Consider the following 72089-nt stretch of genomic DNA (forward strand, 5'->3'; position numbering starts at 1 on the left):
TTATTCAGATGTTTGCAGAAGAGATGATAGTGTTAAAAGGTCATCGAGAATAACTTAGTTGCCACCTCATCTGAGAGATTATGAGCTATTATATGATGCTACTGAGAAGGGAACTTTGTACATTATGCTTGTTAACACATTGGCAAGTGTATCAAATCGTATCAAATAATATAAAATGGTAAGACCAAACATCGTTTCCCAAGAGACTCGTGTTTACTAAACAGTTGTGTAATACCTTAATTAATCAAGACTTAAAAGCTATTTTGTTGGTGTTTAAATGTAAATGCAACAAAAGTAAATATGAATGCAAATTGATCAATTGAGGCTTGACACAAGAAAGAATGGATAAGGTTGATAATATAAGATGATGATGTTGTTGGGGTTAGATTTCACCTACTTTACTTTCACACATATTAGAATTCATCTTCTTCATTGGAATGTTAATGTCACTTTCTAAATTACTTAGAACCCGATGTCTCGGCGTAAAAAGCCTAGTCTTGATTATTAAACAACAATCCCTTGAAAACCCTAACAATCAATTTTGCGTTACGAAAAGAAGCTTAAGACAACCAAACGTCCTATCCCTATCCCTAGGCAATATTCCCTTTGGGTGAAATCCTCCAGATCATGATTCATAAGATATTTCCCAATACTCAAATAAATCAAACATCAAGTCATGGATGGCCAAAACATAACAAGCATTAAGAATAGGAGAAAATCACTAACATTCAATGAAAGAAGCATAAAATGTTTAAATCGTATTCAAATACATGAAAAAGTAGAGGTTACATCATCCCCAACAACAAATGAGTTTAGTTATCCATTGTCATGGAGAACCTTGGCTTGCAATGGAAGAATGAATGAATGGAAACCCTAGAAAGTGAGAAGGAATGCTCCCGCATGCCCAATCTCCCTCCAATGGGTCCAAAATAGTGTTTCCTTGCTTCAGTCGTCCAAAGATGTGAACCCTAGAGTGTGAAAGCCTTTAAATAGATCAACATTGGATCATGGGCCAACGTCGTTGGCGCTCAACGCCCCAGCTAAGGGCACCAAGGCGTGACTGCAAAGAGACTAGCCCTCAGCACCCTGGCTGAGGGCAACCAGGCGTCTTGCGATGTGGCTGGCTGGCGCTCAACGCCCCTAGAGGGGTCGCCCAAGCGTGCTTACGAGGAGAGTGGCGCTCAGCTCCCCAAATGGGGGCAACCAGGCGCCCTTGCGAGACTTCTGACGCTGAGGGCCCCTAAAAAGGGCAATTAGGCGCCCTACGGTCCTTCTTCATCCTTTTTTCAGCCTTCTTTCCCAGTGCTTATGTTGTCCCTCCTAGGTTCCAACTCCTTGACATTTTTGCTCCTCTTCTAATCATACCAATAACCTACAAAATTAAGGGAATTAGTGATCAAATTCATAAAGTATAACCTCTCTTCACTTATTTACCAAATTCAACTAAAATAAGAGTTTAAGCAAGCTTCAAAGTCAAAAAGGGTTATTTTAGTATCAAAATAACATCATAAATAACGGTAAATTCAACCGTTATCAATGCTCTAGCAACAAAGGCTGAATCCATTGAGTTTGAAGAAGCCATTCTAGATAAGAAATGGTAGAAGAAAATGTAGGAGGAGATTGAGTCTATTGAGAAAAATTAGATGTGGGAATTGACTGATTTACCTTCAAATAAGAAGCCAATAGCACTAATGTGGATTTACAAGTCAAAAATAAATTCAAAAGGTGTTATTGTAAGGTACAAAGCCATGCTAGTTGCTAAAGGTTTTCTACAGAAGGCTGGAGTGGATTATGGGAAAGGTTTTGCTCCTGTAGTCAGGGTTGAGACAATCAGGTTGGTGGTCTTTGCATAACTAGATGTGAGATATGCTTTCTAAAATGAGAAACTAGAAGAGGAGGTGTATGTTGTTCAACCACAGGGGTTTGAAGTCAAAGGGCAGAAAGACAAGGTGTACAGGCTGAGAAAGGCTCTTTATGGGCTTAAACAAGCCCCAAGGGTCTGAAACCATAAAATTGATGGGTTCATGAACAATATTGGGTTTGAGAAATGTATTTTAGATCATGGATTGTATGTGCACTGTTGTCAACATCTGGGCAAACCAGAAAAATTGATAGTGTGCCTGTACGTTGATGATCTATTAGTTACTGGAAGTAGTGAGGAGCTAATTTCTTATTTCAAAGTCCAAATGTTAAAGGAGTTTGAAATGAGTGACTTGGAAAACGTAGCTATTTTCTTGGGATTGAATTCACTGAGATTGAGTGTGAAATTGTGATGCATCAGTCAAGGTATGTTTTAGACCTGTTAAAAAGGTTTGACATGCTAAAATGTAATGCTACTAACACCCTAGCAGAAGTGGAATTAAGGCTGGAAAAAGGAGCCAGAGGAGGAAGTTGTAGATCCTACAGCTTACAGGAAAATTGTTCGGAGCCTGAGATATCTCTGTAACACTAGACCAAACTTGAGTTACAATGTTGGAGTGATAAGCAGGTACATGGAATGTCCTAGAATATTACACTTAAATGCAGTCAAACGTATTCCAAGGTATCTATAGGGTACACACTCCTATGAGATATTTTTAGGAAGAGGGAAAACTGGAAAAGAAGTACAAATCACTTCTTATTCAGATGCAGATTGGTGTGCAGTTAAAGGGGATAGAAGAAGTACTGCAGGGTACATCTTCTTCATTAAAGGGTCTCTTATCTCATGGAGCTCAAGAAAAGAGCATGTGGTTACTCTATCATCGTGTGAGACAAAGTACATGGCTGCCTGTGAACCTACGTGTCAGGCAGCTTGACTGGTTTCTTTGATGGAAAGATTGAAGGTGGAGTTAGCTAGAAGAGTAAGACTGCTTATAGACAACAAGTCAACCATAGATCTAACAAAGCATCCTACATCTCATGGGAGGAGTAAGCACATTGAGATCAGATTCCACTACAGCAGAGAACAAGTCAGTAGCGGGAAGCTAGAAGTGGTACACTACAGATTCGAAGATCAACTTGCAGATATACTCATTAAAAGCAGATCGTTCAAAAGGGTTGTAAAAGCATATCGGGGTTGTAAAAGCAGAAATCTCTGAAGATCGTTCAAAAGTGTTACAATAAGGAGTATTGGTAAATCTTGAAGAAAATTGTTTTGATGATGCTGCAAAAAGTTTTAGTTGAAGAAGTTATTAGAATTATTTAAAAGCAATTTGTAGAAATTAAATATAGTAGGAAAGTCTTGTAAACTTTGTAAAACTTGCATTTTTAACTGCAATAATCGATTATGGAATGGCAATAATCGATTATCACAAATTCATCCAGGAATAATCGATTATCACCTCATATAATCGATTATCACATTTTTGAAAAACCTGTAACGGACTTGAATAATCGATTATCACTTACAATAATCAATTATTCGTGGCAGTTGGGACTTAACCTTAGATATTCAGAACAGCTGGCTATATATTGGGTTTCTGTAAAGTTCAAAAAAAGATCGTAGTTGAACAGAAGCTCTTGCAGAATACTATTTGTCAGAGGAAGTTCTCAGAAGCTATAGTTCAAGTTCCCTTGCTTGGTCTCGTGAACAGGAGAGGCTCGTGTTTCGTGTGTCGATAGTCGGAGCAAGCTCTCTTCGAGTTAGCAAGGTGCTCTCCTGGTCTCGTGAATAGGAGAAGCTCGCGTTTCGTTTGTCGATAGTCGGAGCGGTTCTCTTCGAGTTGGCAGAGTGTTCTTCTTCCGGTTCGTTCGTCGAAGGAAGGTTTATTTATCTGTTTTATTCACTATTTGTTGTAATCTGTGAAACATCTTTTTAGTGGAACTATTAATCACTTTTTATAGTGATTAACGACTGGACGTAGATTCTGTTGAATCGAACCAGTATAAAAATTACTCGTGTGATTTTCTATTCCCTACACTTTTTATCTTTTATGCATATCAACTGTTCGATAAATTTTCTGAAAGAAAATTGATTTTCTAAAAACAGACCAATTTATTTTAAAAAGGTGATCGAACATGCTTTCTGCTACTCTAAGCTTTATTCCGCTGCGTTACACTTTGTCTGGTATCAATCAACAAAAAGGGTGTTCAAAAACCTAGGGTTTTCATCGATGAGAGGAGACTTCCTTGAAGGAAGGGTTTTTCCCGATTTCAATCGGTGAAAAATGTTTGTGTGCTCGAAGGAAGTGTTTTTTCCCGATTTCAATCAATGAAAAACGTTCAGATCAACGGAGGAGGAAGTTTCACCAATTCAATCGGTGAAAAGAGATGTTTTTCTTCAAGAAAAGAGGTTTTCATTTTTGTTAGGGTTTTTGTTTAGGAAGGAGTGTTATGTTGTAAACAAATACCATTTTTCAATTACATCGTTTCATGTATAAAGCTGTAAAAGCATTCATAAATAATATATAGAAATTTCATTCAGTACCTTGAGAGTTTGTGAGCCTTCTCTTTCTCTCTGTCTCCGCTTCCATCGTTCTCTAGTGCCTTTCTCTCAGATCTGTGGAGAGCTTTTCCCCTTTTCTCTCTTTGAGCCCTAAGATAAAGCTTTTCCCCTTTTCTCTCTTCGAGCCCTAAGAAGATATATTATCTTTATCTTTACTTAGTTTGTTATTATTTCTTATTTTGTATTTTGGACTTAGCTTATATTTCTTCTATTATAAATAGAGGACCCTATGTGTATATTCAACACAAGAGAGATTAATCTCATACATAGTTTTCACTATATTCAACATGGTATATAGAGCCTAAGGTTCTTTTGTTAACTCTGCTACTACACCTACCGCTGCTGGTAGCGACGCCATCTATAGTTGTTGGAGGTGCCACCTAACGTTGTCGGCGACGCCATCGTCTACCTTCATCATCTACTACATTCACTATTGGAGTTTGAGTTTCGATTAACGATTACATAATTTTGATCGTCTTGGCCAAGCGATCACTATGCCGTCAACGATGCCTTCATCAGAGAGCTCTTATGTGCTCTCAGCGCCTTTTGATGTTATGGATCTGCTCTATTTTCTGTCGTGTATGGTAACACGTCTCATCTCCTCTTAGGAAATTATTAAGAGCATCAATGTCTTTTTGTGGTCGCACGTTTTGTATCCTCTCAGGTAGCTATTTAGAGCATTGAAGTTGTTTTTTTTTCTTTTTCAAGTGCCTTGATTGGAGAATCTTGGATTTTCAAGATTTCTCTCTCCTATTCATCAGTGAGTTCTTCCGTTGTTGTCTCTTTTGACTTCCCTTTTGTCACTATTGTGTTTGACCCGTCTATATATGTTTTTCTCTCATGGAAAAGAATATTTTTGTTAGTTTATTTACAGGCGTGGTGACTCTTCAACAATGCATTCCGCAATGACGATTTCAAGAAGAGATTTACATATAGCAACCTTCTAGAGTTGTTGCTCAAGAGGAATCTTTTGGCTTGGTATTTTGTCTTTTATGTCGTCTTCGTAAATTATTAACAATTTGAATTTTATGTCACCAAAGTGCAGAAGAAAATATTTTCACTAAGTTTTTATTGATTATATTAGTAACAAGCTTGGTACATGTATGCACAAGCTTGAGGAGGAGTGTTAGATATATTATCTTTATATTTTATCTTTAGTTAGTTTGTTATTATTTCTTATTTGTATTTTGGGCTTAGCCCATATTTCTTCTATTATAAATAGAGGACCATATCTGTATATTCAACACAAGGGAGATTAATCACATACATAATTTTCACTATATTCAACAATTATAATAGTTATAGATATACTCATAAATGGTAGTTATTGGAATCAAATATACCAATGTGTTTAGGATCTCTACTCATGATGATGGGAAGAAGACAATAATAAGAGTGCACAATAGTTCCCTTTGATGGAAGGGCTCTAATACCAACAATAGACATATATAATGAGTTATCAAGGAAAAGTATAAGAAATAAATGCTTGGTACTAAAACTAGTACAAAAATATAAAACAATTACAACTTATTATGACAAGTTTGGTGCACTTATCATAAAAAAACGGTGTGATGGCATTTTTGTAGTAAACATAAAATTTATTATGCTAATTAAAATTAGGACTAACACAATAAGTACTTACTATACTTGTTCAATATAGAACCATCGTAGTATGTTATTTACTATGCTAATTTTACTTTGAACTGACATAGTAAGTATACCTTAAACTTTAAAAGTCCTAAACTCTTTTTTCTCTCTTCTTCAATATAAAATATATTCGCACCTTAAACTTTTCTCTCTTCTCTAACATAAAAAATAATCGTCATTTGTCATTTCTAGAAACAAATAATCGTCATTTGTCATTATTAATTATGGTTGTGGTTGGAGTTTTGTTGTGATGTAAGTATTAATTCTTTGTTATACTTGTTTGGATGATTCAATGCAATGACTACATTATTCCAAATTAGGGTTAACCTTAAATCCAACAAATTGAAGATAACCTTAAAATCTAATAAATTCGATATTCCCAAATTTCGGGAATGATCCAAGAAACATTAAGCTTAGACTTGTTATAGATGGAATGAACTCATATGGTAATTTGAGTAGTAAACATATTTCATGCTCTCTATTATTAATGGTCTTCAACTTACCTCCATTGGTATGAATGAAACACAAATATGTAATGTTATCTTTGATGGTACCAGGTCAAAGACAATAAATAAATGACATTAATGTTTTATTTAAGCCCACTAGTTGAAGATTTGGAAATGTTATGGGCAGTATTCATGAATGTCTTTGACAAGTACATATGTGACACTTTTGTCAAGTTATTTTGCACAATCAATGACTTTTTAACATATGGTATTTTGGGTGGGTACAATATCAAGGGCCACAAAACATATCTTATATATGAATAAGATACATGTCACCATCAACTACAATGTGGAAGGAAAAAGGTGTATCATGAATATCAAAGATTTTTTACTTCAAATCACCCATTTCATTAATTGAAGAAAACATTTAATGGTTGTTAATAAAATTAAATAGCTCCGACAACTTTAACTCAGACACAATTATATGAATGTGTGAAGGATATCTAAGTTATGGATGAAAAGACCCAAAAGTCACACTAAGAAACGTATAGAAGAAAAAATCCATCTTTTTTTATCTCTTATATTGGAGGATGTTTGATATTAGACATTATATAGATGAAAGACTTGAATTCATGAAAGAATCAAAATTAATTAGGTTAAATGATTGTCACGAGCAATAACTCCTACTTATAGTTATTTAGGGGATATTACCTAAGAATGTCAAATATGCATTACTAAATTATGCAAGATGAAGTTATTCAATCACATTTGTATATACTAAATAAAACTGATATAATGAAATCCTACATAAGTTCTAACAAAGACATTGTGAAGAGAAATAATCCACGAATGCTTGAGAAGTAGATGATTAATTAGCATCACAAGACTTTTTTTGAAGTAGTTCAAAGAAAAGTTCAAACTAATAATATAACTTTTGATACATTGAAATGGTCAATATGTGAGCTAGACTTTGATGTCATATGTTGGGGTGGGTATGATATAAATAATTATTCATTTTGAACAAAGTTGAAAGATAAAAAAAGCACTGCACTAAATCATAGAGCAATAGGGACAACTAAGTCAATCCATTTCTCTAGTTTAAATGATTAACATCTTATTATGGCTTCAATGTGTTACTTTAGTGTTAATTGAATTCATTTGGATGATTGATTATATAAGTTTTAAAGTACCTATTTTTAAATGTAAGTTGGTTGACAATAATAATGGTATAAAGATCAATGATTTGGATTTTTGCTTTACTTTATCTAGAAAAAGTCAATTACATGGAAGAGTTATTCATCATTATATCTCAAGTGAAGCAAGTGTTTTATGCCACTGATTCTTTTAACAAAAAATGGTCATTTGTTCTCCAAGGAAGAACCACACATGGTACTCATGAGAATGACCATTCAACATTTAATATTTGTAAGATTCTATTTTTCTCCACAAATATGCCAATCTTAGATGTTGATAATGAAGTTGATTAAGACTTTGCCACACATGATGACCATCACAAAAGGTTATATGATAACGTTTCAAGTTAATAATGTAAACAATTTACTTATATTTATGCTTTATAATTCAATGTTTTTATGTTTATTTCTTTTTAATGTATTTCATTTATATTTAATAATTGTTTGAATAGAGATATGACTGATCTATTTACGCCCCAACCCTCATAAGGGGGTAAACTAGAGTCAATCATCCATCCATAAAAAGGATAGATGTGCCACTAGGCTAAGATAGTTTATTGATAGTCGTAGTGTTGATCAGACATTACCCGTTGAGTTTGATATTCATATGGGAATGATATTCATATGGGAAAAGCTTTTGGAGAGCATAGCACAAAATCACTAGATATGTGTCCTTACTTGGTAGAAGTAAGGTTAATATTCTTATTGATGATCAAGACCATGTTCCAAAGAAATTGAAGAACCAAACATAAAACATTATCATGATATGAAAATCTTAACCTAACTAATGTAATAATTAACAAAATCATAAGAAAAAACATATATGTAATTGGTATTCATTATGTAGCTCACATATGGTGTCTCAAATAAAAATGTGTTGAGAAAAAAATGAATTCATGTGTTAGGCAACAAGGAAGGGGTTTTAAGATCAGCCTTACTAATTGTTATATTTTTTGTCAACTAAGAGACTAAAACCCTTGTGAGATTAACAATATCTTGATAGGAAGACATGACAAGCTTTGTGGGAGAGGCTATTAGACATGCCTTTCAAGTTAATTAAATTTTATATTTAAAGTTTTATATTTTAATTTCTTTATTACATATCTTTTTATTAACACTTTATACATGTATTGTATACATTAGGAAAGGAGAAAAGTTAAACAAAACATTAAAGCTTTGGTATATTTATGATTTTGTTATGGTTTGACCTCCCTAAGGCTTAAGGATAACCTAATTGAATTAGGCATGTTAAAATCTCATCACATGAAAATTTCATACTACACATCCATAACACAATTCATTTTATTGGTTTATGTCAATATATGTGATCATTGATGGGTTTAACTATGATAAATGAAGCAAATATCACTCTAATCATATGTTGATACGATGATTTGACTGAATTGACGAAAGATACATTAAGTAAAATATAAAATTAAAATATTACATATATAGTTCAAGTGAGAGATTATTGAATCTTTAATCTATTATTGATCTTATATATGAATAATTCTATTTTGATATATTTGAAAATGTTATAAGACCTTCCATGTGTGATAACCAAAGAGTAATTCTACTTTGTAATTTATAAATAAAATTTCCAAAAGGACAATCTCCTTTATCAATAAATAGGTTAGGTTATCATATCACAATAAGTTCTTTGCATATTTTGGCATTCCATTATTAGTAAGAAAGAGAGAGATAATCAAAGCGTTTTCTCAAAAAAATGTGTTGATTTGGAAGGCCAAATCAGTACTCTTTATTTATGAATCTAGGTATGTTTTCACTTTTAGTTTATTTACAAATCACTACTCTTTATTTAGGTTTATACAGAAAATAATTTTCTCATCAAAGGGTTAGTTTAAGTTTGGTTCTTACAATACAAACCATATGACTCACGATCAAGAATTTTTCAACAGCTTAACAAATTTGATATTTCTGAAATAACAATTGGAATCTAGAATAACTTGCTTTGAAAGACACAAGAACAATTGCAACTAAAATGTATTTAGGTATCAAATTAACTTTTATGTTGTCTTCAAATTTGTTAAGTGTTGTTTAACTGTTAGATAAATGTGATAAGATGTACTTTGAAAATGAACTTTGTTTGATTAAATATGTAAACAACAGAAGTATTCAAAGTTATGAAAAACAAAATATTTGCTTTAGGATCAAAAGAAAAGATATATATCTACTGACGAAGTTTGATGTCCAAGAAAAGTGAATGGATAAAGAACTAAACTCTAACATCCATTAAAAGTCTAATGTCATTGTCATTAAATCTACAACATAGAAAGAAGATAAGGTTCATAAGAGAAGAAATACAATAAAGCATATATCAAATTGAATGAAGATATAATCTCATCCAAAAGAAAGAAAAATAAGACATTCAAATAAATAAATAAATAAAAAGGAGAAAATCAAACATTAAAAAGATAATCAAAATTTCAAATTTCAAATTCAAATAAATATATTTATGCATGTATACATCTATAATTATATATAAAGAGAATTATTCTTGTAGTATACATTTTGTTTTTCAATTTTACAATTTTAAAAAATCATTATTTTAAACTAAAATAGTTAGACTTTCATTTTTACACTTTAAATGACCACTAATATAAATTTAATTATTTTATAAATTAAAATAATTATTTTAACATTTTAATAACTATTTTTAAAATTTAAATAATTATTTATAACAAAAAATTATACAAATAATTTATTTTTATAATTGTCTACAACTATATGTAAAGATGATTTGTTTTTTAGTATACATATTTTTTTTCAATTTAACTCTTTAAAAAAATATTATTTTAAACTAAAATAATTACACTTCCATTTTTACACTTTAAATTATCCTTAGTCTAAATTTAATTATTTATGAATTAAAATAATTATTTTATCATTTTTTCCCTTTAATAACTATTTTTTAAAATTTAAATAATTATTTGTAATAAAAAATTTAACAAATTATTTCTTTTTATAATTATGTTTGGAAAAATTATTTTACACACTAGTGCAAAAACCGCGTATAACGTCACGTGCTAAACGTCCCATCACTGAATAGCCAATGTTAAAAATTATCGGTGACATTTTTGTAAATAAATGTAATTATTAGACATCATTTATAATTGTAATTCGACGTCAATTTGTTATATTGGGTGAATTTTGCGAAAATGCTTGGCGTGAAGGTGAAAATGTATTTCCGTATGACGTCGAATGCCCTATAATTAGACGTCAAAAGGATATAAAGCGTCGAATATCCCAACCTTACACTACAAAAAAGAAGGGCATTACCGAAGGCCACAATCCCTCGGAAAAGGTTAAAAGGTTAGTGAATTCATTAAAAATTTAAGTGGGAGATTAAAAATTCATTCAATTTATCTTAGCGCACGAGACCCTCTTCTCTGCTCAAAATTTTTTGGAACGAAGTTTGATGACCATCACATGTAATCTTTCTTTCATTTGTTACAAATGAATTTTAATTAACTATGATTTTCGTTTGTTTTGACCGATTATTTTCGTGTTCTTTTCCTTGATTGGCGCATTCTGCTTATTCCGACAAACCCACCTTTTGAAGGTTAGTTTTCGTTTTGAAAAATTTATTTGTTGAACTTGTTTGTTGTTTTTTTGTTGAACTTGTTTGTTGTTGTTGTTTAGTTGAACTTGTTTTTTGTTGTTGTTTGATTGAAATTGTTTGTTGTTTGTTATTGTTGTTTGTTGTTAATACTACACTACACGTTCATAGTTCATGCTTTATAAAATACCAAAAACTAAAATTTGTTGTTTTAGTGTTTTTCAGGTCTCGTAGAGTTGTAAAAAAGATCACAATTAATTAAAAAAAAAACAATTGATTAACATCGTATATTTGACTGTGAACGTCGAATTATTCTATGTTTGACGTCAATTAATATAAATTAATGTCGAATTTTTAAAATTTAACGTCAATTTAACGTATTTCAAACGTCGAGCTCGAATTCGACGTGAAAGACAGAAAAATACTAATGAGTTTTTGGACTAGTGATTACTACATAAGTTTTTTTGAGAATAAAAAGAAAGTTGTGCGTAGTATCTGTTTTTCCACTACTATTAAGTAAAGAAGAATGTTAAACATTTTTACTTAATATCTTTATATTTAAATTATTTTTTAGAAACTTTTCAAACTTTTTATACTATCTTTTACCAAAATTTAAAAATATATTTATATATTATTTAAATTTTAAAAATATTATTAAAATATTATAAATACTTAAAGTCAAATTTAACTCTATGTATGAAATACATCAGAATAATAAAAGATAAATTTTACTTATCTTTTATATCTACAAAAAGTGCACAGTCTGGATAATATGAAGAATATATGAAGAATAGTCGTGTCTTGCTCGTGCAACTTTCAAATTGGGAATGCCATTGTAACGTGGAAGCATGAAAGTGTGTGTCAGTCACGTGACAATGCTTAAAAGCATTGGGTCTACTATTTTTAATCCCTAAGGAAAAATATAAAAACAAAATTTATGAAGAAGAATCTGAAATTTTAATTGTTTCACCTCTTCAGTTAATTAGAGAATTATAATTATTAAATTATATGTAAGATGTGTTTATAAAAGAATTAAAACTAAAATTTATAAAAAGATCAAGATTATTATTCTCACCTATACTTTTTCTAAATTTTTATAATTTAATTTTCTTACTATTAATCAAACCATTATTTTTATCAAAAAGCTACAATTAATGAATAATGTTAGACAAATAAGTGTAAATCTCTTAAGAACTAACACACACACATTTTATTGTAGCAATGCTTAAGAATTATCGTATTCAACGAGTGAAATTTTTTATTTTAGATTGTATTCTTAATTAGCACAACTAATAATTGAAAATGTTAAAGTTATAATAGTTTTAAACAACACAATTGATTCATGACAAACTAATATTAAAACCAGAACAATATAATTAAAACCAGAACAATATTTACCTTAATAGTAATAATTTTATTATTAGTAATAATAAATTTTTTTTTATAAATGGAAAATATAATTAATAAGTTTATGTAAAAATAAAATGTGGAAAGCTAAATAAGAAATTTTGGTAGTTTAAATGGTAGAAAATTGTGGTGATTTCAAGAACATGGGTTCAGACTCTTTTCTACCTTTTTTATTTAAAAAAAAAAAAAAAAAAAAAAGAAAACAAATGGACAAAGAAACTTTCGGTGATTGAAATAGCAAAACACCAAAACATCTTTCGGTGATTGAAATGATAAAAAAGATAAATATATATATATATAATAATAAATAAAAAAAAAACAAATAGTACCATAATCTTGGCCTATAAATACCAAGCAAGGGGGAGGGGGATTTTGCACCAAGAAGTAGAGAGAAATCATAAGATTACGAAGAATTTAGAGTAAGAAGGATTTTAGTGTGGAGATTCTGGAAGTTTTCCGGGAACAACCTCTGATCAAGAAACTAAGTCTGGAATAGAGGTAAAGGAGCTAACCTTTCTAAGCTTTTGTATTATGATTTAGTATTGTTTTATTACTATTCATGTCTTGAAATTATGTGTGAATATTGTTAATGAAAAACATATGTGTTTGTTATATATCCATCTATATTGAATTTATGTGTTAATATTATATGTTGTTGTTTTGAATCTATAAATAAGAAATTTGTTAAAAAACTAGTTGAGGAACACTTTGGCTAAGGAAAGACTTGGTACTTAAGTTGTCCATTGTGACGCACCTCTCTTTCCTGGAAGTCTACTCGACAAGTTTTTAACTTAAATCTTATTGAACAGATTATGTACTGTTAAATTATGGATTAATACCCTATTTTGTCCCCAGTTTCGCTCGAAAATGTCAAATTAGTTTATCCTTTAAAAAGTGTGTCAATTACGTCCTTACTTAATAAAATTTATATCAATGAAATCCCTTCCGTTAAATCCGTACAAACGGCGTTAATTATTTTTCTCTCTCTTCTACTTTAATAATTAACGCCGTTTGTACGGATTTAACGGAAGGGATTTCATTGATATAAATTTTATTAAGTAAGGACGTAATTGACGCACTTTTTAAAGGATGGACTAATTTGACATTTTCGAGCGAAATTGGGGACAAAATATGGTATTAAGCCTTAAATTATTGTGCAATGTATCTTGTTGGAATGAAAATTTCTGATGAATTCATGTTATTGTGGTGGATATGGAATTATGAATTTGAGCATGGTATGAGTTGATGAATATGAACATGACGTGAGTCTCGTGGAGAGATTCTGTAATGATATGGTATTAGTGTATATGTTGATGTTGAGGGTCCTGTTGTTGGAGGTTATCCTAATACTCTAATAATCATCCAGTCTCAAGTAGAGAAGGATGAAGTATGTTGTGAGAGGGGCAGGAGGTCCTAGTCTATGTGCCGGTTTTGGACATAGTATTGAGGACTAACCTTGTGGATGGTATGGAGTATTTTGGAAGTGTATTTGTAAGAAGAAGTAGAAGTCATCACAAGTGCATAACCTCCCGTGACTGCCCATCAACGTATCATCCGAATAAGTGTCTATTGGGTATTATGGAATGAGTGTCTATTGGGTATTGTGGAATGAGTGTCTATTGGGTATTTTGGAACGAGTGTCTATTGGGTATTGTGGAATGAGTGTCTATTGGGTATTGTTGAATGAGTGTCTATTGGGTATTGTGGAATGAGTGTCTCTTGGGTATTGTGGAATGAGTGTCTATTGGGTATTGTGGGATGAGTGTCTATTGGGTATTGTTGAATGAGTGTCTATTGGGTATTGTGGAATGAGTGTCTATTGGGTATTGTGGAATGAGTGTCTATTGGGTATTGTGGGATGAGTATCTATCAGGGATTGTGGTATGATGCGATGAGTGTCTATGGTGCGCTTGTTGTATGATGGTATGGGGGTGTCTGACATAATTATTATATGATGTTTGTTGAGTATATCAAAGTAATTATGCATGTTTTATAAATGATTTGTTGCATGTTAGCTCACCCTACTTGTTTGTGTTTGTGTATGTGCGATGATCGTATAATTCGTTATACGAGAGCAGATGAAGGAATGTCGTCTGATTCAGTGCCAATGAAGAAAGAGATAGAAGAATAAATTAGAAGAATTCGAGTTATATTTATGAGTTTGTAGTTGAAATCTGAGTTTAAAACATATATATATATATATATATATATATATATATATATATATATATATATATATATCAACTATGAATTATCAAGTGTGAGATCATGGGATGTTACCTTAAATGTAAGACTACACTATATCAATTATGAATTATCAAGTGTGAGATTATGAGATGTTACAATATAAAGCTCAAGTAAAGAATTTCCAATTATTTTAAGTAAAATATCAACATCTTTTTTGATAAAAAAATAAATAGATAAATAACCTCTTCATTATTTTTTTCTCAATAAATATTCTTTGTTTCAAGACTTAATTCTTATATTAACCCTTCCGCATTTCATTTTTCTATCAATATTTCCGGTATTACAGTTTATTATTGTTCTTATTTTTAATATGGCAAATGTGAATATAACGTTCTCCCTCCACTCTAAAAATACCATGATATAATTAACATTTACTTAGACTGAATAATAAGAAAATAAGGCCATGTATACTTGAAAAAAGAAAAACAAGAAATAAAAAAAATAGTTTATCAATTCATATTTGTATCGAATGATATGTTTTTTTTTTTTCTGTCACGTTTCATTCCAAGATAACATTATAATTACATTGTCATGTGACATTATTCGTATTCTTTAGCAACAGAATTTTACACGTGGCTACTGTGAGGAAAAAACAACCCGTCACTCCTTGTCCCAAACTCTATCTCTGAGAATGTTCTATAATTCGGATAAATTAAGCCAAAGTCACTGCATCCATAATGTTGTCATTTGAATTATCCAAATTTTATGATTATTACGAAAATTTAGCGTCAAGAAAAAAATACTAATAAAAGATATGACTTTAAAGAATGGAGAAATACATTATTAATACTATTTAAACTGAAATATAATAAATTCTTTCTCATATAATATTTCACTTTCTTTTATTTAATATAAATTTATATTTATACATGAATTTATGACACTCTTATTTTAAGTCAACTGCTCAATGAATATTCATGTTTTTAAGAACTAAATGCTTAGCACCTCGATATATGGATAACTTACCATGTAACTTGAAATCTTAGCAAAGTAGAAAATTTTACCAAAACCAGTCCATATTTTTAGATATCAATTTATTTTTTATACTACTTTTGACCCTCAGTGTATGGAAAAAAAAGTAGGTTTTCATAATTAAATTGCTGGATCTATACATTTAAAATATAAACGATTTAACACAGTTTTAATTTATCAATTTGGTGTAAACAATTGAAAAACGGGTAATCCTACTTCCAATTACTAATTTATCATCAAACTTTAACAGTTGTGATGAAACGATAATTCAATTAGCTAAATTATTTGAAATTGGACAATTTTTTCAGATTTTACTTTATTTTTTAAAACATATTTCATAATTTATTTAATGCTAAATTATGTAATATTTTATATCAAACTGACATCACTTAGACGCTTATTTGATACAAATTGCCTAACTTAAATAAATTAGCCTATTTAGTTAATCACGTCATAGAACCAGAAAAAGAATTAGTTTATATGGGTTTGCGAAAATTAGTTTATATTTTTTATTGTAAATATAAATTTTTTATCATCTATGCATCTTGATTTATGTTGTTAAAACTTTTAGTTAAGTATTACAATAATTTGATTTAAATTTTAAAAGTTAAAAATATATTAAATTGCACTTTCTTTTTAGTCTTTATTATCCTAAAGTTAATATATTCAAACAACAAAATTATAAGAGTTATAATGTGATTTAAAAGCTTCATCTAGTAGAAAAATCGCGTATAACGTCGAATATTTTGCACTTTTAATGACGAATTCGCGAACGACGTCATATCAGGAGACGTTAAATTGACGTCGGATTTAAAAAATTCGACGTTAAATTAACGTCGAATTTTGTCAATATACGATGTTAACTTAAAGTCGATTTTTGTCAATATACAATGTTAATCAATTTTGTTTTTGTTTTTTGTAATTAATTATGATCCTTTTTTACAACTCTACGAGACCTGAAAAGTAGAAAAAATAATAAATTTTAGTTTTTGGTATTTTATAAAGCAAGAACTATGAACGTGTGTAGTGTAGTATCAACAACAAACAACAATAACCAACAACAAACAACAATAACCAACAACAAACAAGTTCAATCAAACAACAACAACAAGCAAGTTCAAACAAGTTCAACCAAACAACAACAACAAATAAGTTCAACAAAAAAAACAACAAACAAGTTCAAAAAATAAGTTCTTCAAAACAAAAACGAAAACTAACCTTCAAAAGGTGGGTTCATCAGAATAAAGTGTTGTCATCAGTGACAGAGAAAGCATAATGCGCCTATGAAGGACAAGAGCACGAAAATAATCGGTCGAAACAAACGAAAATCATACATAAAGTAGTTAATTCACATGCTTTTGCATCAAATGAAAGAAAGATTACATGTGATGGTCGTCAAATTTCGTTCGAGAAAAGTTTAAGAAAAGAAGAGCGTCTCTTGCGCTAAGATAAAGTGAATGAATTTTCAATCTCCCACTCAAAATTTTATTGAATTCACTAACCTTTTAACGTCAAACTATGTGGCATTTGACGTTTTATATCCTTTTACGTCGAATTACAATTCTAAATGACGTTTAATAATTGCATTTAGTTACAAAACTATCACTAGTCACTTTTAACGTTGGTTATTCAGTGGTTGGACGTTGAACGTGTGACGTTATACGCTGTTTTTGTACTAGTGATTAGATTTTATGAACCAAAACAATGCAATAATTTATACAATATATTTTTATCTCTTTCAAACATTTATCTCTTTCAAACATTCACATCAAAAGCATATTAATCCTAATTCCTTATGAACAAGTTCTAAATCTATATATTAAATTATTAATTCTTTAGTCAAATTAACGTACAATTCACATTAAGAATAAATATCTAGAATGACCAAGTTATTGAATCTATTCCTAGATAAAAACTAGTTGGGTGTTCCATCTATTTCCAAGATCTAATTCATTTCTTCATGATTAGATACTTTGAGATAGCATGATATTCCATCATACACATAAATAATCTAGATAGAACATATGAACCAGAATGAAATTATATTGTATTAGAAAATATACATCAAGTATGAACTCATTACATCTAATCCTAATGAAATGGGACTTTAACTACTCCTATGCATCTAGAACATAAAGTTAGATGAAATTGATTGATTGAATGAAGTTTTAATGCCTTAGAATCCCTTCTGACAAAAAATATGAGTTTCTCTGTGTTTCCATGCACTAGATCTTCCTTTTTTTCTTTCCATCAATACATATTAACCACTTTCATAAATTAACTTCTTGCTAAGCCAGCTTAGACCTACGCTAGGCGAGAAACAACTTTTGTTTCGCTTTCAATGGTTCTGTCTCGCTAAGTGAGACAACATACTCGTTGGGAAATTATCAGGACTAGGTGCTGAGCGAATAAATTATGGCTTAACAAGAATGTCTTAGAAGGAAATCCTCCAATCTTCTTCGAAAGTCAATTTTCCTACGCAATAATCTAAAAGAAAAACACATTATATTTAACTTGAAGGAAACAAAAAAAATTACATCTTCCCACAAGAAAAACACACAATACATGAATAAATACAAATATAAGATTAAAAATATTTATTACACTTATCAACTCCCCGAGACTTGTACTTTTTCATGTCCTCATGAAAAGGATATCTAACAAACAAAACAAAGTCATTATTCTTAACTACATAATATAACCAAAGAAACATATGATCTTTTAACATAATGACTCTACACAGAACAAAGAAAATTCACTTGCATTTCTAAATCCTAAATACATGGAATGGTGCATTTACCAACTCACAACCTCAACCCTAGCATGAAATATGACAACCAAATAAAATAATTATCAAAGGTCATCACAAAAATGTTTCCTCTCATACGTTTTTAAAAAGTACATTCCCACAAAAAGCATATCATAGAACTACTTCATCAACTTTTGCACATGTTGTCATTCACACACTTCACACATAAATGATTAGAAGGCAACCCTCCAATCTTCTTCAAAAGTCAATTTCCCTACGCAATAATCTAAAAGAAAAACACATTATATTTAACTTGAAAGAAACAGAAAAATTACATCTTCCCACAAGAAAAACACATAATACATGAATAAATACAAATATAAGATTCAAAATAGGTAGGAATAGTAAGTATTTATTACACTTATCAACTCCCCGAGACTTGTACTTTTTCATGTCCTCGTGAAAAGGATATCTAACAAACAAAACAAAGTCATTATCCTTATAACTACATGATAGACGGGCCCAAGCCCAATTATCTTAGTGTAGTATTTCTTTTATTTTTATTAAAGCATGTGTAAAAGGTGTTAGGTATGTGATAGATAGGAGTAATTGTTAGTCTTATATATAGACATGCTATCATCTCTTGTAAGACACTTTTGAGAATATTGAATTGCATTTCTGTAGACATGACTCCAGAACCAATTCACCCTTGAAAGTCAAGGCCGGAGAATCCAAGGGATTCTCCCTGGCCACCTTCCATTCACTCTCCATCTTCATTTTCCCATTTACACTTCAAATTATCACTCCTCCATATCAACGTGGTTCCCTCAATCGGCGTATGCACTTGGCACGCGTCAACTATCCTATCAGCCACTTCACTTCCTCTGATCCGCATCAGACTCCTCGCACCACATCATCATTTTCCTCTCTCGCAAACATTCGAGAGAATATTTTTGCTCTCGCATTTGTCTTCCACGAGAGCGCCTCCTCCATCAACCATTTTCCTCACAGATCCACCATCACAGCATCAAACTGTAAGCCTTTCTTCTACCTTTCAAACTCACTCGCGCAGACCTAACCCTCATCTGATAGGGTTTACTCGAACCTTTCCCTTCTGTGTCTCTTGACTGATTGAATCCTTGTTTACCTTCATCTCTACCGGTTAAATGCCTCATCTCAGTGATTTCATCGATTGAAACTTTATTCTAGCACCATTTCACCTTCGATCTATGTTCTCCACTGATTAAACCCTCTCCTACCTCTATCCCTAGAGTTTCCACCGAACAAACCTCCAAACCTAGGGTTCTTAGTTCTTTAGTTGTTTCCACTGCCTCATTTGCTTCCTCTGCTTCTTTCCGTTGTGCATCAATGTCAAGGATGCCTCGAGGAATCCAAATCGCTCAAGTTCCGTCTTCTCCTCGGAGCGTAGTCTATCACTACATAATATAAACAAGAAACATATGATCTTTTAACATAATGACTCTACACACAACAAAAAAAATTCACTTGCATTTCTAAAAATCCAAAAGACATGGCATGGTGCATTTATCAACTCACAACCTCAACCCTAGCATGAAATATAACAACCAAATAAAAGAATTATCAAAGATCATCACAAAAATGTTTTCTCTCATATGTGTTTATCAAATACATTCTCACAAAAAGCATGTCATACAACTACTTCATCAACTTTTGCTTATCATGTCATTCACACACTTCACACACACAAATGATTAGAAGGAAATCCTCCAATCTTCTTCAAAAGTCAATTTTCCTACGTAATAATCTAAAAGAAAAACACATTATATTTAACTTGAAAGAAACAGAAAAAAAATACATCTTCCCACAAGAAAAACACATAATACATGAATAAATACAAATATAAGATTCAAAATAGACATGAATAGTAAGTATTTATTACACTTATCAACTCCCCGAGACTTGTACTTTTTCATGTCCTCGTGAAAAGGATATCTAACAAACAAAACAAAGTCATTATCCTTATAACTACATAATATAAACAAAGAAACATATGATCTTTTAACATAATGACTCTACACAGAACAAAGAAAATTCACTTGCATTCTAAAAATCCAAAAGACATGGCATGGTGCATTTATCAAGTCACAACCTCAACCATAGCATGAAATATGACAACCAAATAAAAGAATTATCAAAGCTCATCACAAAAATGTTTTCTCTCATATGTGTTTATCAAATACATTCTCACAAAAAGCATGTCATACAACTACTTCATCAACTTTTGCTCATCATGTCATTCACACACTTCACACACAAATTATTATATCAAAAGGTGTTTCTTAGGTTGAAACTTGACTTGGCTACAAGAATTATGATTTTTCAAGAATTCAAAGTCACCACTTAAAGAAGAGGAAAACAACTATATGCATATATCACTCATGATCATCCTCAATTCCCATATACAAAACAAAATCATACACCGTATTTTTTTCATTATTCAACCTTAAACTTTCCATTTCGGTCACCCTTTTCATTATTTTGTCTTTTTTTATTTTTTTTAAAACAAATATTGTTAGAAATTCAATCCTCACATTCAAATATTTTCAATCCATTTACTTCTTACTCTCAATCATCTTTCTCCCAAACTTAATCTCAACCATACCCATGTTCACAACATATTGCTTGTTCTCTTCTAAGGTGTTAAGCAAGATAACTTTTCAAAGGCTTAGGGTAGAAAAACAAAATATCAATGCTCAAAGTGGGTTCACAAATGGTTTTCTATTATGCACAAAGGTTAGCTATTTGGCCAATAAGCTTTAACACATAAAAACAAACAATTGCCTTTTTCATCCCTAACCAAGTGTGTGTATGCATTCAAAGAATCATGCAAAAGTCAACTTCATATCAAAGACAACTTTCCAAAATGTCTCTCAAATTCTAACACATTCTCTCAACATTCATACATCCAATTTGTTGATAGAGGGACCTAAACAATTTTGACGATGCTCCAAATCAGGTTAATTTGTTTTTTATGATGTTTAAATGTTCTTGATAATTGATAAAATCATTTAAAATGCATGTGTTGTAGAACCAAGTTATTAATTGATTATTAAATCTGTTAAATATGCAAATTAGGAAGCTTGTTCACTATTTTAATCGATTAAGTTATTTACCTAATCGATTAAAATTGTCTATATTGGTAAATGTGTTAAAAATACAAATCAGGAAGCTAAACTTTTTGTTTTAATCGATTAAGTTATTTACTTAATCGATTAAAATTGTCAGCATTATGTTTTTGCTATATAAATGAGTTTGATTCTTATTCCAAGCACAACATTCATTGTAATAATATTCTTTTGAGGGAAAAGAACAATTGTAAATCATTATTGGAGAACAAGAACCTTAATTAGGTGAAAACAAGGCTTCAAGCATACTAGCACAAGTGGAAAATGCCAAAGAGTAATAATTTATAATTTCTTCTGTAATATTTGCACTAGAGGTGTACTAGTTTCTTTTACTTTTCTTGTAAATTTTGATTACTATTGTGTACTTGTTGTGTAGGCAAGGTTCTTAATATGAATGTATGTAGCCTCACCTTAAGAAATTAATCTTGTTTGGTGAATATTTAGATTACATAGGAGATCTTGTAAGTCTATAATCTTGACACTCTTATAGTGAATTTCCTTCCTACTAAGGTTGTTTGGAAGAAGACTGATGTAAACTGGTTAGAGTTTAACCAGTATAAAATATTGTGTGCCTTGTTCTATTTTCTTTAATTGTTATCGGTTATATCTTTAAAAATGTTGAAAAGTTCATAAAAAAATAATTTAATACACTAGAGATTTTCAAGAAGGGTAAAACTAGTTTTAAACCAATTCACCTCCCCTCTTGGTTGAGATATCTTAGTCCTATAATTCTAACACAATCATTAGGTCATATTCAATCACAAGATGAGGAATGAATCAAATCTCAACCACATACACATGTTTCCTCACTCTAGAATTTGTAGGAAAATAATCAAAGATAATACAAAATAATATGGACCAAGATCATAATGCTTTACATTTAAGAAACTCCATATAGAATAGACTCACATAACCTAAAATATACTGCCTATTAAAACAAAGTTTATAAACAACAAAAACTAAGAACTTTATCATAACCAACATCATCATCTTTAACAACAACATTTACATCACCCCACTAAGATGCACGTTTATCCTCAGGCCAACGAATCTGAGCCTTAAATTGGCTCCTTGTTAGAAAAATCAAGGATACCATAAGACATTGATGCATTTTTTCCATTAGGGACACTTGGCCTTGCCGAAGAGCCTATTGTCCTAACCACATGTCCTCCTGTCGAGCAAACATCTTGTTCATTGTAGCCTGAAAGTTATCTTCAAAAGCAGATGAGGCTCGAGCAAAAAGAGATGAGTTTCCAACTCAAGATGCAAGAGCAAGTTGTGGAGGATTCAAAGCAGACATCTCAACCCTACTGACACCGTTCTTGGTGATGAACTTGTTATTAATGGTAGGCTGAAGTTGTAGTTGCACAATAGAATTGGAAAGCATATTGTAGTCCTTATAAAGTGTAGTAATGAAGGTAAGAAATCTAAACTTAGAGAGCGATTTCTTGTGACATGTGAGCCCTCACATCCATATCAATCTTAGTCATTATCCAATAAATTATATAAGAATCCTCCAAGTTTATGTTAGACGTGTGAGTGTTGGCATTGAGATTGGCAAAAAAGAAAGAACTTCATATCTGAGCCAGGGAATTAAGGTGCTTCCTTAGGATTCGTTAACACCCAACTGATAACCATATCCAAAATAACACACAATGGCTGCTATCAGATCATGATCAGGATGACCACTCATGAAGGAACATAGAGGGTAATGACTGAAAGGAGAAGTTCTCAAAAATATGATTAATGTCTTCCTATCAAAGGGGACAATGCTTCCTTTAGATCGTGGGCATTAACATAAAACTCCTTAACCAACACCTTGTCAATGTCATTAGGGAGATTTCCTAAGACTCTACGCCACTGCCAACGCTCAAACTCCTTTCTAAACTTATCAAACTCCCCAAGATTCAATTGAACGCATCTTTCAAGAAGCAAGAGCCGAGGCATAATGGATATGAATTTGTTTATAGTAAGCTCGGAAGAGAACCAATGTTGGTCATAATTCATGATGAATTCTTCTTCATGAGCCTAAGGTGGTGAAGCCGAAGATAAATATCCTTTGGTGACTTTCCTATTCTTAGTATCCTAAGAAGACTTAGGAGAAGCCATGTGCACAAGATAAAACTATACAACACAAAAATGTTAAAGAAAAACAAACAAGAACAACAAAAATATGTGTTGCAGGCACGAACTCGCTAGGCGAGCAAGCATACACTCGTTGGGCGAGCAGGTACAAACTAATTGGGCGAGAGATACGCTACAGAAAAAAATAAACCTTAAATACACAATCTCTGGTCGAGAACAATAGTCACCTAGCAAAACAACACAACCACAAATAAAGAACACATGGTCGTTGGGCGAGTAAGTATCCTCACCGTAGAAATAGAAATTTAGAGAGTAGCCTTCATTTATATTCACTAGGCCAGAATATTTACTCGCCCATTGACTGTGTATTCTTTCACTATGGTTATGTCGTCTCGTTGGGCATTTACCATGCTCGATCAACGATTGTGTATTTAGGGTTTCCTTTCTACAATGTCGCTCTCGCCCAACAAGTGTGTGCTTGCTTGCTCAACGAGTGTGTGCCTGCTTGCCCAGCGAGTTCACGCTTGCAACACATGTTTTTGTTGTTCTTAATTGTTTTTCTTTAACGTTTTTTTGTTGTATAGTTTTATCTTTTGCGAATGACTCCCCTTAAGTCTTCTTAGATACTAAGAAGAGGAAAGTCACCAAAGAATTTTCATCTTGGGTTCCACCACCTTAGGCTCATAAAGAAGAATTGGTTATGAATTATGACCAATATCAATTCTTTCTAAGCTTCTTGTAGACAAATTCACATACATTATGCCTCAATTCATACTTTCTGAGAGACACATTCCATTTAATCTTAGGGAGTTTGATCAATTTAGATAGTTTAAGCGCTAATAATGGCATAGAGTCATAGGGAATCTCCTTAATGAATAGACGAGGTGTTGGTTTAGGAGTTTTATGCTAATGCTCATGATCTAGAGAGAAACATGCCTCGTTAAGCCAAGGTGTTTTCTTTGATAGGAAAACATTGAATATATTTATACGAACTTTTCCTTTCAGTCCTTACGTTCTTGGTACCTTCATGAGTGGTCCTCCTGATCATGACCTAATAGCAGCCATTCTATGCATTCCTGGGTATGGTTATCAACTAGGTGTTAATTGTACACCAATCTGAATCCTAAGGAAGCACCTTAATTCCTTGGCTCGTATGTAGAGTTCATGCTCTTTTTCTAATCTCATTCCTAACACTTACACGTCTGTCATCAACCTAGAACATCCTTATCTGATTTATGGGATATTGACTAGGGTTAATATGGATCTGGGGCTTCATATCTCACAAGAAATCGCTCTCATTGTTGATAATGATTTATGTAAGCTTACCCTCATTATTGCACTTTGTAAGGACCATAGTGTGCTTTCTGATTCTGTTGTGGGACTACAACTTCAGCCTAGCATTAACAACAAGTTCATCACCAAGAATTATGTCTACAGGGTTGAGATGTGCGCTTTGAATCTTCCACCACCTGCTTTTGCATCTCGACCTGGTAGTTAATCTCATTCTGCTTGAGCCTCATCTACTTTGAAGATACCTTTGAGGATGCAATGACCGATATGTTTGCTTAATAGGAGGACATGTGGTTAGGACAACAAGCTTTTCGGTAAGGCCAGGTGTCCCTGATGGATAACATATATCAATTGTCTCTTGGTATCCTTGATTTTCTTAACGATGCTCTTATGACAAGGAGCCAATTTGCAGCTTGGATTCCTTGGCCTACGGGTAGGCCTACATCTTAGTGGGGAGTGATACAAACATTGTTGTTAATGAATATGATGATGATGAAATGAAAGTTAACTACTTTTATGCCTCTAGAACATACAAGTTGGATGAAATGGACAAATTGAATGGAGTTTTGATGCCCTAGAATTGTCTTTGACCGAAAATTCAAGTTTTTATGTGTTTCCACACACCAAAACTTCCTTTTTTTCTTTCCTTCACAACATGATAACCACTTTTAGAAATTAACTTATCCTTGAGCAAGCTTAGACATTCACTAAGCGAGACAACATACTTATTCGACAAGTATCAGGATTGAGTGATGAGCGAGCGAATTATGGTTGAGAAAAAATGTCCTGGTAAGAAATCCTCCGATCTTTTTTAGATATCATTTTTCCTACACAATAATCTTAAAAAAACACATTATATTTAACTTGAAAGAAATAAAAAAATTTACATCTTCCCATAAAAAAATCATATAATAATGAATAAATACAAATATAAGATTAAAAATAAACATAAATAATAAGTATTTATCACACTTATCAATTAATCGTGGACATTAATATTTAAACTTTTATTCTATCTTCAATGATTTATTTTAATTGATCTTTATATTTTTCACATTACTTTAATCCCCACATTACCTAATATCTCCATGTTATACTTTAAGTGCTTAATTTATAAATGTTTTTCATTGATGTCTAATTCCACTTATGTCTTATCATACTGGATCCATATCATTCTAATAAAATGAATGAACTTTACAATGCATTTCAAAGATCAAATTAATTTCTGAAAATAATTATAAAAATGTTTTCGATGGAATCATTATCTTTATTAGAATTAGTTTTCTTTTATATCTAAAGTTTAATGCATTCAAATTGAAAATCTCCCCAGATTGCAAGTTTAAACATAAAGAACTCCAAGGAAAAATGTACTTGTTTTGATTAAAATAACACAAGTTTCAATAATTACATTGCATAGAAAAGAGTTGCCTAAAAAGAATTTAACCTATATTTTCATCAGGCTTTCTGTGTGAGATTAAAGTTGTCTGGAAAAGTTTCCAATGATAATAAACAAAAGATGCCTAAAAAAGTGTGATGGATCCTTATAAAGTTACCTAAATAACTTGGCAAGTAAATAATATTTATTTGGTTAAATAACTAAATAATATACTACTACCACTCATTGGAGGACTGATTGGTAGGAATATGCCACAGGCTTCTGCCAAGTTTGCCACTGTTGGGTAAAATTCATATGCTCTAAAACGCAGAACATCTTCTCAGCATCTTCCCCTGCATAATAGTACAACGTGTGAAAATTGGAATATTTTGTGGGCACGCAAGAGTAGCGTTTTCTGTTCCCATTTTCTATGCGATCATATTGGATATTTTAGTGACATGTTTGGGCTAGATTAACAAAAATATGCCTACGATATCAGGCATATATTATCTTTAATCAGTATCTTCTCCCTCCAAACATCTTTTCTATAATTTTTCAGTATTTCCTACTCTGTGTAGCTTCTAACACGAGTCTCTCTTTAGCAAAAGACAAAGGCAAACATGGTATAGATGTTGCTACATTCTCAAATCCAGGGTGCTAAATTTCCCTGCAGTTGTTTTTAACAATATGCTAGTGACTAAAAAACCGTTTTTTTTTATCGGCATACAGCTATAAACTTAACATAGCCACGATCATGGGTTGGATACAAAGAGGAGACCATGCTAGGAATCCACTAACCACAAAACTTTTAGAACCTTTTTTTAGATGTTATTCTGCTTGCACAGCTACCAGAATAAACCAGCTGAAACTAATATAAATAGACCTTCTCAGGAGCTCAACTTCAACAGAGCAAATAAAAAATTCTTCAAGTCCCTTCTACCATAGTTAAGAGTTAACCTTTAAAATAGTCAGATTTTGCAGCAATGGACTTGCTGGCATCTTTGTATGCTGACAAGCCAGTGGTGATCTTCAGCAAGAGCACTTGCAGCATTTGCCATTCTGTGAAGGCTCTCATACGAAGCTTCGGTGCCAACCGTACCGATATAGAGGTTGACAAAATGGCAAATGGGGAGCAAATAGAAAGGGCACTGATTCAGCTGGGTTGTCGCCCAACTGTACCAGCAGTATTCATTGGACAACGATTTATAGGTGGTGCTGACGAACTCATAAGGCTCAACGTCCAGAACCAACTTGCCCAGTTGCTTTTAAGTGCTGGAGCTATATTTCTTTGGAGGCCCTAGTCTTCTTAAACCTAATAATGTTTCTATTTAGTTCCTAGCCTAGCTATCAAAACTATCAGCTTTAGTGAAAGAGCTTCTTCTAGTCTGTTCCTACTCTTAATTCTTCGCTTCTTGTTCTAGTGCGCAACTTCATTCTCAATTTTTGTGTAATGTAAGTCAAGTATATGCCTGACTTGACCATGGGCCAAGGCATGCACATCTTATCAAAAGCAAGGTTTCTCAATTCAAGTACAAGATTAATGATGAATTTTAGTTATTAAACCAAACTGATGAACAAGTCATAGTGTATTTGATTTTCTTTTAGGAATCCAAACAATATTATTTGAGCAAAAGTTATGAGAAACAACTTACTTTTCTTCAAATCATAATCCAAGACTTAAAAAATGAAAGCTCCTTAGAAAGAAAAAATAAATAGGGTAAGAAAAACTAGGCAGGGAATTAGAATTTGAAATATGTATAAAAAAATGATAGATCATGTAAATATGTATGTTAATAATTTATGTATGTTTACTCCCTGAAGATTTCTTAGACTGTAACCAATAGATGAATAAACAAAAGAGAGTCGCTATAAATCCCTGCCATTGTGCAAGACTGTTATTTATGTGCATTGCATGAAATAGTTTCTACACCCAATTAGTCTAGCAACGAAGTGAATCAACATGTTATACAGAAAATTTTCCTCATCTACCTCATATTCTTCTTAATAAGGAGGTTGCAGGACACCAAAACACTGATATATCTGTCAAAGAGGAAGATATCATAGTGTAGCTTTCTCATACATATTCCTCGGTGTATAAGTGAGAGATCTTGATAGAATGGTCACAGTGAAAAGACAAAAGAAAATGTATAGAAACATCGCGTTCACTAGCAGAACCAGATGTCGAGGAATCCTAGTCCCCACTGTAATGCCAAGAACTGACCTCGCACTACCCACCAGTTACTTTTGATCTGCACTAATTTCTACAAGCGCATATGCCAGAGTACCTTTCAGTTTTGTTGGAAGGGCCAACAATAATTGAGCTTCAGCATATACATATGCACAAATAAATAAATAAATAAAATCACCAAGTATTCAGCAATGTTAACTAGATTTTAGATAGGAACTTAACCTACCACCTTTAAATACCTTTCAACCACAATTTTTTCCAAGTGATAAGAAGAACCACCTTATTAAATCAATGCCATACATATAACACACATATATGAGGCAAAAATTAAAACTTAATAAGTGGTATTACATAGGTTGTGTAATTCACAATATAGAAATAATACTTTTGTAAAATGCTTACAATAATCACAAACAATAATTTTTCAATGTGTAGATTCACTAACATTAAGAACTTATTTGCATTGTGTTGTGCAAGACTTTCAACATACAACCGGAATTTCTTAAATTTTTCAAGAATTTCTCATAATTAAGTAAAACTTTTTTTAAAAGAGTAAAAAATACTCCGAATTTTCTAAAAGAAAATATAAGATAGATAAGAGAATAAGAGAGAAGAAAAGAGAGTGTGAAAGTGCGCTTTTGGAGGTGAGCATAAGCCTTTATTCATAGATGTTAGAAATGGATAAAAATTACGACCTTCACAGATGAATCTCGTGACTTGCAGAGGAGGTGAACCTTGTGAGTTGTAGAAAATGGACGCACATCTTGCAGCTAAAGCCTCCAAACAACTTGCAAAAGAATAATTAGATGAAAGTGGCTTTCGATCCTTGCAATAGAAGCTCACCAGAATGAAAATCGAGATGTGCGACAACTATATCAAAGCTGAAGAAAAAAAGAATGACTCCTCTAGGGTTCATAAGGAAGGAGGCAGAATTATCTTTCGTGAAACTCTGTTTTCCAACAATCTCACACATATTGAAAAAGAACAAAAGAATGAAAAAAAAAGAACATAGGTCTCATATAGGATGTAATGCATTAGAGTTGGTATCAAAATCAATATGAACCAATAGAAACTAACACACAATGTAATTGATATAGGAAGTTATATGAACCAAAATACTTAACATGTGTTAGCAGTTTATCAATCACAATATACTCCTACAATATTTATTGTTATTGTTGTGTTGTCGTTACTAGGTCATGGGTACCCACTATTCATAAGTGCTCTAGAATAATGTTGTAACATCCCAAAATACAATAATCACCATATAATAGAATTAATTACATTTAACAGTAAAACAATGTAGTCTTACACTAAGATTAGAGTTCATAAATCAAAAGGCTTTAATTACAGAATTCCACACATTAATTCAGAACTAATAGAAGTTCGGGACGAACGGTTTTACAAAAATCAAATAACCGAACGTTCAAAAACTAAAAAGCTAACATCTAAAATAAACGAACGCTCTAGGGCTCGGCTTTGACTTCCACATCTACCAGGTTTTCTTCTTCGATCACGCCTTCTAGCAATGCCTCGCCTTCTACTCACATCCACACGGATGATCATTGCAATGATAGGACGGACGTACAAGGACGAGACAACACAAGGAAAAACGAAGGGTAAGCTTATGTAATTTAATTCATACATCAACATTTAAATCAAACATTCCAAACACACAAGAATATTTCCACATATATAATCATCCAAAAACTATCACTAAACGGACCGTCCGGACTGTATGAATCTGCGTAGCTACAGGCGTCCTTGCACCCGGGTGATGTAGTAACTGGAATACTCTCATCAGCTGCCACCCGAGGTTAGTCCTATTCATCCAAAGTACCCCTAAGGATGGGACCTCCTACCGTTTCCACACATGACCTACCCTCCTCTACGTGAGGACGAGTACCCACGAAACATCAGGATGAACTGCCAGCACTAGCATAACCACAGTCATACTTTACAAATCTCAAATTCTCAAACCTGAGTCGTTCCTCCCTGGAACGCTCGTTCAAAAATCCACAATCATTATTTCATCTCATATACTGTTCGTTCATTATCATTCTTCACTTTAACCTCATTTTCGTCTTTCATTATAGTTACATAAAATAACGAGCGTTCAACCCTCTTCATAACGAGGACGAACGTGAAAAACTAGACCGAGAGATTCTCGTTTCAGAACCGAATAAAACCGACACATCAGATTTACCGAACGTCAATTTTCTACTCGAATCAGTTGAATGAACTGACTCTAGGAAGATCAAATCATTACTCAAAGAATAATTTAAGTAGGAAGGCTCTAGGCCGAATCCAAAATAGATATAGACCCTCAAGACGTTTAGATAACCATACCGAGAATAATTTAATTATAAAAGTCGACTGCCAGTCAATGACCGAACGTGGTACACGGAGTTACTGAAATTTGGACGAACGCTATTTCCACCCGTTTGGTAATTTAATACTAGGACGAGTGTTTCGGTATAAGACCGAGTGCCACTCATAACGAACGCTTTGAGTCGAGACCCATCGCAGACTTGTACTCATAATAGAAATAGAATTAAAGGTAATACGAGATGGTGAAGATAGAATTTAGAAATGACTAAGTGTCCAAAGGTATAATTATAAACTTCTCAACTTCTTACATAACACTCGGGCATCTACGTTCGGCCGAACGCTCAAACGTAGCACTAATAAAAGAGGGCGTTCGTCCTCAACTAGGATTCTTATGAAAGAATCCCTTATCAACTCATTTTCATTAGAAAACCGAACGGTCAAAGACCGTCCAGTAACGTACGTACACAATCATAAGGGGTATTTCTTATCATAGTCAATATTATCAAATTTCAATTTTTAACATATAGTCTCACCCTTCTACAATCATACTATATTCAAATAATCATATCTTATATCATCAAATCACAGAAATCTCATACATTTCATGCATCATAACATAGCATCATAAATTTTCATATCCAATCAATTCAACGAACGTTCATGCAACACATAGTCATATAAATTAAATTAATAAGCTTCCCTTACCCGGATTCGTGACTGAAACGTTCTATACGCAAGATTTTGGTTCGTCCGCTTACAGCTTTCTATCCTCACGATCACTTAACAATTCCAACTTAATCTAAACACATGAAAATCGAAATACTTAGACTACACCCTTGCATGCAGCCAAAACTTGGTTTTGCATGAAACCTAAGAACGAACAACTAAGGGAAGAAACTTACCAGCTTCAAACTTGCACTTGTTCGGTTTAAGAGAAAGCTTAGGACGCCGGGATCACTTCTATGGTTTCTGAAAGTTGATCGGAGAAGAGGAAAATGAATTACAGTAGAGAGAAGAGGAAAGCTTTCTAGAGAGAAGGAGGAGAGAAAGGTTCTCTTCAGAAATCAGAAAAAGGGTTGCGTGCAAAGAGTGGAGCGTTTTTCTGAGAAATTTCAGTTTTGCTTCCAGCGCCGAACGAACGTCCTCTCTTCGGCGGACACGTGCTTTCCACTACCGATTCCCGACTCCCATCGGCATGACACCTGGCGTTCATTAATGAAATGCCACGTTCTCCGAGTAACACGCGGACTGCACTGCGCTCGTCACTCCAGACTCCATGCAGCGTGACACTTGGCGTCCGTTGGTGAAGTGTCTCGCTCTGCGGTCGCCACGTGCGTTGCTGAGGTGTTTCGCTCTCCGGCTGCCACGCGTACTTGTACGTTATTTTCCAGGGTCTGACAAATGTCAAGATCTCATGTATACGGTCATGTAAATGATTTCAAGTGTATGCTACAAATCATACTACACTATGAAATCATAAAAAATTTTATTTACTAAATTTTTTTACTATTAAATTTTAATTACAAAACTTAACATCTTTAGTAACGTAATCTCTAACACTTTCTTACTCTTTTTTCTTTTATCTCGTTTTCTTTTATATATATATATATATATATATATATATATATATATATATATATTAGAAAATTCTAAGAAGTTTTTACTCTTTTAAAAAGAGTTTTACTTTTTTCATAAAATTTAAAAAATTCCTGTATTTTAAGAAATTTACGTTAAAGATCATAGATCGACACACTTCATAAAATTATTGTTAGTGATATTTTACAAAATGGAATGAATAAAAATGTCAAAAATTGGTGTGACGGTTGGAATAGATTGATTGGCTTAAAATGGGTGTATGAGTTACAAATATATTAAAATGCATGCAACAATTAGTTCTCCACATGGTCCAGCCCTTGATTATAACATAACAAAACAAATGCCATTGGAGATTGGGAGAGAGTGAAGCATATAAAAGAAAATGTCTTTGTAAACATATACAAGTGGCAAGAAGGAATCTTTAAACACAGGAGGTAGTGGATGAACCTCAATTTCTCTTCAATACGCTGCAAACGACGCCGTCATCTCTGCACTATGCTCCCGACCCTAGATCAATCTATAAAACGGGCCGATTGAATGGCTGCGATACGACGTCCTGCCTTTCGATGAAAGTCAGCTAAAATAATAAAAATATTTTTAAAGAATTCGACTCCACTAGGAATTCCCAGTCCCGTAGACATTCTGATAAATTCATTCACAAAAAAGTAATATTCCTTATTATTTATTTAATTTTAATTTTTTCAATAAAAAAGTCCAACATGTCATGTTATATGAATAAAGTTGTTTTATAATTCAACTATTTTAATAATATCGTTTTCTTCGTGAACTTCTGCAAACATTCATGGAATGATAATAAAATTCCTCTTTAACTTGATTTTTTTATCTTTCTTTATTTGATTTTGAAATTTCATTTAGAGAAAAGAAAATTATCAATGGGATAATTTATTAACCATTAGAAATTTGTTATTAAAATGTTCGTCAATAAATTATATAATTAGATAAGAAAATTTATTAATAATTATCGATATATTTTAATCATTGATAATTATTAAGAGTAAATATCATTATATTTGTTGTTATCTTTGTGACTATCAGAGTCACATTAATCACCTCCAACTCTTCCTTTCTTTTCTCTCCTTCCTCTCCTCTTTCTTCTTCTCTTTCATGGTTGATGTCCCCACTTCTTAGATTAGTGGTAAAATCATCACCCATGATTATTGTTGTCATAATTACTTTCACGATTATCATTGTTGCATCCTTTCATTATTTTCTTCCTCCTCGTACTTATCACTCTCTTTTTTCGTTTCCTTTTCCTCCTTGTTGTCATTTTCTCTTTTTCTTCTTACTCATCTCCAATTAATTCAAAACAAATATTTTGTCAAATTTAACAAGAAAAAAATAGTGTACATTTTACTAGCAAAATTATTGGTGAATTTTATAAAAAATATTGTAACGTCCCAATTATATAGTTAAACTATAAAGGAGCTATTACATATTTAATAAACTACAACAGTTAACATAACTATGAATAAAAGTTTCATTATAGTTATACAAAACATACTATGAATTTAACGTTATAAATTTAACTTTATATACAAGCCAACTAGAACAAAACTATGTACATCTAACTAGTCTAGATAAGACTAAACATTAGTCATCCTTCCATCCAAAGTCTGCTCCACAGATACCTCGTCACCCTCTGCTCACACCCATCGGATGATCATAGCCAAGATAATATTGCACAAAAACATTCAACAAAACACAAACAAAAGGGTAAGCTAGTGATACAAAACAATTCATATTATACTTTAACATTTCACACATGAATCACATTTCATATAAAGCAATCCAATCATCCTAAACATGTCAAGACTTAGACTGGACTATCTGGATTTAGTATGAATGTCAAGCTATGACGAGTTGTGCACTTGTGGTGACCTTTACTACTTTGCGAAGCCATTTACCACACTCACAAGTTTAGTTTGTACCGGTCTTAGGTCATACTGAAAACACCTAGACTAAGACCTCCTACTACTTTCACCATGTATAACAATCCTCTGTACTTGAGAATGAATGATCATTAGAGTGTCAGGATAATCTCCAAGACTAAGGTCTCTATTCATACTAACAACACTTTGATATGACCATTAAGAATCTCCCTTAAAACACTTACACATCCCATTCTATTAAAATGATCCTTGTCGAATAGATATCTTCCGACTTAAGTTCATGTTGATAGACTTGGAATTTGATAATGCTATATCACCTACATTGATTATAATAGGAAACACAAATCCTACCCTCGTGTATCTATCAAAACAAAAGTAACAACACAACCATATTCGTGAATCATTGCACCTGTGTGAAGCTATAAAGAGTACCCCAATCAATGCAATTAACATCAAAAGAATCGATATAGCATATGCAATCGAGGATCCAATATATATCAAGGTCATCACACCAAAAAATGAACTCGAAAAACACAAGAACGCCTCCATCCACAAACTTGAAACAAACCCAAAAATTCAGAATCAAACAATCACAAACATGCAACCAATGAATAAAGAGAATAAAGTAAAACCCAAAATTATATTACATTAGTCCAACCACTACAATCCATAATGAACAATTAACTTCGTCAATGAAACCAGTTACCCAATCAATCAATGTTTTCCAGAACCTCACCCCAACAACCAAAAACATCCTTCCTCCCATTAAAACAGGTCTTGTCACCAACATTCTAGATGGGCTTCTTTCAATTCCACATAAAACTCACAGAATTCATAAAAACAGATACCAAACTAAAATTACATCCACCCAAAACCACAAGTTCCGGAACACACCAAATTCAAACTATTGTCGAACAAAATTCTAAGCAATGAATCTGATAGAGGCCATACTATAAAGATAAATGAATTAAAACAGGGGATAGAGAGCAAGACTAGCAGAGGATAGGGCTTACCTGAGATCGGAGGCAGATTGTCCTCATCGACGCCGGAAACGGTCATAGCAAGCCCTAACAAAAGGAGTGCGCAACTCGTAAGATTAAGGAAGAACAAAAGAAGAAAGAACTTCGATGGAAAATAATTTCAATTCGGAATAGAAGAGGTAGCTGACACTAGAGTGTGAGTAAAGAGGAAGAGATGTTTTTGTTAGGCCTTAATGGAACAAACGCGAATTGAAATTTGGATGCAACAACAAATAGAAATTTGGGGGCAAATACGAACTATGTGAAACTAAAAATAGGGGAAAGAAATTGAAAATTTAGGAAAAAGGAGAAAATTTTGACTTAAGGGTAAAAAGAAGCTCAAAAGAGAAACGTAAAAGGGCATGAAGACCAAAAGAACTGGAAATCTCTTTTCAAATTTTTTTTAAACGTAGCTTTGTTTTTTTTTTAAAACGCTATCTATTTTATTGAAATAAATAACCCTTTAAAGAAAAGCTATCTATGAATCTATTTTATATTATAAATAAAAAAGATAATATTAATTATCTATAGATAGCAAGTGTTATTGTAATAGATTTAGATAACATTTTTTTAAATCAATATTATCTATTGTTCCGCAGATAACACTTATTTAAAAAAACCCTATATATTAAACGTTGTTCATAACCAATTTTGTAGTAGTACAACGAATTTTAAAACGAATAAATTAATGATAAATTTTCAAAACAATCAATTCTGGATAGATTAATTGAAGGAAAAGAAAGTCATCATCAACAACAAATTTTAAAAATATTCAATTACCAAATTTTTTTATCACCATAAAAGTTTAAATAAGAAATATTATAAATTTTTATAAATATTTTTGTCAATAATAAAAATTCTAATTTATTGATGATATTATTGATAGATCCATTATCAACAAGTATTTATTTTAATAGTTCAATTTCTAAAATTCATTAGTAATTTTTTTTTAAAATTCATTAGTAAAATTTATCTTTTATTGACAAAATTTTTGTTTGTTTTACTAACATATTTTTCTATAGATTAAAATTCATCAATAAGTTACCATTTTATTGTAGTCCCTTTAGAAATAGTGTTATCAATAAATTTTACATAATAATAATTTAAAATGACATAAAACGCTACTTATAAACATGGGCATTTTTATACTTTTTATAATTAAATGTTTTAACTATACAAAAATATTAGAATCCTATAAAAACTAAAAATCCTTTTAGGGTTAAAAGTTATGCGTTAGATTTCTTTCATACGGTTCCATTAATCTTAAAATCGATTGATAAGCTTTGTTATCTTACATGTTTTAATTCAATAAATAATTTCATTGAAATCTGTATGTGAATTAAGTATTCTAATGTTTAGATTTTACGAAACCGAATGCATTAAATCCACGTTTATATTAATTGATTGATGGATTTTTTCTTCTCTCTCACACAACCATCACGTTTAAAAAAAATCATTTTTATAAAAAATAAAAAAATTTAATATCTTAATTTTTTTTTATAATAATTTTTTAACTAATATTACGTGTTATTATTTTATTGATTCGTTTGAAATTATTTTTAAAAAATTATTTAAAACAAATTAATCACAAATGTTATCAGACTATTATAAAAGAAATTATTAAAAAAAAATTCTTAAAAATGAAAGCGGAAAAATTAGGTCATCCTTCAAAAACGTTGATTTTTCATACAAGTGCTTGATTAAAACGTGATGTAATTAAAACAACTCGTGGTATAAAAAATATTATAATATCTTCTTACAGCTATATAAAGTTAAAATAATGTGTCGGTGGAGCTGCTCATAATAAGAACTTCAAAATCACTTGTTCTACACTGTTAAGATGGTTTCACACTTTGTGCATGCACGCCTTCATTTATAACTAGTAGGTATTATGTTTCTTGTGACATGTATTTGTGAAAATGAATACAGATCATAATAGTGTATTGTTAGCTGGCAGATTTAGTAACAAAATTCAATACAAAGATAATAAGAGTAAAAAACAAAAATAATACAAAGATAATAAGAGTATAAAACATTATAGAAAAACTTTACTCTTTTCATCTTTTTTTTTCTCTATGAGTTTTTTTTTTCTAAAATTATTGAAATGTAATCAATAAACATTCTCTCCTAATAGAAAGTATAAAAGTTATTTAACTATCATACAAATTTGTTTATAATGGGATTAAATTAAAATTGAGTCAACTCAACAAGATTTAATTTGTAATAAATAAAAAAATTGTAATTTGATTCAATCTACCACAAGTTAATGGTTTAGGTGGGTTAATTCAATGATATTTTATTTTTTAATTTATTTTATATATTTATTATACTATAATTAAAGTATTATTGACTAGACTCATTTTTTATAGCAATATAATTATAGTATTCATTTATTTCATGAAACATGGTTAAAAACTAAAGTGTCAACCTTATTTTATATATCTATTATACTATAATTAAAGTATTTTTTATTAGACTCATTTTTTATAGCAATATAATTATAGTATTCATTTATCTCATAAGCATGATTAAAAACAAAAGTGTCAATCTAATAATTTAATAAACAGAAAAATTAAATATCTAAATTATTCAAACATTTTCTAACAACATTTTATTATTTAAAAAAAAAATCAAACTGTTAACCTACATAATTAGAAGTAATAAATAATTATAATAAAAAAAATTATGAAAAATAATAATAAAATAATAAAAGAGTTGTGGTTCGATCATGGATCTACCTCTAACCTAACTTAAACTCGTTTAGTATTTCTAATTATCTGGTCGACAATTTAATTTAAAAAAAAAAATTAAAATATTGTTCAACAGTGATTGAACCATTTGGATGTTTGATTTTGTATAATTGACATTTTAATTTTAATTTTTTATTTTTATAATAATGTTTGGTAAAAGGAATGACTCATTACATTATCATAAACAAATTAATGTAGTAAATTCACTTTGATTATACATATAATAAGTCGGAAGAATAAACCGATCTATAATGGATGGAACCGAATTATAAACTTTTTTACTTACCATCAATTGAATTAAATTAACACAACTCACACTAAATTAATCTGTATAAATCAAGTTTATTTCACTTTGACACCCATAAAAAATAATAGTGACTTCACTCAAATTTTTTTCACTATTTTTTTTATTGACTTTTTTACTACTTCCCAAACAAAATAGTATGCTTCATCCGATAAATGAAAGATTACATTCCTTGTGTGGAAAATATTACGAGTGTCATAATACAAGATCGATAATCTTTTATTGTTAAATATTCAACTATAACTATAAGTTCGAGTATCGCACTTCATTTGTTGATTTTTTTTTTCCATCTTGCTAGGACGTATTCATTAGAGTGATACTAAACAAGTAGTGTCTGGTTAAATATTAAGCGTGTTTGCTTGCAGAAGAACATTCTGAATGATGTAAGAGAAATGAAATTATTGTGTTTGAGATGTCTCTGAATGTTCTATGCTCCCCAGATGCTTAGCTCTATAGATATTACACTTATCAGTATTGTAAAAAAAAATTCAACCAGAGGACAGTAGTTTAATTGAGCATCATCCCAGCCTCAAGGAGCAAGCATTGCTATAAAAAAGAAAAAATACTATCGACTAACAATCAAGCCATGCATCTTACTATACATGAATATATATATGTACATATTTTGAGTCATGAAACTGAGTGACGCCTTCTCTTGGGGAAAGGGAAGCGACTCTCAGAGGCATTTGGCTTGGTACTGTTGATCCGAAATAGAGCATTGAGCTTGCTTAGTTTTTTGGTGAGTGATTTGAATAGCTTATTGGCAGGGTGAGATCTCACTAGCTCCTGCTTCATGTTAACGTGGTCTTTCTCCAAGTCTGTCAGCCTCATTCTCATTCTTGCAACTTCTAGCTTCAGCTCTCGGTTCTCCCTTCTCACTGATGCATAGTTGTCTCTCGGGGAAATGGCTCCGCTTCCTGCACCACTTCCTGAACGATGAGGGTATTGACCATTCATTCCTCCAAATAAAAATTGGCTGTGCCCTCCGTTCATGGCATTCCGAAGCCTTATTTGCTCAAAGTATAGAACCTGCACTGCCATCTGCACTGGTAGCCTTTCATTTTGTGCTGCATGGCTGCACGCTTCTTGAGACAGTTTCTGACAATCAATGGTTTTGCACAGCCGGTATCTCTCTGAATCCTTTATGTTTGGATGAACCTATAACAACACTTCAATTCAATTCTGAGTTTAAAATAGTTTTACATTATTTCTAACTGTTTCTAATTGTAAAAGTATATATTATTTACTTCAACTTGGTAGCTGGAACTAGAGTATAGTTTACCAGAGAAATAAGACTTGCAATGGAATGGTAGTTAAAGGGAGAAGCAAATTTTCACCTTAAGGAAGATATCAACAGCTCTATAGAGTCCATCACTCACAATACGTGCGTGATCTGGAAGTAGTTCAGCAAGGGAGATGAACTTTGATGGCAACAAGTTTGGGTCTAGTGCGACTTCGGCGAGATAGTTGTCCATCAATTTTGATACCTTCAGAATTGAGCTTTGTTTTGGAGATCCGGGGCTGTCATAGTCATAAACCATTTCACTTTCATCTCTCAAGTGATTATTATCCTCTTGGTCCTCCTCGTCCAAGTTGAGAAAATTGGAAAAAATTCTCAAAATTGAATCAGTGTCATAAATGGTGCCATGGGTATTTTGATGTGAATTTGTTGGGATTAGGATGTCTTCGAGAATTGCCTGGTCAAGTTGTAGACCAATTCTTCTCTCCAAGTCAGATCTGCAAGAAGTGGATGCCGATGCAGCTATTGCAGCTTTCAACAAGCTTGAGAGAAATGCCATTGGAACCGGGCTTTTCCTTGATTGTGTTGGTAGTAAGCCAGAAATGGCTTCAACAATGACTCTTTGTTTCTTCTGCAATTCTAAGTCGGGAAAACATCCTTTCACTGCATGGTGGTCCCTAACAATCCCTTGAAGAGAATTATGTGCATAGTTTATCAAAATTTTGCTGATCATGTCTTGTTTTAGTCCCTTTGACTTCACTGCAGACAAAACTCTTTGGAAGAAATCAAGACTAAGAATATTGAGAGATTTCCCCCACCATTCTGAGGGTGTTTCGGGTTCCATGTTTGTGATGATTTTAGAAGGGAAGTTATGGTCCAGCTTTTGTAAACCAGTGGTGAGCTGTTCTTTACATGCATTATTTGCAATTGCATTGATTAGTCTGCTGACAAGACTAATCTCTTCTGAAGTGGGGACAAGAGTTTCACAACGGTGAAGAACAGATATTGTGTTTGATATATTTGGTAGCACCGTTTCCTTTAGGTATGCTTCGGCTCGTGTCTCCAGGTTTTTCTCTGAGAACTCTTCTGTCATTTCTAGAAAATGAGCAACACATTTTAGCATGGCAACATTGGAGAGGGTGAGCTCAACATTAATTCCATAACAGAATTTGGCAGCCAGCTCAAATGCCTCTGCACCACCCGGCACGTTTGGGAGACTTATCCGTGAAACTTTTGAATCTTTTGCTTCTAATAGCATTTTCCGAATCCTTCCACTCCTAGAAACAAGAGGAAACTGTAGAAAAAAAAATTAAACAACTTAGAACTTGCAGTATGATAATCCCCCTTCTTTTGTTAACTGATTCATGCATTATAGAGCACTATTTTCATGATTTTATCTCTAGCTGTTAATGTCTACTCTGCTGTACTATGGTTGAACTTGAAATTCTCTTCAGAGGGGTTACTGGTGCAGAAAAAGAAAAGCATTTATATTGATACACATGGTTGATATATTCAGCACAGGAAAATGTCATTTATGAACAAATAAATACCCATGAGAGTGAAAGATCAGTATGCAGAATATGAAGTAACCTATGAGAAAGGCAACCTGTAGTTTCTTTACCTTGTGAAGTGCAAAGCTTGAAGCTCCTACTTCAATGGTGAGATCACTAGAGACATCAGATATCGGCCTGTAATTTACAAACCTGGCTGAATTATTGCATGGCGTAGACATGGAAATTTCAATGTAAAGCAACAACTGCTGCTAAGCATATTACTACCAAAATGAAATTATGAGAGAACTAGAAAGAGTGTTTTGGTGCAGCATGTATATGCAATGAAATGTACAAGATGGAATTGAATTGTACACCACACACCCGAAGACAATGTAATCTTCCAAGATCAAGTACGTAGGTGTGAATGGTCCCCAACTCAATAAATACAGAATGAGTGGGACTACTTTAGCAGTACCTCAGACAATACGATTACACGACCTTTAAGTCCAATTCAATATTGCACGATTGTTTATGTTGTGGAACCCGTTATTCCAAATCATTGACCAGTGACCACCACATGTAAGAAAGGAAAACCATTTAAGCCACACATGCAATGTCCTGTTAATGTCTAAGCCTATTATGGTGTCCAAACTTGAAAGTTACAATATTAGACATGTGTAAATAATCTAATAACGGGTGACTCCATACACCTAATAATAGTTTTAAGATAGACTTAGTGTATTTTTAAAATTTAAATTTAGATCCAACTCAATTTCAAAAGCTAGCTCTTAAATGGGAACTGTGTTCATGTCATATTACTTTCCCATAGTCGGTGAGGTCTTATTATTACAGCAGTTCCGTACTCATTCAAAACTCTCCAATCTAAACATATCCATAGGAGCTAAAGATAACAAAAGCAGAAGAATAATTGACAGACAAACATGAATTGGCATTTTCATTGAAGACAGATCAGGATTGGACATTCACCACGGAGCACCATACTGTTGTCTGCTTAACACAGGACTATACATCAAAGTCAAGGTTACACGTTACAGCTTTATCTACCTATCACAGTGCCTAAATTATACCATCAATCCTAAGAGTGTTTCTACCATAAAAATGCACAGGTTGTGGTGAGTAAAGGACCATGTCAGATCAGAAGTTGTGAGAAACTGGAATTTGAATGAATACAAAAGATATGCACACACACACGAGCAATACGACAAGACAAAATGAAAGCTTCCCAGGTGGTGCTACTATGCAGAAACTGAACTTTCACAATCCTATAGGAAAAGGACAGTTAGACCCACCAAAATGAAACCTCTGAGAAATAAAATAAACCTTGGAGTGTCATGAACATCAGGAGCCATTTGCGCTTCAAAAGTGGACAGTGCAATACCTTGTCATAAATCATTAATCCCAAAAGCTTAAACTGATAGGTAACCCACATGAATGGTTTTATATTTTTATAACGTGGAGCTCTTGATTCCAATTATGTGATCAAAATCTAGTTATAGATATTTGAAAACGACAATACGATGAAAAAGAAAAGGATTTGTTTTTAAGTTTAGGATGAGTCGTTAGATCAATTTCTGGAAGTGAATGTCTGCCATTTTGCCCATTCATTATCATTGCCTCAGCAAAGGAAAAATCACCAATAATTATGGGTCTAAATACTACTTTCAGACATTTTTCTTTTCTTGTAGGCTAATTTAGAGCAAATATTATGGAAAAACAAAACAAAACTATACCCAAAATAATGAAGAAAACAAAATTCATAGTGAAGATGGAGAATATTTTACCATTCAGTGGCATGCCTTATGCTCGAACTAGGACGAAAGGTCCTCTTCCCAGAGATGCTAGGCTTTAATTCTCCAACAGTGACAACCCCCATTTCAACAAAACCTGGCAATTATGAACCCACTGTACCCCACTAAGAATTGTCACTATGAGTGAAGTGACTTTGATATGCTAGCATTCTATTCCATGCCAGTTAACTAAAACAAAGCCACTGAAAAACTGTGTGCACCATTCTCTTGGGAGACTCTTGTGGAGAACTAAAGTCAGATGAACTCATACAGTGCCAAGGGAGGGAATGAAGGGATGGAGGTGATTTTGAGACGTACTTTATGACTGTTTATAATGAACATAATCTAAAGTCAAGGAAAACACAGGTGTGCTTGCACTTTTCGGTGAAAGGTAGTGAGCAAGTGGAGTTTTCTTTTATTTTAAAGGTTTTTGACTTAAGAAATTGCAGGAATCCGGATGTGTTGCACTGCTTTTGGGAGTTGTAATAATGGCTAGCCGAAGCTACACACATAAATTTAGCATAAATTAATCCCTATTATGTGTAAAGACCACAAAAGTGGAAATTAAAATGATGACTTGGATAACATGATACTATGAGAACCGTGCTATATTAGATATCATTAGCTCACATACGTACGTGTTATGTCATTGACTAAAGTAATGGATATTTTACAAGATGCAAATTTCCAATTCCATTGCTTTAAAGTGTTTCTAAGTGCTGCAACTGTTTGTTTTTGCATACCTAAACTATGACTATTGAAGTTTAGTGCATTGTCTAAGTCACAAAAGAAGGACAAATGACCCTGTGTTGTTGTGTCATCTCAGGAACCAAATTATCAGAATTTCCTAACCCCGTGTCTTTTCAATTAACAAATGACACTCGAAAAAAATAAAACTAACAACCGGAAAAGAATGTTACATCTTAACCATGTGTAATTTTGAACTGGAGAACAGGAAAAGGACATGGATCAAGAGACAGATGAATGTAATAACTCCAACAGTGTGCGTATTAAATAAATATTTGGCATTAGATCATGATACAGACACTAATGTGATCATCACAGCTACTTAATGTGACAACTGCTGGAACAATCATGGTGTTAGATTGCATCGATCTGGTATTCATGATGAGACCATCAATTTTTATTGTATGGTAGAGTAGTCTGGTAGGTAATCTGCAATTTCATACACTTTGGTTAAGTGGGTGTGACCTTCACTTCATTCAATCACTTTGCCTCTGATAATTTTATTTGAACCAAAGTTACAGCCTTTACAGCTTCTCATTCCAAAAAATAAGTACAGTTGGCAGGTGGTCCTATGTAACTCTGCAATATATTCCTTTGTGAGAGAACTGAAAGCACCAAGAAACTTAGAATCAAATAGTAAAAGAATCTTAAATGTGCATAACTTTTTATTCTTTTCTCCTTCATGGCATGCCATTTTCTGCTCCCTTGTTATGAGCACTCTGACTTCAATGTGGACCAGTGTGTCAAAACTAAAAGAGTCAGATCCCATAGCCAACCATGATTTAATTAGGCCAAACCTTTATTTTAGGCTGTTCTACTAAAGTGTTTCTTTGTTTCATGGCATATTTGTTACTCTAAATTTTTTTGCAGGTTAAGGCACAGCAGATTCTTGTATCTAGTATGGAGACATGGGAATCAATTTGCATTAATTAATCTTAATTGGTTTAGACTGAAACCGAAAATGATATTCAAGATACAGCATTTCCTTTCACTTTGCCTTCCATTAATGATAACTTTCCATGGCAACACATAATGACCAAGCTTACATTTTTACTTTATTTTTAAAAGTAGCTTTTGTTGCAAAAGCTAAAGTAGATGAAACTAATAGGCTAGTAGCTTGTTGCAAGCTCTGTTGATAAAGAAATATAATAAAGTTTTAGGTGTGAATTATGAAACGGTTGTGTGAAGAATCAATTATGGAGCTTCTTTGATATAAAAATGCATAATAAATGGTTAGCTAAATTACTATACTAAAGAGCAGTGTTTCACTATGGCTGCCATATAATGGGAAGAGGACAAATGGGACAGCCACAGGAAAAGAGGTTTCTATCTTTTTCACAGAGAGAGATGTGATAGAGACTTAATATGATTAGTGCAGGTGGGACGGATGGTGGCCACAATCATGAATGCAGAAAACATGTCACCCCACCTGTTCAAGCCTTGTGGGGGCAATGGATGGATACCTATATAAAATAGTTTGTGTAAAATGATTATTTTATACGTTTAAATTTTTTACATTCATTTTTATATTACTTTTACTTTTTTTTTTTTTAAAACTACAAACATTTATATTTTTATTATTATTTTACTATTTTGTTATATATCAAATAAATGTAACAATGTGTCATGGTATCTGTAACATCCAAAAAATATAGTGTAAATTCATATAATAGGAACATCACATTCATAATACTACAGATCAATTCACACAAAAGGTAGAACGTACGCTTATGGCCAAACGACCTTACATAATAACGGAAAAGCTAAAACTGTACAAAAGCTGAAACTATGCCGAACGGTTTACAAAAGACCTATACCGAACGACCTACAAAAGAAGTAGCCCAAAAGATGACCGAACGGTCATCCAAAGAAACCAACAACTGACCGAACGATTCTACTGTTCGGTCTTAACTAGTGCAAAAAAGACCTTTAACGTCACCCTTTAGACGTCTGACCCTCGAATATCCAACGTAAAAAATGACCGGTGGCATTTTTCGTAAATAAAACAATTATTTAGACGTCGGTTATGAAAGGGCCCGACGACTGAATACTCATATACGTCGGCTCCCCCGAATAGACACCAAAACTAAACGAAAAAGTTAAAAAAAATAATTTTTTATTCTATTTAGACGTTTGTTATGGAGGGAACCGACTTCTGAAGCACTTTAGACGTCTGTTAATTGGGGAACCGACGTCTAAATCCTAAATCCAGAAATTTAAAAAGTCACTTTTTGACTCCGTTTAGACATCTGATCCCGCCACTCCGAATTCTGAAGCACTTTAGACGTCTGTTAATTGGGGAACCGACATCTAAACCCTAAATCCAGAAATTTAAAAAGTCACTTTTTGACTCCGTTAAGACGTCTGATCCCGCCACTCCGACTTTTGAAGCACTTTAGACGTCTGTTAATTGGGGAACCGACGTCTAAACCCTAAATCCAGAAATTTAAAAAGTCACTTTTTGACTCCGTTTAGACGTCTGATCCTGCCACTCCGACTTCTGAAGCACTTTAGACGTCTGTTAATTGGGGAACCGACGTCTAAACCCTAAATCCAGAAATTTAAAAAGTCACTTTTTGACTCCGTTTAGACGTCTGATCTCGCCACTCCGACTTCTGAAGCACTTTAGACGTCTGTTAATTGGGGAACTGACGTCTAAAGTTTGGCATTAAAACACCGTGAACGCGAGACAGCCGTTACGCGCACTCATTGTTCATCATCTTCGTCGCGTTTTCTCTCTACAGGTTACGCTTTTCAGGTTTGTTTTCTCACTTTTGCCCCATTTTAAATTAATTTTACTCTGATTACATCACTCTTTGATGCATTATCTTTCATTTGAAACGATTAAAATGCGTTTTCGTTGGATTTTGGTGCAGTTATTCTCGTGTCTTTAGGTGGCGTTCTATGGCAGCGATTTCTTGCGTTTTGTACTCCTCTAATTCTCTCCACTACGTTTTTAAAACCATCCAATAAAAAAAATGTACAATACATTTTCTTCAACTAAAATATAAAGTTGTAAACTCGAATCACCATGAGTCAAGAGCAACCTCAGAGACGTCTAACCTATATGGATCGGACGTCTACAGAGACGTCTGACCTAAAGGGTCTGACGTCTCATTAACGTCACCCATATAGACGTCGGACAGAGATCAGACGTTAAAAGCCCAAAATAACAGACGTCTAAAGTCCTTTTTGCACTAGTATAACTTCTACCTTTACCAAATTTTCTTCTTCCAGCGCCTCTTCCAGCAACGCTTCTCCTTCTGCTCACATCCACACGGATGATCATTGCAACAGAAGGACACACACCGAACGTACAAAACAGACAAAACAGGAAAATAGGGTAAGCTTATGTAATTCAATTCAATCATCAACATGTACTTCACGCAATGCAATTAAACAGATAATTGCATTCACTTTTACATGCAAACACTACAGTAAAGAAGGGCATTATCGACGACCATAATCCTTCGGAAACATCCAAAAGCCGTCGGTAATAAGCCATTACCGACGGCTTAGCGACGGTCAGATGACCGTCGGTAAATCCCTTGTCGCTAACCATTACCGACGGCCTTTGCCTTTCGGTAATTACCGAAAGACAAAAGTCTTCGGTAATTACCGAAGGGCGAAAGCCTTCGATAATTATCTGCAATGTTTTTTTTTTAGCTGTTTTGGTTTAGTGTATTGTTGACAATTCATGCTTGAAAAATCTTAATTATATATATATATATATATATATATATAACACGTGTAAACTAAACATATATAGACGTTTATTTCCCATAAGTAATTAATATTATGTTTGCAAAAAAGTGATTTATGTGAGATTAATATATAGACGTTTATTTAAGAAAATCTTTAGAAGAAGAATAAGAGGAGAACCTATATGATAAATGTGAGATTAATATATATATATATATATATATATATATATATATATATATATATATATATATATATATATATATATATATATATATATATATATTGGTGGGTCTGATTTCAAGTGAGAAAATGCATTGACACCACCTGCAATTATTTTGAATGAGTCACCTTAATTTTAACATCAGGTGAGAGAAAAATGACTATCTTTTATCTATTTTTTACATGCAAAAAAAATAGAAACTATAATAATTTTTTAAAAAAGAAATAAAATGAGGATTTTTTTTAAATAACGTGGACAAATTCAAGACCATCATATGTATTAATCAATATGAGAAAGTCATAATGAACAACTTCAGAGATATGGAAGGATCTATTACAAGCTTTAGAGAGATAAAGGTCTTTCATCCAGATTTGAAGGTTAAGGGTGGCTATTTGGAAATAAGGTAAACAGTCTGGGGAGTGTTTGAGTAGTGCATTTTCCTATTACTTTCAAGTGAAGTACAAAGAAAATGGATAATGGATACTAAGTGGAAAAATCCCTTTTTCTCTAGTCCCAAATCACCTGGAAGATAAGGGCGGGCAAAAACATCAAGACAGCCATCAGATGGTAGTATTTCCTCAAAAGAATTCTCTCAATCTTACTGTTCTTGGAGATGTTATAGAATTGCAAAACAGAAACACAAATTATACACATCCAGTAAATACACATAGACAGCCTTTTGGATGGCTCCGAGAAAACAAAGGAAATCACCTTGCAATGACATGTTTCAAACGTGAATATATAGTACTTTAACAAAAATAGCTGAAGTTGTTTCATGCAAAATAATTTGAACATGAAACTACCATCAAAGTCATAATTGAATTTTAACAAGTCTGAATAAGGTTCTACTTGAATTGTCTGGAACTTTAAATCTAGTTCTATTAGATTCAGTTTCTGCTTTCAGTAACTTTTCTCCAAACAATCTAATGTGGATATGATATAGGAAGGCATAAAACTTAGCCTGCTTTTACAGTAGAAACAATCAATTATTACATTTGATTTGGAGTTGTGATGTAATGTGGACTTAGATATACTTGCCTGTAAAATTGAATGAACATAGAACACAATTCTATGCCTTCTTGAATTCTCCTCTTTGTTTGATAGTCTAATTGCAAGTATACCAACATGAATCAAGAACCGCATTCGAAGCCCACAGGTGTAACACCCCAAATAATTTAAAGGGTATTACTGATAGTAAAGACTAAATTAATTTGATATCTGATATAAACAATCAAACTTTATTTCAATTCTTCCAAAGTACAATTCCAAACTTACAAACTTTAAACAATATAGTCTTCACCATTTAACATAAATTCGAAATTAAACTTATAAGTCTTACACAACATAATTTTCCAATGCAAATTTATTCTTTTTACAAAAATCCCTGAAAGTTTTTCCCCGCATCCCTCTCATCATCTCTAAGCTTTTTCAACCGTATCTGCAACATTATCTGCTCACATATAACATGAGTTATATGATCATAGCACAAACAAATAAGGGTAAGCCAACCATATCATACAATCATTAAACCTACTTATAATATAAATGTTTAAATCATGTATTTCTACAATTTATAAATACCATTATCCCGATGTCATTAATTCATTTTTTTTAAGTTCTTCAAAATCATCTTTCTCATTTTCATAAACCTTACAAGTATACCATGCTTACTCACGAAGCCTTATGGTCAGACCGCTCTCTGCCTGCTTCCTTAAGCCTTACCTGTATACTATGTCTTACTTTCTGAAGCCTTATGGTCGGACCTCTCTCTGCCTGCTTCTATAAAACTTACGAATCATATGTTTATGTCAAAGCCTTATGGTCAGACCACTTTCTGCCTGCTTTCATAAAACTTACGAATCATATGTTTATGTCAAAGCCTTATGGTCAGACCACTTTCTGCCTGCTTTCATAAACCTCGGGTGTTACTTTGCTCATATCAAGCTTTCATGGTATAAACCGAACATACTACTCCCAGTATTAAACATCATTTCATAAGTAATGATTTCTTATATTCACTCCAACATTTCATAAAATCAACAAATCATACCCTTTTATCCACCTAACTCAATCATGTTCATTCTTTAATCATAAATTGACAATAACCCTTTTTGGTGTCAATAAATTAAACATATTGCCAGATATCATACTTCATATTATAAACTCATTTTTCCCATAATGAGTATAACTCAACATATTTTCACCAATCAAAGGTCATAGATCAGCCAAAATACATCAACATATCTTAGGAACTACATATAAAGTTTGGGGTCAATGTAACGGTAAATGAAATATATATGAAGTTTTTACCATGATAACTTAAGAACAAAAATATAGTGTTCATCATACTTTTCAAAATTTCGAAATTTATTTCTCAACACATAGACTTCTAATTACAAATCCGAACGGTCAAATTATAGTAATATATCTTAGGAATCATAAATCAAATTTTCAGGTTGATCTAACGGTCAAATTGAACGGAATCTATATTTTACCGAGGGGACTCAGTAACATAATAACAGGGGTAATTAATTTACTCAAACATGCAGAACTAATTTCTCCAATTATAGACTCTTAATTAATGATCCGAACGGTCAAAGTGAAGAAATAGGTCTTAGGATTCATATATTAAAATTTTAGCTAAATCCAACGGTAAAAACAATTAAAAGGAATGTTTTACCACAATAACTCGAAAATAAAAAAAAAATATAATCATGAAAACTAAATTTACACAAGTGAATGGATAACTACCATTACCAAAATTTTAACATGTTCATAACTCATATTCATGATCATAACATGTATAAATATCATATGTAAGAAAGGATTAGCTCCCCTACCATCAAAATAATCTTAATATAAAAATTCAAGGGAAACAAGAAGTTGAATCTGGCAGAGCCGGTTAGACAACTCCTCATCCTTCCAGAAAGATGCAATAAAAAAAATAGATAAAACAATAAAATTTCTGGGGAAACAAGAAGTTGAATCTGGCAGAGCCGGTTAGACAACTTCTCATCCTTCCAAAAATACAATATAAATAAGAAATAAAAGGTCTGGGGAAATAAGAAGTTGAATATGGCAGAGCCGGTTAGACAACTTCTCGTCCTTCCAAAATACAATATAAAGAGATAAGAAACAATAAGAGCTCTGGGGAAACAAGAAGTTGAATCTGGCAGAGCCGGTTAGACATCTTCTCATCCTTCCAAAATTGCAAAAGAAATAACTAAATGTTCTAAATAACAATAACGTACAATTAGCATAACAGAATCAACATCACGTTTTACAACCATCAAACTTGGGTCTCATCACAGAAGCATGTTCTCATTCAAAATTCAAGATCATCCAGAAACAAAATACTCCATATTCAAGATTTAGGATTAAACAAAAGCAAAGTATTATATACTCAAGATTCAAGAGTAGCTTCCCTTACCTCTATTACAGACTTAATCTCCTCGTTCCCCGAAAACTTCTAGAATGTCCCCTTTGCAACTAGAAATTCTTCCAACTCTCTTCTCTAAAAAATTTTCTAAGTTTTTGGTGTAAATTTTCAGCCTTCCCCCCTTGGCTATTTATAGCAAAAAATTTTACTATTCATTTTTACTATTCATTTTTCTATTCATTTTACTATTACAAAAATAATTTTTTATTCACAATTTGATGAATTCTGATCTCTTATGACTCAAGACAACGTGGAATACTTATCCCTTCCACAAATTAATTTTTTTTTACTATTCACTTTTTACTATTCACATTTTACTATTCACTTTTTACTATTTTTTTTTTGTTTTTTTTTTAATCTAGTATCTGAATTACAAATATTTTCAAGGGTCTTACAACAGGCTCTTTGTTTGATAGTCTTGGACTCATCTTAACCAATCACAGAAGAAAAAGAGTTAGCTTCAGAGACAGAACTTACATTTAATAAACAAAGGATTTAACTTGCAAGATTGGAAATTAGGCAAGAAGGAAAAAATGAATAGATTATGCTGCTAACTTTCTTGAATAAAAGTTCAGAATATGGAATTTGATGTGGTTAGTATCTTTGGTTCTTGAAGGGCTGCTTGTAATTTTCTGGTGCTCTTGTGATGAACCAACAAGGGGAAACATGATGAATACAAGAGAAGAATGAAAGAAGAAAGAAATGAGTTTTTGCTGAACTCCCATTCTTTCAAGTGCAAACTCAAACTCAATCTCAGACTCCAATTCCAAATTTTTACTTTTAACTCATACATATGCAAAGTCAATTTCATTTTTATTTCATAATTAATTATAACAAACCTACAGTTTCACAACCACACACTCTTGTCTATTCTTCTTCTGTTTTCTTCACATCACCACCATACCGTGGCTCTCCTATTGAAACACATCACCCACACGTTACAGAAATAAAATAAGAAATCCTTCCACATGCATGCTCTTCCCACATGGTTAACCTATTTTAACCCAATTCTTTCTCTTTTTCTTTTTCTTTTCTTTCTTCCTCGTAAAGCTTGTAGGACCATCCTTAATTCCTATTCTTAACTTTCTTATTTCTTCTACATTCTAAAAAGTTGCACAACCCTTACTTATGCACAGACCTGAAACCATTCATTCCTTTCTTTAACTCAAATAACCCTTTCTTTCTTTCCAATATCTCTCTCATATTCTTCTAAAACCAGCAGACCTAACCTCTTTATTTCCTCTTCTCTCTTCTTCCACGTCTTACAACATTCACACTCTTCTTTTCTCCTTCACCTACTTCCTTCATCACCAATACACCCTTATACTCTAAACCTCCTCACTCATCATTCAACTCATTCCCACGCTGCATTCTAACCTTTCTCTCTTGATCCTATGAACATGTCACACACTGGGTTTACCGAATCCAAGAAGAGACCGAGAGTGGATCCCGTGTCTGCTTCTTTCCCAATAAATATACTCTCCTCATTCACACAATCACATTTTACATATAAAAGTTCATCATATCAATGTCATTTATTCCCTCATGCATATTCATACATAAATCAATATAAACAAAGTTACTCTCATTACATAGAAATTTTCCAAACACGAGAGAAAACACAAAAAGCACCATAAAACATCCACCCAAAACTCATATTCATTTATGTAACCCATCATGCATTAGATATAACTTTGTTCTCCCCTTACCTGGACTTTTCTTGAGCTTGCTAACCACTTTAACCTCTTACGGTTTTGATGGTAAGAGCACTGCCGCTTCTCCCCTCTTGCTCGATCAACCACTCTTCCACCAGCCTTCAACAAAAAACCTCAATCGGAGGACCAACCCTTCATGAAAATCCTCCAAAAGAGATCTCCTCACATATAGGGAAGGCCTTCTATGATAGCAGAGCATCGATCTCCTCCATGAACGACTTCGAGAAGAAGAGTGATTACAAAGGGACGCGCTGGTTCAGATCTAAAGCCCCATCGGCGGTAGAGCCGAGAAACATGATAATCGCGAGAGTCACCTAATCGCGATCTTATCCCCTTCGTAGACCGGCAGAGCCACCACAAAAACAGCTGTAGCGCGTCTTGCTACCTCCATCACCATCGCAATGCTATTCGCTCCATATCTACCAACCTTCAGTGAGACTGTCGTTGCTGCCGCGTTCCAGACATCTCCCACGAACCCCGAAACCTGCGTCAACGAACCCAGCCGCAAAACCCCCAAATCGGTGTCAACCAACCCAGCCGCAAAACCACCAAATCGACCTCAGCGAACCTAGGCTTAGAACCCCCAAACCGTCATCTTCAATCCCAGCCAAAGAATCCCCAAACCAGTGTCAACCAACCAACCCTCACTTGTCCTAGAATCGCTCAATATTGGAGGGCACATTGGAGGGCACGAGCAGAATAGGGAAGGGAAGGGCGAAGCTTCAGAGAAGAGAACAAAGGGGAGGGAAATTGTAGAATTTGGAGAAAACGACGAAGGGTAAAGAAAATGAAATTGGGGAACGAAAACTCCAATCTGAGACTTAAATTAGCGAGAACGTTACCGACGGCTTACAAGCCTTCGGTAATCATCTCAATACCGAGGGCTTCAAAGCCTTCGGTAATATACCGTCTGTAAATCGCGTTTTTCCAGTAGTGAAAGCCTAATACTAGACTCTCACTGTCCGGACTGTATGAATTCTGTGTAGCTACGACGTTCATGCACCCGGGTGATGTAGTAAATGGGATACCCTCAACAGTTGTCACCCGAGGTTAGTCCTATCTGTCCAAATTAACCATAAGGACTAGGACCTCCTGACATTCTCACTCATGACTTATTACCCTTCTCTACGTGAAAAACGAGTAATCACGGAATATCAGGATGAACCACCAGCTTAGCATGCCCACATTCATACTTTACCAAATTTCCAATATACAATCATGAGCTATTCCTCCTCGGAACGCTCGTTCATAACTCAAGTTCTTTCATCCATATCATATTCTATCATCTTTCATTATTAAGACCTCAACTTGAAACAATTTGATTAAAAGATCTTCTGAGGATACCAATTGTCGGACGTTGACTTCGACTCTGAACACGACCCAACGCTTGAAGTGAGACCAAAAGTCTCCAGTTCCAAACAGATCAAAACCGAGAGAGTGAACATTGGTTTTAAGAAAGGGAGTGATTAACATAATATTTCTCGAGGACGGTTAGAACCAAACGTTATTTACTAGGTGAGTCAGTTTAATGAACTGACTCATGAGAGTTTAGACCAAACGCCAATAAGCCTAGGCCGAGTACTAAGACTCTAGGCTGAAACCAATTGAGACAGACAATGTGGGACATCAAATAATGGTACCTAACTGAATCCGGTGAATAAATCGAACGTCAATAAATATACTTAGCTTTTGAATGAGTTAAACATCAAGAACAACCAGAATGTCAGTCAAAGACCGAGCACTATAGAAAGCGAACTCTATTTAGTTTGGACGAACGCTCTTATTATAAAGATAGATTACGGAAATGAGAACGAGTGCCTGGTGTAAGACCGAGCACTTACTTAGTACGAGCGCTTGGCGTAAGACCGAGCACTACTAAACTTATAGAAGAAAGGCTTGATAAATATAATAAGATACCATTTAAATAGTTTTCAATAACGAACGAAATATATAATTACATATAAATATAATTAAGTTTACAACCGAATACCATGGAACAACTACCCTTGGCCGAACGCTCATGTACAATTATTACAAAATGAAGGCGCTCGTCCTCAATTAGAACTCTTCCCAAATGAAAAAATCCAGTTCCAACCGAGTCTACTAGAAAACCGAACGGTCAAGGACAATTCAGTGACGAACGTACACTTTCATAGGGAATTACATACTTAGAATTCTTTATATCAATTCATTGCTCAACATCTATTTTCATAAAGTCAAACATTCATATCATAGTAAATATTCATACATCATACAGTTAAACATATCAACAATTATACTTCATATTCATTCAGCAACTCAACAAACATGCATCCATTAAAAACGAACGTAGAAACGAACATACAATCAAATTATATAAGCTTTCCTTACCTCTAACGTGACCGAACGCTTCCAGATAGGATTTATGGTTCACCTCTATACATCCTTCTACCCTCTACGCTCAACAATTCCAAACTACACCAAATGAAAACCCAAACACTATCAGAACCACTCATTTGAGAAGGGTGATCAACATAGGAAACCAGAACTTGGTTTGCATGTCCAGGAAAACGCATGACTGAGTGAAGAGAAAGACTTACCAGCTCAGCTTCACAAACCGAACGGTTTAACTGGAAGCTCTTGACGCCGAAAGTGCTTCTACGGTGCCTGAATGGTGATGGGAGAAGAGAAAGGGTGAGACTTTGTAGAGAGAAGGAAGAGCTTTTAGAGAGGAGGAGAAAATGAAGTTTCAGAATTTGGAAGAGAGGTTGCATGCAGAGAGTGGCGTGAGTTTTAAAAAACTAAGCTTTGCTACCACCGTTAAGAACGAACGGCCACTCCGCTGCCCACACCTGTCTCCCACTTTCTGATTTCCAGATTTCCTTCGCTTGACACCTGACGTCCGCTCAGAGGAGTTTTGGGTGCGTTTTTAATGAGGTATGACAGTATCATTACTCAATAATTTTAGAACAATAATATATATATATATATATATATATATATATATATATATATATATATATATATATATATATATATATATATATATATATCCTGATTTTGTCACACTGACAACTTGATTTTTTATAACATCATATCATCTATAAATTTATCATTTATATCTTCCCTTTTATATATAAATAAAGTGTTAATATAATTTTGTGCCCACAAATATTTTTCATAATTTAATACCACTTTCATATCTTCTCCGAATATTGCAAATATTTAACCAATACACATATATTACAATATTTTAGCTAGTATGTTGTGTAAGTTAAAATATTTATTTTATACAACTAAAATTTAAACTGAAAATGTATTTTTTTTCTTATTTAACTGTAATATAGTTAGATTTAAACTAATATTTTTCAACATATACTTTAAATCTATCTACTTGTATGAAAAATTAATTTGTAATACTAGGTTACTTTTCCTTGAGTCATTTTAAAAAATAATAATAATTAAAATTCAATTTAAAGATAAAGGTAAATGGGCATATTGAAATGTACAGGTAGTCATCATGAAATAAAAAATATACAAATAATAATAAATGGGTTAGTCTAGTTGGGATAATGAAAGTTTTCTCAAGCTTTATATTTTAATTTATTATATAAAATGTATTGTATCATTTTACAGTCACACACATATCATGGATAGTATGACCATACTTGATCAATCAAACAATTAGTTTAATATGAGATTAACACAAATAATTATTAGTTTATGAAAAAACAGAATTATCAACAATTAAATCGAGATTAGATTTTCACTAATTGGAAGCCTATTTCAAAAATAAATGTGTTTGAGATATAGAGATAGATGATTCACATTTATTGTATATTAATTAATGTAACTATCGAATATCCATTTTGACATAGGAATACTTTTTTCATGTAACCTTTCAAATTGACCAAAGAGAACAAGGAAGAGAAAAACAAATACTTGAACGGCTTAGAAGACTGATAACTTCAATTCTACACACCGAAACATAAAGTAATATAAATAAATAAAACATATGTCTGAAAATTATAAAGAATTTAAAATTAATGAAACTTTAGAAGAAAAATTAATGAAACTTTGGAAGAAATCTTTTACTTTAAATGAATTGAAAGTGTAAAGTTTGAGGCGACAACTTGAAATGAAACCTTTTATTAAAAATTATAAGAAATTTCTGTTTTCATTTCAAGAAATATAATTTGAAATCTTTTAATATTTTATTTGATCATTTTTAAATTTATGTAAATTTGTATCTCTGAACAAATTATTTTGATATTAAATATTTTAAGTTTATTTAAAAATTAGAGTTTAATATATTAATATATATGTATATATATATATATATATATATATATATATATATATATATATATATATAAGATAAAACTAATAACGTGTTTCTATACGAGGATTTATGCATGAGTGTGGATGATGATTTCTGGGATGACTGAGATATTTTATTCTTGCTATGGAGAGAATATCTACGAGTGAAGACGGTAGATAATAGATTGTTTTACGAAATTAGTCCATACAATTATGTATAATTTCATATTATATAGGGTGCATTTTGGACTGCATGGGAGAATCAATTCCTGTGTTTTGTTCTTTACATATTCGTGGGTTAGCAAGAAAGGGGAAGGAGAAAGGTTTTCCGTGAGAGGGAAAGGTTGTGGTAGGTTGGAATCGATTCTATAACTTGTAGAATCGATTTTGGGTTGGTTCATTATATAGGGGAATCAGTTCTCCTTTTGAAGTTCCTGTGTTTTACATTTGATCACTTATTTTGACATTCCAATGATAAGTTTTGCTTTGAAATTCAATAATAACTTAACCGTAATAATAATAATAATAATATTTATAAATAATAATAATGGTAATATTATTATTAATAATGATAAGTGTTAAAACATTTTTTTATCTATTACATGCATCAAATTATTCATAATGTTTCATAAATTCTATCTTCAAATCTCTTCACTTCTATCTCTAAATTTCTTAAGAATAACAATACAAATTTTATCTTTAAATTTATTCAAATTATCTATTTACTTTCTCCTTTCTCCCAAATCCACATTGATATAGCAACACATTGTATTTGTTATTTTATTGGTTTTATGCTATATTATACCAAATAACATTTGAAGAGTACAATTTTAAGTAGTAGCATTAGAGGACCATAGTGAAATTTAAAATAATTGAAGAGAAAAATGATTGTAATTTTATGTTAAATAGACTTTATCTTTTACTTCAAAAAATTGACCGCTATACAAATTCATACCTCTAAAAAAATTTCAGTATTTCTTTTGCCTCTAAAGAATGGAGGATAGTTAACCCCAAATTTCTTCTTTTACCTCATCTATATATATATATATATATATATATATATATATATATATATATATATATATATATATATATATATATATATATATATATATATATATATATATATATATATATATATATATATATATATATATATATATATATATATATATATATATATACCTATTGAAAGATGTCCCAAATGAACCCAGTCACTTCCTTGTCTCCCCAGTGTTTCTTTCTACGAAAACATCTTTGACATTACTTTATTTATTTGTTATTGTATTAAGTTAAATCTGCAAAATACATTTATATTAATATATTAAAAAAATATCAGAAGTGGAAGAAGATAAAGCAACATTTGATTTTAATCTTTAATTTATAATAGAGTCTTCTATTACTCAAAATGACACCACTTTGGAATGCTCAGAGTCAGCTTATGCTAATAAATAATGTTAACTAATGTCGCATGATTTAACAACATTGACAAGAAAGAAAATACTGAATTTAGAAATTAAGTTTGACGTGGAGATATAAAGAATAAAAGTAAAATTTTGCCAACTAAATCCACAACTGTATCAAATTATTATAGAAATGATGTATAATATTTAGATAATCTAACATCCAGTTAATAGTTTAAAATACTATTGTAAATCTAATATAATAAAACAGTTAACAAAAAATAATATAAAATATAAATATAACTATAAATTAAATTTTATATATAAAATTATAATCTTCAAACACAACTAAAAGAAAGAACACAAGTATTATACTATCTAAACATTAATACTATTTTCACCCAAAATTTATTTCAAGTGGCACATCTTCACTCAAGGTTTACTTCAATGACACATTTCATTCTCTACTCACACCCACAAGATGATTATCACCACATAAAATCAACGCATCCAATTAAACAACAAACAATATAAAAAAGGGTGAGCTAATAAAAAAAATTATGGCACATTAAAATTCAAATTGTATATTCCATTTCATTCAAAACTAATAAAAAAGAAAGGCTTAGTTAAATGGTATGTAATGCACAAAATGGTAGTTAAATGGTGAAGCGTAAAAATATAAGCTTTCAAAATCTTTTTCACAAAATAAGATGTTTTTACGCTTTTCTTGAATCGCAAGTTAAATGGTATGTAATGCAGCAATTCACTTAATCGAATACAGAAACAGATTAATCAACTGTAATGAAAAGTGTAGGATCAGAAAATTTAGACATTGGTTTTTATACTGGTTCGGCTAAGCCTACATCCAGTGTCCTTCCAACCACAGGAAGCAAATGCACTATAGAGATCAAGGTTTTTACACCAAGGTTTTTACACCAAGGTTTTTACAGCGACCTCACGTCAAAAATGTAAAACACCTCTCTAACCCTCTAATCTAATATAGGCAATACAACAAACAAGACACACAGCAAGAACACCCTCTTTTGCTGTCAAATCCTTTGAGCCACCCTCAAAGTCAAGAACACAGTTCTTCTTCCTGCAAACACCACAGGGAAACCAGTCAATCTTCACGATTGCAGAAGTTCCTGATCGAGCAATATACACCTTGTTGTGCAGAGTGATCAGACGTTCAAATCTAATAAACCTTGCAACTCAAGAATCCATCAAGATTGCGATCACCATGGTCGTTCTTGGTCTTGGAGCTTTTTCCTCCTCTGTAAGATATTTCACAATATACTGAAAGATATGAAAGTGTTAGAATCAATTGTTCTTCTTCTTACAGAAATCAAGTCATGCGTCAATATATAGTTTTTCACCAAACAGATGTGTTTTAATCGATTTAGCTATTAATGTAATCGAATACATTTCTCAGTTATATCAGAATAATAACAGTCAAATGCATTAATTGAAAGCACATTTAATGTAATCGATTTATAATAAATGTTTGGTCAACATATTAAAAAATATTACCGTTGTGACAGTTATGTCAAGCATTTAACCAGTTTTCAAAACAACAACTAACTTAGTCGAATACAAGTTGTATGCATTCGATTAAGTAAAAACACTTAGCACATTTTGAAAACTTTTCTTCACAAATTCATCACAGCACACTTGAAAAATATTTGTTCAAACACACGAGTTTTAATTGATTTCACAAATAATGTGATCGACTTAAAACTGTTGTTTTGCCATACTTTAAAGTTCAACTTAAGTGCTTGTGGTTTTTCATTTCCGAAACCTTATGTTATGCATACACAGATAAAATCACATATCAATCATAGTGTTATGCATTGATCAACATAATATGTTCACATACACGCTTTAACAAATACAACGCAGTAAGCATATAAGCATGTAACATGTAACATAGTACAACCACATGAGTTTTTTTTAACTATGTGTTGTCATCATTAAGAACACAAATATCACTAAGATTGTGGGTTCAGCTAAACCTTTGCTCCCCCTATCAACAATCTCAACGAAAACAAACCAAACATCATAATCATGTTATTGACCTAGGTAAACTCATTCGGATAGATGGAAAGTCTAGTACTTGTAATAGTGGAACCACTGCCCCCCCCCCCCCCTATCATTTAAAAATCACGTTACTGAACAATTGACATAACATTCCATCATTTAAAAACCAAGCATGAAAGAAAAGAGAAATCAAAATATCTATAACAACTCGAACTCACTAGCCCAACGAGCACAAACTGTTCATCGAGCGCAAGCCCAAACAGAGGGCTTCCCAAGCCCAAGGAGAGAACTCGGCAAGCCCCTGAAACTCATTGTCCAAGACCCCCAAAACTCGTCCAGCGAGTTGAACTACTCACCCAGCGATAGCAAAAATAGTGAGCTCCCTAGGCCTAGCGAGTTGGCTCACCTGGCCTATGAAACCCACTGTTAAAACTCCTTACAACTTGCCTAACTCGCCCTACCGACTCTGCAAAATTCTGCAGAATACCAATTATGTAGAATTTGCACCCTTACTACCTACCATTTTCTATTTCAAGCCACTCTACCAATTTCTATCAATTCCATTTGAGGTTCTACTTCTTTATTGACCTGTCCAAGTGTTTGTATCTCAACAATAACTAATGTAAACCAAAATATCAAGAATTTCCAACTCAAAAAAACAAAAGTTCTACTCTATAGACAATGATTCAATTTTTACAAGTTTTGGCTCATAACTAAACCACTTAGGGGTTTGAACAAGTCACATGACTCAAAAATAGACCTCAAACACTTGAACCTGCCTAAAGCCTTAGAAGTCAAAATGTCACCATCCAAAACCTCTACAATGCACCAAAAATCCATTTGAAAACACCTTTTATTGCTTACTTAACATTTCTAAACAAACTCTTTGCACATTTATAACCCAACAAAGTTTCGACTAACAACAAAATAATTCCTAAATCACCTCATCTTCATTTAGACCATTATTTCAAAATGACAACGAGTAAAACCCCATTTTTAGACCAAAATTTGACTTACCATCTAACTTAACCTTCTCTTCCTCAACTTCTTAATCCAATACCATAACTAACTTCAAAAGCACATTCAAATCACAATTAAAATTCATTCCAACCATATTCATCGCAAAAATCAAATAATCAATTAGCCAATTTAAACCATTCCAATCACAATATACACATTAGCATGAAGAAAATATAGTTTAACCAAATTCAACAAAATCTAACCAAACTCATGAATTGAAATAACAATAAGTAAGGTTACTAGCTCTAAGAGATCCCAGAAGTCGCTTCAACCGCAAGGAACTTCTAGAATAACTTATAACCCATAGAATTTAAATCAAAGTGAGTCCTTAGGACCACCGACCAATAAGGAATAAGAAAAGGAAGGTATACGACACATGCACGCGTCTATTAAGATCTCGACAAGCCCGGATATCGTATCTCAAGAGACTCATTTAACACTAAACGATCATATAATTTCTAACTAACTTAGACTAAAAATTGATTCCATAATTCTGGTTTTAATTCAATTAAGGTAAATATAAGACAAGAATAGTAAAAGTGAACTTCGGTAACTCAAACACTTAGGAATGGAAAGATTAGAAATGATATGAAATGGTATTGTTGGGGTATGATTTCACCTACTACACTCTCATGCCAATGCACATTTCATCTTCTTCATTAAAATGCTAATGTTAACCTACTAAGTTACTCAAACCCAATTCCTTGGTAGAGAGAGCCTAGACTTACTCATTAAACTCCAATCTCTTGGAAAACCTAACAAGTTCATCCGCTTTAAGAAATGAGATTTAAGACAACCAAAGGTCCAAGTTCTATTCCTAGATATAATTTTCTTTAGGTGTTTAGTACAGTTCAAGGTTCACAAAATATTTTCCAACATTAAGCAAACCAAAGAATCATGCTATGGTTGATCAAATCATAACAAGCTTTAAGAGAAGGAAATAAACACTAACAATCAATGAAAGAAGCGTATATTCATTGAAAACAAGTGCATTTACATAAGAGTTTCATAGTTACATCATTCCCCAACAATAAATGAAACTAGCTCTCCATTGGAGAGCTTAAGCTTATAACAATGGTGGAAATTGAAGAAGGGAGAGAACCCAAGGGAGAAGAAGGATTGTTCCCACAGCTCCTAGCTCGCCTCCAAGTGCTCCAGCGGAGAGAAGTCGCGTTTGGATGCCCAAAGATACCAAGCCCTACACATTTTAGACCTAAGTAGACCTATTTCTGCCACATCAGTGTCGTCGTCGCTCAGCGGTAGCCCAGTGGCAGCATTCCAAAGAGCAAACTGCTCAGTTGCCGCCCAACGGCACCCAACGCCAGAAATTCTAGTAACATAGGGCCCAGAGGTAGCCCAGCGGTAGCTAAGTGGCAACATTCTAGAATTCTCCCTTTTTGTTGTTTTACTTGCTTTCTTTAGGTTCTAGTGCCTTCATTTGATGCATAGACTTCTTCCAACTACTTTAAGCACATAAAAGCAGAGATTAGTGATCAAAATATCTCATTAAAGCTTAAGATGCAACCAATTAACAAACTAAATGAAAACTAGGATTTACAAGGCAAAAAGCTAAGAGTTGACATTTTCTCTTAATTCAATGCTGAAATCTTGGTAAAATATGTCCTTATCAACTCCCCCAAACTTAGAACCTTGCTTGTCCTCAAGCAAAAGGTATTTGGCTCTAACACAAAAACAACATTTTCATAAACACAACAGAATCCACAACACTTGCTTAACTTCAAACGAGTAGAAATGTATAACAGATTATTAGCCTTCCATTGTGGTGCTCACAACATAACCAATCAATCAAATGCCACAATTTATAAGAGATCAACAGTCATGACAAAATGCTTTACTGAATTATGTAGAACCAATCCTTACCCAAGATAGTGGTTCACTCTAATGCACTGGTGTATAAGGATGTGTATCTATCACTCTACTATCACAATGTCACACAAATCAACTTTTCCATTTGTTTCAACCAAATTAAACACATTCAAAAGCAAGTCAGCATCACAAGAACTTTCATTGGTTTGTGTTGTGGCTGGCTAAGAAAGAAACATGGTTTTTCTGGATAACAAAACTTCTTAAGCTAAGAAATTAAACAATTCACATCATCACAAATAAGTTTCACTTTTTCTTCACTTAAATTACTACCAATTTCGAACTTATATCCCAACTTTCTTTCATTCAATTCTTTTTCTTTATCTTCTTCTTTCTTTTTTTTCCTCATTTTTCTATCTTTCCACTTTTCATCAATACCCTCTTACGGAATGAACTCCCCCAAACTTTAAAACATTCTCTTGCAGCAAACATGATTGTTTTATTAAGCTCAAGGTAGGGAAATCAGGGAATTTTCATTAGTCTTGAGTTTTAAAGAGGGAAGACTGTAACACCCAAATAATTTAAAGGGTATTATTGGTAGTAAAGACTAAATTAATTTAATATCTGATTTAAACAATCAAACTTTATTTCAATCCTTCCAAAGTACAATTTCCAAACTTACAAACTTTAAATAATATAGTCTTTACCACTTAACATAAATTCGAAATTAAACTTATAAGTCTTACACAACATATTTTTTTCAATGCAAATTTATTCTATTTACAAAAATCCCTGAAAGTTTTTCCCGCATCTCTCTCATCATCTCTAAGCTTTTTCAACCGCATCTGCAACATTATCTACTCACATATAACATGAGTTATATGATCATAGCACAAACAAATAAGGGTAAGCCAACCATATCATACAATCATTAAACTTACTTACAATATAAATGTTTCAATCATGTATTTCTGTAATTTATAAATACCATTATCCCGATGTCATTAATTCATCATTTTTTTTTCTTAACTTCTTTAAAATCATCTTTCCCATTTTCATAACCTTACAAGTATACCATGCTTACTCACGAAGCCTTATGGTCAGACCGCTCTCTGCCTGCTTCCTTAAGCCTTACCTGTATACTATGTCTTACTTTCTGAAGCCTTATGGTCAGACCTCTCTCTGCCTGCTTCTATAAAACTTACGAATCATATGTTTATGTCAAAGCCTTATGGTCAGACCACTTTCTGCTTGCTTTCATAAACCTCGGGTGTTACTTTGTTCATATCAAGCTCTCATGGTATAAACCGAACATACTACTCCCAGTAGTAAACATCATTTCATAAGTAATGATTTCTCATATCCAATCCAGCATTTCATAAAATCAACAAATCATACCCTCTTATCCACCTAACTCAATCATGTTCATTCTTTAATTATAAATTGACAATAACCCGTTTTGATGTCAATACCCAAAATAAAGTAAACATATTACCAGATATCATACTTCATATTATAAACTCATTTTTTTTTAAAACGAGTATAACTCAACATATTTTCACCAATCAAAGGTCATAGATCAGCCAAAATACATCAACATGTCTTAGGAACTACATATAAAAGTTTGGGCTCAATGTAGCGGTAAATGAAATATATATGAAGTTTTTACCATGATAACTTTATGCATCTTCAATCAACTTGTTTTATTTTATTTTCATCCTAGTAGAGATCTTTTCTTTACCCTAATTGGTCACCGGAGAGGACCTAGATGTCTGAACGCATCAAACTCACCTTCGACGCCAGCACATATGACTAGTCACAACTGATTGGACCAGGCCAGGGCTGCTCTATGATCAGGGATGTGCCAACTCAGGTTTTTAAGGTTCCTCTATCCTACCAACAAGGAAAGGCCCTCAATAATTAACAATTAATTTATTTAAATTATCTACCCTCTTCTCTTATGCTCTAAATCTGAAATGCCTAATTTTAATATTTTCACTTCCTCTCACAGCAATCTCAAACAGTACATGTACATCTATTTAATACCCATAAACAAGCTATTATAGAACCCTTACTCCAGACCTTCCAACAAGATCACTTTCAGCCAACAAACTCATTCAAAACAGATTAAATTCATCACATCACAACATGTACAATTTTTACAGTTTCAGTTATAACATCCAATATAATAAAAGTCATAAAACAGTTTCACAAGAGCACACCAGTTCAACATTCATATGCATATATTTTTATAAAATAAATTCATACAAAAATAATTAGCTCCCCTTTACCATCAAAATAATCTTAATAAAAAATTCAGGAGAAACAAGAAGTTGAATCTGGCAGAGCCGGTTAGACAACTTCTCATCCTTCCAGAAAGAAGCAATAAAAAAATAGATAAAACAATAAAATTTCTGGGGAAACAAAAAGTTGAATCTGGCAGAGCCGGTTAGACAACTTCTCATCCTTCCAAAAATACAATATAAATAAGAAATAAAAGGTATGGGGAAACAAGAAGTTGAATCTGGCAGAGCCGGCTAGACAACTTCTAATCCTTCCAAAAATACAATGTAATTAAATAATAAGAACAATAACAGGTCTGGGGAAATAAGAAGTTGAATCTAGCAGAGCCGGTTAGACAACTTCTAATCCTTCCAAAAATAAAACGAATAAGGAAAACAATAAAAAGTATGGGGAAACAAGAAGTTGAATCTGGCAGAGCCGGTTAGACAACTTCTAATCCATCCAAAAATACAAAAATAAACAACTAATAACATACAAATGGCATAACATAATCAACATCATATTTTACAACTATCACACTTGGATCTAAACACAGGAGCATGTTCTCATTCAAAATTCAAGATCATACCGAAACAAGATACTTCATATTCAAAATTTAAGATCAGACAAGAGCAAAATATTGCATATTCAAGACTCAAGATAATACAAAACGAAATACTCAAGGTTAGCTCCCCTTACCTCTATTACAGACTTAATCTCCTCGTTCCCCAAAAACTTCCAGAATGTCCCCTTTGCAACTAGAAATTCTTCCAACTCTCTTCTCTCAAAAATTTTCTAAGTTTTTGGTGTAAATTTTCAGCCTTCTCCCCTTGGCTATTTATAGCAAAAAAATTTACTATTCATTTTTACTATTCATTTTGACTGTTCATTTTTCTATTCATTTTACTATTACAAAAATAATTTTTTATTCACAATTTGATGAATTCTGATCTCTTATGACTCAAGAAAACGTGGAATACTTATCCCTTCCACAAATTAATTTTTTTTTTATTTTTTTTTTTACTATTCACATTTTACTATTCACTTTTTACTATTCACATTTTACTATTCACATTTTTTTTTTATAATATAGTATCTGAATTACAAATATTTTCAAGGGTCTTACAAAGACATCTTTCATTAAGGTTCAAGAGGTTTGTATTGGCTTATTTGGCTTAAGCATATATAGAAGAGGTAGAAGAACTATATGGCCTTGATCATATGTAACAAGCAAGCAAACGATTCAATTCAAAGAAACTCAGGCAAAGTCAATTGTGATCTAACATGATAGCATTCACAAGAAAAATCTAAGGGACAACATCTCACAAGGTTAACTCAAGGTTCCACAAACATCATCAAGCAACTGCCATAAATATTGATCGCAATTAAACATAAAGCATTCTCAAACTTTTCATGAAGAAAGCAACCACAATTTGGACTAAATTGACGCATCTCAAGCATAATTTCATATTCAAGCATAAGCATCATGAATCATCATAGTCTACTAAGCCAAATAACTCAAATAACTTAAAAAAAAAACTAAAAATTAAAACTCTCACTCAAATTTAAAAACAAGCAAACAAAACATAAAGGCAAAATAAAAGGTCCTGTATATGAGTAGAGAAGCCTCTAGCTCTAACTCATGAAATGATATCATCGCTCTCCTTGGGATCATCATCATCATCCTCTGCACCAGCTATTGCTCCACCTCCCTAGTAGAATGGGCCTGGTCTCTAGGCCAAATGACAAATTCATCAAACTATGCAGCAAGATTCAGAAACTAAAGCAAAGGCACATTCTTATTAAAAACTAGAGAAAGCTTTTAAACAACCACTGTACAGGCACATTTACATGAGTACAAAACCTAGAAAGACTCAAAACAGGGATTAGAAACATATAAGTGCACAAGGACACACCATAAAAAGGTAATTGAGGCAAAATACTCCTGGCCGCTGGCGCTGAGCGACAGAGTTTTTGCCGTTGAACGGTGTATCAAAAAATGCAGAAATTGGTCTCTGCTGGTATGCCGCCTAGGTACTGCCCAGCGGTAGTATGCCAGTTTGCATTTTTGCAGCATTTTGGCTTTTAAATCTTTGACTTTTGACAATTGTCATTCATTCAAACTAATTCAAAATAAATGCTCATGTTTCTAATCATTAAAAACACCAATAATTCACCATGAAACAAGTCAAATGCATGAATCTAAAACATGAATGCAATAGGCAATGCACTTACTATAAATGTCAAGACCAAATTTTTACAAACAAAACACACTTAAACATATCATAACATACCAAAGCATACTCAATCACACCATAACACATCAAAACAAGCTAAAGCACTCCAATACACACCAATTCACAACAAAACTTAACAACTACATCAATGTAACTAGTCACACCCTAATAACTACGAACCAAACTCAAACACTCCAAAATCACCAAATCAAACTACAACATATTAAAACACATCCAATCAATCAAAACACACTCAAACAACAAAATCACACATAAGAAAAGGTTAGAAAGCTGGGTTGCCTCCCAGTAAGCGCTTTTTTAACGTTCTAGCTTGACACCATTGAGCTCAAGTTTGATTTTTGATGTTGGTGTGCTTTTTCCTTTCATGCACCAACAACCTTTCAGCATCTTTCTAGACCAATTTAACTCTTCTAGAATAAGGAGCATCAATTTCAAGAATGGAGATGCTTGCTTGATCTGCGGCTTGGGCTGTTGCGCGATTGGGGTGATGATGCACGAGAAGCGAAACCGTGATTGCTCTGTCGGAGAACATGAACGAAGTTCAAGCACAAGCAACGTGGCAGAGAGTGAAGAGGCAAGCTGGCATAAGACGTGGCCTTGCTGTTTGCCATATCAATAAAAAGTTGACGCCGTCCATTTTTAAGGATTAATATTACATGTTTCAATACTATGAGGACTAAAAGCCATCAAAGTTTTGAGTAGGGACTAAAACAAAAAATCAGTGATACTTAAGGGACGAAATACATATTTAACCCTTAAATTTATGAAGATTTAGAATTCTTACTTCAATTTTTTTTTTGCAATTTATTATATTATTGTTTTTTCTTTACAATGGACGTCATAAATTCTTAAAGTCAAATGTTCCAAATAAAGCTTATGTACTTGAAATTTTCTATTGCAATACTAGTGTGTGCATGCTTGATATCAAAGGCTGGTCAAAATGGTAAGAAAGATGTTTAGAAGGGTTTGAAGGAGACTGGGATGGCGACTTTGGCACATCATTCCTCATACAATCATCAATGGATATGTAATATATCAATGTCAATGCGAAATATGAGATACCCAAAATTGCCCCAATTTGGTGTTTGGGAAAATGAATATGGCGGTCTGAGTCATGAATGTGAGAGTGAAAAATTCGTTTAAGCCTCACAAAATTGCCTCAATTTTTGTGGTATGGGTTTATGAAAGCTAGGGCGAACCAAGATCATGCAAGGCCCAACAGGGTGCCCTAGTTTTAGGTATCGATTTTCGAATGTCCAGATGAAAAAAAAATTATGTGAGATTAGCAAAGTTGCCCCAATTTTGTTGAATGAGCGAAAGCCTATGAAACTCACAAAGTTGCCCCAGTTTTGGAGAATGGACGAAAAGGTCATGTAAAACCCACAAGGTTGTCCCTAGTTTGGGGATGGGGGAAGAGTTTGAATGAGTTTCAAAAATTGGAGAAGGATATGGAAATGATTGGCTAAAAGGATTGCCCTTGTTTGCTTGGTTTTCTTTTCCATGATCTCAATTAGTAGGAAGTTCCATTCTTCCGGGAACATTTTTTATTCTTTCATTTATTTTTAAAACAACCACATTGTTAGTCATTTTGTCTTGTCTCGAAATTAAGCTTTACGAAAATTTGAGCAACCACTATTCAATCTGTGTGGACTTTTATTGGGCTTGTAATGTGGTTTAGGCTGAAGGGTATTGAAAGAAAGGATATAAAGGCTCAAGTGAATTTTTTTGGTTTATTTAAAACAAAAGTTACCATATACACCTTGTATCAACTATTCATCAAATCCTTTCACTATTTTGCTCTTTCTTTCATTCTTTGCTTTTTTTATCACTTTGTGATTCTTCTTCCTTCTTTCTTGGCGCATTCTTTTCTTTTCATCACTCAATGCCTTTGTGGGCTGATGATCTGACTTATAGTGTGATGATAACTCTTGTTTGGGTAGATTTGAAAAGATTTTTTTTAGGGCTCAATGTGGGTACTAATGGATATATATTTTTTTTCTTTACCTTTTTTTTTGGATGAAGAAAAAATGGCCACACATTATGTCAATTTCTGATTGCTTTATTTTCGCAAGATTAATTATGAGACAAAACTAGATGACATCAACATGAGTCATTTTCACCTTTTTTTTACAGATTCAAGGATCTCTCAAATAATACTCGTGAAGGTAATCATGACAATGAAAATTTGCCCCAATGTAAAACTTATGTTCGTTATTTGGGCTCACATAACATGATTAGGGACAATCCTTTGTTCAGTAAAGGCTTAAGGATATATGTTTTCAAGCAATGCATACATAAATGATTCATCATAAAATATGATTTTATTATTCATCAGAAAATATGATTTTATTCATTTGACCATAAAACATTATGACATCCATTATATTTTTTTTTTGCTTCTTGTTTTTCTTAATTTTTTTAAATGTCATAAAATTGATTATTTGCAATGAAAGCATGTGATACATTATGCCCCTTCCTTTTTTTTTTACAAAAACAACTTTATTATCACACTAAGCATAAAAGAAAAGGTGTTACCCTATAAATCATGAATCCTAACGTTCCAGGTAAAGCAATAGGGTTAACTATTACATTTTATTCAAATCAAGCATCACGGGTAAATTCATTGTCTCCCAATTGTTGAGTTGTGCACTTGGGAAACAAACCTATACAAAATCAGAGCTTTCAGGTTTATCTTCATCTCCAGTAACTATTATCTGGCCAATGTTCATTCATCCAACACTTTGAAAATTCTCCTTGATGTCGCAGGTGTGAATCTGTCCTACTTTTGGTTCTCTCCTTTCCATGAGAGCCAAGTTGTTCTCCTTCCTTTCTTCTATTGACTTCTTTTTTTCGTCACGACATACTTGCATGAAGTTTCTGTCAATCAGGTCTTGTAACACATTTTCAAACACGGTGCACTCATCGATGGAATGTCTTTCACGTGGATGGAACCCACATTCTTCAATCAGGTCATATTCATTTCTTATCAAACCTTGCTTTAGTAAAGCCTCAAAAATGAATCTTCTTGAGCTTTGAATTTCCCTCACATTTCTTACCATCCTATGTTCATCAGCCTCAATAGCATTTGTTGAAGTATTCCCATGCCCAGAAGGAGAATTTACCTCAACACTCGGTTTATCCTCTTGAAACTTCAGCCACCCAGAATCAATTAAATCTTGTCTTTGTATTTAAGAGCCATACACCTTTCGGTTGAATGACCAACGCCTTCCCCATGATAACTAGATTTGGCATTTTCATCGTAATTTTTGGGATACGGGGGTTCAATGGGCTTCATCGGACAAATAGCGACACGATTCTTCATGATGAGATGAGGCAATAACTCCGTATAAGTCATAGGGATCGGAGTAAAATGAACAAAGCTTTTTTCTTGATTTCTCTTGGGGTAAATGTTAGGACTTGAATCCTTATTGGGACTCGTGTTAGCACCAGTCTTCCAAGCCTCATTTGATGTATGTTGTGGTTGATAAAACCCTTGTTGTTGTGACCTTGTTTGGTGAACAGATATTGTATTAGTCACATAAGGAGATTGGCTAGGGTATGATTGATAAGAAGGGGCTTGACTTCTCCACATGGGCCATACCGATGTTACATTTACTTCCATTTCTTTATTCTTTCCCAGATTAAAACTAGACTTCTTGGAAATTGTTTCTGCAGACAAGCCTTGTGCAATTTTTCCATTTTTGATCCCGATTTCTATTCTTTCTCCTATAATGATGATATCAGCGAAATTGGAAGACACGTTACCCAACATATGTTCATAAAATGGTGGTTGCAATGTGTTTACAAACATAGCCATCATCTCTTTGTCATATAGAGGTGGCTCAACCTGAGCAGCTAACTCTCTCTACCGTTGTGCATATTCCTTAAAAGATTCAACATCATTCTTTGCATTTTATGC

The 72089-nt window shown here is 32.8% G+C and overlaps 2 protein-coding genes and 1 long non-coding RNA gene across 4 annotated transcripts; 1 reads left to right on the plus strand and 2 right to left on the minus strand.

Annotated features, from left to right (window-relative positions):
• The first annotated feature begins 27502 nt into the window (after positions 1-27502).
• Positions 27503-28105, plus strand: LOC108324611 (monothiol glutaredoxin-S1). The gene has a single exon (XM_017557553.2). It carries the CDS (start codon positions 27565-27567, stop codon positions 27880-27882), a length of 318 nt encoding a protein of 105 aa, XP_017413042.1. The 5' UTR covers positions 27503-27564; the 3' UTR covers positions 27883-28105.
• Positions 28106-34152: 6047 nt separating this feature from the next.
• LOC108325497 (uncharacterized) lies at positions 34153-35994 on the minus strand. The gene is made up of 2 exons (XR_001831837.2): positions 35620-35994; positions 34153-34356 (listed from the first exon to the last, which is right to left on the minus strand). It is a non-coding gene; the product is annotated as an uncharacterized LOC108325497 (long non-coding RNA).
• A 3069-nt stretch (positions 35995-39063) lies between these two features.
• LOC108325297 (BTB/POZ domain-containing protein At1g03010) lies at positions 39064-43611 on the minus strand. Of its 2 annotated transcripts, none has more exons than XM_017558346.2 (4): positions 43215-43611; positions 41541-41607; positions 40017-41213; positions 39064-39837 (listed from the first exon to the last, which is right to left on the minus strand). In XM_017558346.2, the coding sequence occupies exons 1-4, from the start codon at positions 43304-43306 to the stop codon at positions 39310-39312; spliced, it is 1884 nt and encodes a 627-aa protein (XP_017413835.1). In that variant the 5' UTR covers positions 43307-43611; the 3' UTR covers positions 39064-39309. The 2 variants fall into 2 exon arrangements, with proteins under 2 accessions (XP_017413835.1, XP_052731555.1); XM_052875595.1 differs by lacking the exon at positions 43215-43611 and adding an exon at positions 42723-42958.
• Positions 43612-72089: the final 28478 nt, after the last annotated feature.

Source organism: Vigna angularis, chromosome 3 (assembly GCF_016808095.1).
Source record: "Vigna angularis cultivar LongXiaoDou No.4 chromosome 3, ASM1680809v1, whole genome shotgun sequence".
In the NCBI taxonomy this organism is placed as follows: Eukaryota; Viridiplantae; Streptophyta; class Magnoliopsida; order Fabales; family Fabaceae; genus Vigna; species Vigna angularis.

Excerpts from the sequence above, each read along its gene's own strand:
- LOC108324611 (XM_017557553.2), top strand. The coding sequence starts at position 27,565 with ATGGACTTGCTGGCATCTTTGTATGCTGACAAGCCAGTGGTGATCTTC.
- LOC108325297 (XM_052875595.1), bottom strand. The coding sequence starts at position 42,862 with ATGTGGGTTACCTATCAGTTTAAGCTTTTGGGATTAATGATTTATGAC. Across the intron at positions 41,214-41,540 it reads CAAGCTTTGCACTTCACAAG|TTTCCTCTTGTTTCTAGGAG; the intron begins GTAAAGAAACTA and ends TTTTTTCTACAG. Across the intron at positions 39,838-40,016 it reads CTGTTGATATCTTCCTTAAG|GTTCATCCAAACATAAAGGA; the intron begins GTGAAAATTTGC and ends GTGTTGTTATAG.